The sequence below is a fragment of the Ranitomeya imitator genome, chromosome 2 (assembly GCF_032444005.1).
Source record: "Ranitomeya imitator isolate aRanImi1 chromosome 2, aRanImi1.pri, whole genome shotgun sequence".
NCBI classification, from domain to species: domain Eukaryota; kingdom Metazoa; phylum Chordata; class Amphibia; order Anura; family Dendrobatidae; genus Ranitomeya; species Ranitomeya imitator.
In genome coordinates, this window is record NC_091283.1 from 82,307,456 (window position 1) to 82,379,544 (window position 72,089).

The window sequence follows — 72,089 nt, forward strand, 5'->3', positions numbered from 1 at the left end:
GCCCAGCTCCCCCTGTAGGACTGTTGGGGTTCGGTAACTGCGGCTGCCTCGCGGCCTAGCTGTTCTCTCCTCTCCTGTGGGCCTTCGGGTCCACCACCTGGTTCCAGCACCGTCAGCTGGTTCTCGGCAGTGTCTTTTGCTCTTGTACCTTCTGCTCCCCATCCTGGTTCCAGTACCGTCAGCTGGTTCCGGGCAGAGCCTTTGGCTTAGGTGCCTCCTTCTGGGTATCCAAGTTCCACCAAAGTCAGGTGGTCCTTGGTAGTGCTTTCAGGCACGGGTACCTCCTGCTTAGTAACCGGGTTCCAGTAACGTCAGCTGGTCCTCGGTAGTTCCATTGGCTCTTGGACCTTCGGCTACCCATCCGGGTTCCAGTACCGTCAGCTGGTTCTCGGCAGTGTCTTTTGCTCTTGTACCTTCTGCTCCCCATCCTGGTTCCAGTACCGTCAGCTGGTTCCGGGCAGAGCCTTTGGCTTAGGTGCCTCCTTCTGGGTATCCGAGTTCCGCCAACGTCAGGCGGTCCTTGGTAGTGCTTTTTAGCACGGGTACCTCCTGCTTAGTAACCGGGTTCCAGTAACGTCAGCTGGTCCTCGGTAGTTCCATAGGCTCTTGAACCTTCGGGTAGCCATCCGAGTTCCAGTTCCATCATCAGGTTCTTGGCATTTTCTCAGCCTTCTTGTACCTTCTGCTACATTACCAAGTTGAAGACCCTAAAGTCGACGACCCGGAAGACCACCCCGATGACGACGACGACGACAACCCGGAAGACCACCCCGATGACGACGACGACGATGGTGGAGATGACGACGGCGGAGACGACGACGGCGGAGACGACGACGGCGGAGATGACGACACTGGAGACGACGACATGGAAGACCGAGAAGCAGAAGAACAAGAGGCTGCAGAACAAAGAGCAGAAGAACATTAAGCATAACACTTAATATCAGAGCAAAAGATATTATCTCAATTATATGCAGAAGAAGACTAAGCAGTGTATGGGGGTGAGTCCGTTCCTCCTCGTGGTGCCCCTGGATAAAGCCTGATGCTGCAGGCCAAACTGAACGCGGACAAATGTAACTTTTGTGACTGGCAGAACGGAAGGTGTAATCTTCCAACTTTTATAGATAACAACTACGGGAATGCCTGTCACAAATGAGAATATGATGAAGAAGTAGAATAGGAAGAATAATACAGTTGAATAAAATGAATATGTCGAATAGGAAGAATAATAATAGTTGAATAAAATGAATATGAAGAATGTAATAAAAAAAAAAGGTAAAGGATGAAGAAGAAGATGAATAAGGTGAAGAAGAAGTTGATGTCAAAGATGCTGATGATGATGAAGATGAAAGTGTGGGAAAAGTAAAAAAAAAAAAGAAGGGGAAGGTCGTGGAATAGTGAAACATCAATATCTGACAAAATAAAAAAAATACTTACATAGTCAATATCTTTGTCACTCCGAACGTCTTTAAAAAAAAAAAAAAAAAACATGCTATTCTATTTGATTGGGCTAAACCTCTATGACTTTAATGTCTCCGCCACCTCCCCAAATACATCCTGCATTATTCTTAGTTGTTTTCCTTCATGTAGAATGAACCTACAAGGAAAGAAAGGGTTTATTTTAATTCCGATATTTTGGTCCCATTGACTTGCATTGGGATCGGGTATCGGTATCGGCGATATCCGATATTTTTTGAATATCGGCCGATCCTATCCGATACCGATACTTTCCGATATCGGAAGGTATCGCTCAACACTCGCAGTGAGTCATTCAGAGTCCAGTTGAATGAACGGGGCCGTGGGTGGAGCGTCGAGCATGTGAGGAGATTTGGGGAGTGATCCGACCAGGGTGTAGAAAGAATGGATATGTTAGAGATGTTTGGGAGGAAGGATGAGTTAGCAAATATGTGGTCGATTCTAGTGTACACTAAGTGGCGTGCGGAGAAGTACGTGTAGTCTCTATTGGAGGGGTGGATCTCCCTCCATAAGTCCACCCAGTGGTGTTGGGCGAGAAGCTTATTAAGAGCGGTTCAATCCACAGAAGGGTAAGGCTGCGGGGGATTAGAGGAATGGGGGCTTGAGGATTTATCGAGGCTAGCTTTCAGTATGCAATTGGAGTCTCCACATAGTATTGTGGTGCCTTGGGCATGTTCGGAGACTAATTCCAATAACTGGGAAAAGAAGGCAGCTTGGTGGGAGTTGGGAGCATAATAGGAGACAAAAGTGACCAGTTCGTCTGATATCGAACCTGTCATCATGATATAGCGTCCTTCCTTATCAGCCACTGACGACTTAAAAACGAAGGGGACAGATTTTTTAAAACAGACCGCGACTCCTTTGGTTTTATTTGGGGCGTTCGCCATGTAGAAAAGTGGATAAGAAGTGGACATAAATTTGGGGTAGGAGCTGGTTGAGAAGTGCGTCTCTTGGAGGCAAACCACATCTGCTTGTTGGGATCTATAATAACGGAAGGCCTTAGCGCGTTTGTGAGGGGAATTTAGGCCCCTCACATTGTGTGATGGGATCGTTAATGACATGATAGATGGTTGTTGAACTTGCTTATGTTGGCAGTAAGTTTTGGGTCGTTGGCGGAGTTAGAGAAATTATTGTTAGATGGACCAAATTTGTAGAGTGTACTCGAGCGAGTAGTAGGGATGGAAGGGAGGGTAGGTTGAACAATAACTATGATTAGGAAAGGGTAGGAAGAACTCGTTGGGGAGGGGGGGTGAGACTGTTGTTGGCTAAGCACATAGTGCGAAGCATCAGTGTACAAGGACACTGTGGGGTCATGAGGGTCCGCTAGGGGGCGCAATGAAACATATTTAAATGTTGTGAAGAACGGGAGTGAGAACTAGATAGTGGGTTAAGTTAAACTGGAAATTCAATTTCACAGGCTAGGAGTGGGCTTCTCATAGCGCCGGGGAAATTAGGGATAGGGGGCGTAGTGCGAGACCTGAAAATAACCATTATATTAAACATAGTTAATTAACGCCTTAATATGGTCTAGTGAAATATTTGAAACCTGGCTGCCCATTTAAAGGCCTGACAGAATTCTACAACTTAACACTCTATAAAGAGGAGAAAAGAGAAAAAAAAAAAAAAACACTGTGAAAACTCGTGTAATAAACATAGTCACTTGTCTGAAGTGAAGAGCAAGTCAAATGGCGTTGTCAGTCTGGAAGTTCGGTTGAAGCGAAAGCTGTAACGGCTTCTGTAGGGTAGGTAGTGGAGCTGTACGCTCCAAGAACGCCTGTAACAATAAACTGAAAAAGAACACATATGAACTGTTTGTTCCATTGAACATTATAAAGTATATGCTAGCGTGTTGTATCCGGGACTACGCTATGAGGTTTTCTTAAAGAGAAGCCTATGGAGTAGTATAGGCACGAACTAAAGTTAGTGGATATCCAGCACGTCATGGGGGAGCCGGAGGATCACGTGGTCTGGGACGGAGGGTCGCAGGTTGGGGCCTTGAGGAAGAAGGTGGGGGGGATGATGGGAGGTCCATGAGTTGTAGTTTAGACAAGCAATGGCTCGCTCCTTCAAGGGAGAGAACTGTATAGACCATATGATGAGAGAAGATCAGTTTGAATGGGAAGCCCCAGCGGTACTTGATGTTGTTGGAGCGTAGTACCTCCAGGTATGGTTTCATAGCACGTCTTTTGGCGATGGTAGTAGGGGCCAAGTCGGAGAACAGCTCGTATGAGTGGCCTTGGAATACCAGCGGTGACGAATTTCTTGCTGCCTGTAAGAGCTGTTCCTTGGTTTTGTAATAATGTAATTTAAGGATGATATCCCTTGGTGGACCTTCCGGTTTGCGTTTGTTCAGGGCTCTATGGATTCGGTCCATTTCTAGGCGCTCTATAGGGATTCCTGGTATTAGTTCCTGAAAGAGAGCCATCCCCGTGGTCTGGAGATCGGTGATTGTTTCGGGTATGCCCCTGATTCTGATGTTGCACCTGCGGGCTCGATTTTCGAAATCCTCCAGTCTGTTGTTAAGGATGTGAATTTCGTCGTGTAGCATCTCAATGCCTTTCTCGTGAGTAGCAAGGGTTGTGTGGGTAGCGTCCATTTTGTCCTCCAGGTCAGAGGTACGGGAACCGAGTTCTCTGATCTCCTTAGTTAAATCCTTGGTCAATTTTTCTGACATTTTGAGTAATTCTGAGTGTAAAATTGATTGAAACTGTGATAGTAAGGCAGATTGATCTGAGGTTGAGGTATTAGGGGCTTTGGTTGTTAAAGCTGGAATCATTTCAGAGTCCGCACCCTCAGGTATAGACGAGTTAGAGGATTCTGACTGGGAGAAGGGGCCAGAAGACATATCGCCGTCCAGATCTGTTAAAGCGGCAAATCTGTTGCTGGGTTGTTTTGAGCTAGCTCTGCGTGCTTTAGGCATGAGGGCGAGTTGAGTAGGAAAGGGGCTCCGTGGTGCTTATCCCGTTTAAGGAAAGAGGGTCAGTAATTGGGCATATTGCAGAGCGACCCCTAGCGGATATAGGGGGGGCACTTTAAGGCATTACAAAAGTCTTAAGGTGTATTATAAGCTGAGCCTATTTGGGGTGGAGACGTGGCAGAGGATTGTCAGAGATAAATACCAACTGCGATGGGAGGGTTGTTATGATGGTAAATAGCCAGCCTAAGTCAGGGGAGCCTCAGCAGGGGCCGGTCCACCGCCTCGACTCAGGTCTCGGACAGCTCTGTAGCGCCCAGTCAGGGAAAGCAATGGGCCTTAATGTCACTGTCGGGACCCCCTCACAGGTAGCCCAGGTGGTTGGGGGATCGCTCACTAGCCCCCTCTCCTCTGTTCAGTTTGACTCAGTTGTGCGGGGGGCCTCCGGGACCACCGCAAAGAGATCCAGGGGGCACGGGGGCCGCACGGCAGATAGTGCCCCACTTGGCAGCAGGAGCAGAGGACCAGAGTCTAGGGCCAGAATTCCCCCACTACCAGGCGTATCTGAGGCGCCGCTACCCAGTGGGACAGAACCCCCGAGCCCTCACTCACCGCAGCGGCGGCAGGAGCCTCCGCAGGATCCGGGGACTCCGGGACTGTAGGCAGTTTGGGCGGGCCGGCCGCGTGACGTCGCCGCAGCGCCGGGGCAACCGGCACGAGGATGAATACAGGTTGAAGGTTGAAGCCTGCAGGACTGGCGGAGCCGAAGGCTACTTATGGGAGCCGGGAGACCACTGCGGCGCCAGCCCCTCACGGACTGCGTGTGTCCAGCCGAGGGGGGCAGCAACCCCCCTGTGTCCGAGGCCCAGATCCCTCACAGATGGTTCAGGTGGGGGGATATAACGTGGGGCGACCTCTCACCTCTGCCGTTAGGTGTCGCCAGGCACCGGGGGGTCCTCTGTCCACCGGAGGGCTCCGGATTTTCTACAGCGACGCGGTGGAGTGATGATGCTCGGGCCTGCAGCCCCAGGGGTCCGGCGCGCCACGTCTGCGGGCCGCAATCAATGGCCGCGCGTCCTTCACTCTCTTCTCAGGCAGCCGGCCACCAGTAGCACAGACCAAGCGCCCCCTAGCGGTCACAGCCTCCACCGCCAAGCCCAGACGTTGGAAGGGGGTCCGGGGGAAGAGCGGGCGGCACAACGCGGCGGCGGCTCCTGAGCGGCCGGCGCGCAGGTGAGTACCGACCGGTGTGCCTCCTCCGCGGCGTGAGCTGGAATGCACGCCGCCTCTATGGCCCAAGGGAAGGTCGGATGGCGCGTGAGCCTGCAGTGCTCACCGTGATTTACCGCAATTCACCGCGCTGCGGTCTCCGCTCCTCCTCGGGACTCCCGGGACGATGGGGGCGAGCGAACTTCCCCGTCAGGCAAAGCCCGGGCCGCCTTGCTGGTGCAGGGAGGCGCCAAGAGTTCTCTGGCCAGAAGCAGGCCGCACGGGCATCCCACATGCCGCAGGCCCGACTGTAGGCCTCAGTTCGGCGCCGTATTTTTGGACCGTTTTTTTCCACCTCCGCGGCCAGATATCGCACCAGTGGCTCTGGGGCTGCAGATTGCTGCCTTTTTTCTCTCTGGATGGGTGTCCAGTAGTCGTGAAAACGGGTGGATTACCCTCGTAGTTCAGGGAGCTCAGGGAACCACGTCTTGCTCCTTTGGCAGCTGGCCACGCTCCCCAGCCCAGTCACTCTTGATGAGTGACTGCTGACTGTGAGGCTGGGTCACGCCTGCTGGTGATATCACATCAATTTCCATAGTCTGGAAATTGATGTGACGTCGGCGGAAATAAGCAGCGGCTGCAGTCTGGGAGTCACGTGACCCAGACTCAGCCGCCGAAATAGCGCCGCTCACAGGCAAAAATGGCAACGGAAGGTATTTGCACAATTCATTAAGGGCCCCGGAGGGATACATTGGGGGGTTAATTGAAAGTAGTGGACAATCCCTTTAAACCTCTCGACCAACCCATCGGTTTGTGGATGGTACACTGACGTACGTAATTGTTTAATTTGGAGCAATTTACATAGCTCCCTAGTCACTTTAGGCATAAAAGGGGTTCCCTGATCTATAAGAATCTCCTTGGGTAGCCCAAGGTGACAAAACATGGCAAACAGTTCACAGGCTATTAGTTTAGCCGAAGTGTGCCAGAGCGGTATCGCCTCTGGGTATCGGGTGGCGTAGTCTACGACTACTAATATGTGCTGGTGGACCCAGGCGGATTTTACTATTGGTCCTACCAGATCCATCGCTATCCACTCAAAAGGTACTTCTATGATGGGCAGAGGCACTAATGGACTCCGTTAGTTCGTGGTGGGTGAGGTTAGTTGACACTCAGGACATGTGTCACAGTACTTTTTAACCTCAGCGTAGACACCAGGCCAAAAAAACCTCTGTAATATGCGCTCTAGCATCTTTTTGGCCCCCAAGTGCCCCCCAACATGCGAGTGTGAGCCATGTCGAGCACCGCCCGACGATAGGGTTGGGGCACTACCAGTTCATCCCGGATTTTATCAACCCTGTACAGCAACTCCTGGTTGATCATCATCCCGGGAAACTCCTTTTCTGCACCAGGTTGTTGTGCCACCCCATTCACCTTGTCTACTCTTTCCCTTGCCCGCGTCAGAGTGGGATCCTGGAGCTGGGCAGTCACGAACTTACCAGGTGACACCTCCAGCTCGGGAATTGGTGGATTCTCCTCCACTTCTCCTGCCAATACCTCTAGGGAAAACCTATCGGGATTACACACTGTCCCTATGGTGGCGACCCCTACGGCATGTGTCCCTGACTCGGGATCTTCAGGTTCTGCACCCGGAATGCTTTTTACCCTGAGAGGGTTAACTCTGTTCTCCCAGAGGGTCCAGAACTGGGGCAAGTCTCTACCCATCACAGTCCCATACGGAAGAGTATTTACCATTCCCACCACATGTTTTATCTCTCCACATGGGATGGAGAACGTAACCTCTGCAGTCAGGTACTCTCGGAGGACCCCATGTATGCACACTACCCCCACCTTCCGTCCATTAGTACTGTCCCCAGCAACCAGCGACCCATGTACTAGGGTCACCAAGCTCCCTGAGTCCAAGAGAGCATCCGTCTGGTACCCGTTAACGAGTACTCTGCCAGCTGAGGTTTGGTACCGGCAGGGTCTGTAGTGGCAATGCAGACTGGCTGGGCATACATAGACACCCGGCGGGTATACCCGCAGTCCATGGGTTTTGTTGTTAGGGGGCAATTAGCAACCACATGTCCAGGTTCTTGGCATCACCAACACGTAAGGACTGTGGCACGAGGTAACCTTGGGGCCAGTTTAGGGGACACAGGTCTGTGGTCACTCTCTTTTCGAGACTTCCCCTCAGCATGGGCTCAGTCCAGTTTTGTCCCAATGGAGGACCGTGGACTTTTCTCAGACTCCTGAGTTGGCGGAGCCTTACGTGACAGCCGAAGCGGAGCAGTGTCCCGTATAAAGTCCTGGGTGGCCTTATATCGCTCTATCAGACCTACAACCTGTTCTAGGGTACTCGGGTCCCCTTGGCCCCCCCAATGCTGTATGGCTGCTGGCAGAGCCCTCATCAGTCGGTCGACCACCACCCTCTCCACTATGTGACTTGTGGTTAAAGGTTCAGGTTGGAGCCACCGTTTCACAAGCTGCGACCGGGCAGGCTGGGTTTCCACAAAAGTCCATGAAAACACCCATTGGGCTCTCACGTAAGTATTAACCCCCAGTCGGGCAAGGATCTCACCTTTTAGCTTGGAATAGTCCTGGGCATCCTCCCGAATGAGGTCATAGTAGGCTTTTAGCGCATCACCCCTCAGGAACGGAGCCACAACTTCAGCCCACTGTGCTGCTGGCAGATTCTCCTGCTCTGCCGTGCGCTCATAGATGGTGAGGAAAGCTTCCACGTCATCTTCCGGACTCAATTTCCTCAAAGCGGAGTGTACCTTGTCTTGGGCATTGCGACGTTTCGGGGTCGGTGCTGGAGGTGCCTCACGCAGGGCTGTAATTTGCTGCAGCAACAGGCTATTAGTTTGTTGCTGTTGTTGCTGTGTGATGACCAGCTGCCTCAGGATCTCCGCCATTTTGTCTGTAGGCCTGACTTGCAATGTAGCAGGCTTAATAATAGACATGCAAATGGTGTTGGGGTATGCCTTAATTCACACTGCTCCGCATTCTCCAACCATATGTGATGCAGCGATGTCCTTGCTGTGCAGTGAGAAGGCAGTGACCCATATAAAGTTCAAAAATAAAGTCTTGTTTATTTTATCGCATACTCACAAACCGGAAAAAAATAAGCAAACAAGTCCTTCGGCGTCCAGTCGGGAAAATAAAGATAGTCCACAATCCATTGCCGTGAACATAAACACCACCGTGTACGTTGGGGTGTCCGGCTTTTTAGGCTCTGCCTGGCCCGTGTTGCTCCACACAGAAAGAGCTCCTCATAAGCCTCCTGCTAGGTCTGACTCTCAGACCAATACGGACACACCCTAAACTCTCTTGCAGGGTTTTTTTTTCTTTCCTCCAGATTCCATGGCCATAGGCCACTATAAGATCTGGGCTGGAGGAATGGACCGGCCCCACTCCCTTCCTGAATAATTTCTTTTAATATGGACGTCCCAAGGGCCACGGACCGGGTCAGAACTGTGACATCCCCCTGAGGACCGAAGGACCCGGTACCGAGTACCCCACTGGCCTTCTGGGCGCTCCAAATCTTTTGGCGTCACGAACAGGATCTACTTAAGCCTGAAAATCAGGTCATGTACGCCTAGAGACTGTGCCAGAATCGTGCTTGAACTGTGATTTATTGAAAGGACTGTGTATTGCAAAAGACCGCCAAAATTCCCGCCAAAACCGCCGCCACGAGGAGCGCAGGAGAAGAAGAAGGACGTGCTGTCGTGGGCGTGAACGAATTGAGAAGCGCGAAACATAATGGCTGCCCAGTCCAAATACCTCTGTACCTTGAGGACGTGTCCATCAGCAGCCAAGATCCGCCTCCTGATCCTCAATGGAGGGAGAAGACCAAGAAAAATACACCGCCCCCGGAGGAGAGAGCGGGAAAAAGACCAGGAAGGAGTCAGCCACGAGGACGACAGCATGGTCAGCTTCCCGGAACCAGAGCGTGGGTTGGAAGCAGAGGACTCCCCCAGCCATCTGGAGAGACACCACAGCCAGGCGTCACCCGTTGGCACCAACTTCCTGCAGGCCGGCGTGGAGGAGTTAATAGACCAGGTCCTGCAGATGCGGCTGAGCGCTAAGGCCCCATGTCGGATGGCGCCTGTGGAGGATCCACCAGCACCGCTCCCAGCACCGCTTACAGCACCGCTTCCAGCACCAGTTCCGGACCCGCTGCCAGCACCGCTGCAGACTCCACCACTAATGGAACCAACCGGCACCGAAGGACTGCTGATTGGCCCCGTGGCAGTGCCACCTCCTTACGGTACCAGCCGGCTCCAATATCTTGAGCCCTGGGACCAGGCCACAGGGATGGAACAGTTTTTAAAGGCACTGATCTAACCCGCCAGCTTGCCTAGTGAAATCCATGCGGAGAGAGTCATGTACCGCTGGGTGAATCCCGGACCAGACTTTATGGGGTTCCCCGGGCGGAGAAGCAGAAGGGAGAGACTGTAAAGGTCTTAAGTTGGGAGGACTACCAGTCCCAGCTCGCCCGCAGATGGGAAGAAAAAGAGGAGAGACACCAGGCCCAGCGCAGAGCCTTTGACGAGTGGGATCTGCAGGTCAAAGCCCAGGCCCGCAAGGACTGCACTGCTAACCAGGCCTTGGATACAGTGGTCACTTTCAAACTGCAAGGCAGCTGGGGCTTCATAAAGGAGCAGGGGTTGTACGTAGAAATACTCATCAACCGGAGGGATGTGGAATCCCATCTCTGGGAAGGACACCCGGACAGGGACCTGTAACCAGGAGATAGTGTCACCTACACCAGGCACCTTGGTGAAAAGGGTTGGTTTGCTCTGAATGTCCACAAATGTAGAAACCCTATGACACCCAGCTCCAAAACACCAGCCATGCCCTCTCACGTAGTACCAGCGCCACCTTGTGCCAAAGCAGCTACTACTACCACCTCTACTGTCACCCCTACCTACACCTTGACAAAAACCACCATGTGCACCATCACCACCACAGAGACTGCGGTAACTACTGAACCGACTGTAACCTGTGCCAAGGTTATTCCAGAACAAAACTCAGTGGGCACTCAGACCACCATCTGGAGTGAGGGAGCCCCATATGTAACACCTGGTAGTTGCCAGTACCCTCAAGGCTACCTCCACCAGTGCTACCCCCAGAACTGCAATAGAACCGTAAACTGGAACACTGATTGTATATAGTTCTCTAACTCTTTTGCTGCTTTATACCCGTCCAGGGTTATTTCTTAAAGGGGTCCCATGTTAAAGGGATCCTGTGTTTTGCACAAGTTACTTGTTGCCAGTTGCCTTAACCCCTTCCCGACCTGTGACACAGCGTATGCGTCATGAAAGTCGGTGCCAATCCGACCTGTGACGCATATGCTGTGTCACAGAAAGATCGCGTCCCTGCAGGCCGGGTGAAAGGGTTAACTCCAATTTCACCCGATCTGCAGGGACAGGGGGAGTGGTAGTTTAGCACAGGGGGGGTGGCTTCACCCCCCCCGCCCCGTGGCTACGATCGCTCTGATTGGCTGTTGAAAGTGAAACTGCTAATCAGAGCGATTTGTAATATTTCACCTAAAAAACTGGTGAAATATTACAATCCAGCCATGGCCGATGCTGCAATATCATCGGCCATGGCTGGAAACACTTATGTGCCCCCACCCCACCCCACCGATCGCCCCCTAGCCCCCCGATCTGTGGTCCGCTCCCCTCCGTCCTGTGCTCCGCTCCCCCGTCCTCCTGTCCGCTCCCCCCGTGCTCCAATCACACCCCCCGTGCTCCAATCAAACCCCCCCGCACTCCGATCCCCCCCGTGCTCCGATCCACCCCCCCGCACAGCGATCCCCCACCCCGTGCTCCAATCCACCCCCCCTGTGTTCCGATCCACCCCCCCGTGCTCCGATCCACCCCCCGTGCTCCGACGCCCCCCCGTGCCCTGATCTCCCCCCCTTATACTTACCTAGCCTCCTGGGGTCCGTCCGTCTTCTTTCCTGGGCGCCGCCATCTTCCAAAATGGCGGGCGCATGTGCAGTGCGCCCGCCGAATCTGCCGGCCGGCAGATTCGTTCCAAAGTGAGTTTTGATCACTGAGATAGGTTATATCTCAGTGATCAAAATAAAAAAAATAGTAAATGACCCCCCCCCTTTGTCACCCCCATAGGTAGGGACAATAAAAAAAAATAAAGAATTTTTTTTTTTTGTTCCACTAATGCTGAGGTAAGAACTAGGGTTAGGGTTAGGGGTAGGGGTAGGGGTAGGGTTAGGGGTAAGGTTAGGGGTAGGGTTAGGGGTAGGGGTAGGGTTAGGGGTAGGGGTAGGGTTAGGGGTAGGTTTAGGGGTAGGGTTAGGGCTAGGGTTAGGGTTAGGGTTTCGGTATGTGCACACGTATTCTGGTCCTCTGCGGATTTTTCTGCAGAGGATTTGATAAATCAGCAGGGCTAAACCGCTGTGGATTTATCGCGGATTTACCGCGGTTTTTCTGCGCATTTCAATGCGGTTTTACAACTGCGATTTTCTATTGGAGTAGTTGTAAAACCGCTGCGGAATCCGCAGAAAGAAGTGACATGCTGCGGAATGTAAACCGCTGCGTTTCCGTGCAGTTTTTCCGCAGCATGTGTACAGCGATTTTTGTTTCCCATAGGTTTACATTGAACTGTAAACTCATGGGAAACTGCTGCGGATCCGCAGCGTTTTCCGCAGCGTGTGCACATACCTTTAGAATTAGGCTATGTGCACACGGTGCGGATTTGGCTGCGGATCCGCAGCGGATTGGCCGCTGCGGTTTCGCAGCAGTGTTCCATCAGGTTTACAGTACCAAGTAAACCTATGGAAAAACAAATCCGCAGTGCCCATGGTGCGGAAAATACCGCGCGGAAACGCTGCGTTGTATTTTCCGCAGCATGTCAATTCTTTGTGCGGATTCCGCAGCGTTTTACACCTGTTCCTCAATAGGAATCCACAGGCGAAATCCGCACAAAAAACACTGGCAATCCGCGGTAAATCCGCAGGTAAAACGCAGTGCCTTTTACCCGCGGATTTTTCAAAAATGGTGCTGAAAAATCTCATACGAATCCGCAACGTTGGCACATAGCCATAGGGTTAGGGTTGGGTTGGAATTAGGGTTGTGGTTAGGGGTGTGTTGGGGTTAGAGTTGTGATTAGGGTTGTGGCTACAGTTGGGATAAGGGTTAGGGGTGTGTTGGAGTTAGAATTGAGGGGTTTCCACTGTTTAGGCACATCAGGGGGTCTCCAAACGCAACATGGCGCCACCATTGATTCCAGCCAATCTTGTATTCAAAAAGTCAAATGGTGCTCCCTCACTTCCGAGCCCCGACGTGTGCCCAAACAGTGGTTTACCCCCACATATGGGGTACCAGCATACTCAGGACAAACTGCGCAACAATTATTGGGGTCCAATTTCTCCTGTTACCCTTGAGAAAATATAAAAATTGCTTCCTAAAACATCATTTTTGAGGAAAGAAAAATGATTTTTTATTTTCACGGCTCTGCGTTGTAAACGTCTGTGAAGCACTTGGGGGTTCAAAGTGCTCACCACATATCTAGATAAGTTCCTTGGGGGGTCTAGTTTCCAAAATGGGGTCACTTGTGGGGGGTTTCTACTGTTTAGGCACACCAAGGGCTCTGCAAACGCAACGTGACGTCCGCAGACCATTCCATCAAAGTCTGCATTTCAAAAGTCACTACTTCCCTTCTGAGCCCCGACGTGTGCCCAAACAGTGGTTTACCGCCACACATGGGGTATCAGCGTACTCAGGAGAAACTGGACAACAACTTTTAGGGTCCAATTTCTCCTGTAACCCTTGGGAAAATAAAAAATTCTGGGCTAAAAAATTATTTTTGAGGAAAGAAAACATATTTATTATTTTCACGGCTCTGCGTTATAAACTTCTGTGAAGCACTTGGGGGTTCAAAGTGCTCACCTCACATCTAGATAAGTTCCTTTCGGGGTTTAGTTTCCAAAATGGGGTCACTTGTGGGGGGTTTCTACTGTTTAGCCACATCAGGGGCTCTGCAAACGCAACGTGACGCCCGCAGAGCATTCCATCAAAGTCTGCATTTCAAAACATCACTACTTCACTTCCGAGCCCCAGCATGTGCCTAAACAGTGGTTTAACCCCACATATGGGGTATCAGCGTACTCAGGAGAAACTGGACAACAACTTTTGGGGTCAAATTTCTCTTGTTACCCTTGGGAAAATAAAAAATTGAGGGCTAAAAAATCATTTTTGAGAAAAGAATTTTTTTTTTTTATTTTCATGGCTCTGCGTTATAAACTTCTGTGAAGCACTTGAGGGTTTAAAGTGCTCAGCACACATCTAGATTAGTTCCTTTGGGGGTCTAGTTTCCAAAATGGGGTCACTTGTGGGGGATCTCCAATGTTTAGGCACACAAGGGCTCTCCAAACGCGACATGGTGTCCGCTAATGATTGGAGCTAATTTTCCATTTAAAAAGCCAAATGGCGTGCCTTTCCTTCTGAGCCCTGCCGTGCGCCCAAACAGTGGTTTACCCCCACATATGGGGTATCTGCGTACTCAGGACAAACTGGGCAACAACATTTGTGGTCCAATTTCTCCTATTACCATTGGCAAAATCGGAAATTCCAGGCTAAAAAATCATTTTTGAGAAAAGAAAAATTATTTTTTATTTTCATGGCTCTGCATTATAAACTTCTGTGAAGCACCTGGGGGTTTAAAGTGCTCAGTATGCATCTAGATAAGTTCCTTGGGGGTCTAGTTTCCAAAATGGGGTCACTTGTGGGGTAGCTCCAATGCATAGGCACACAGGGGCTCTCCAAACGCGACATGGTGTCCGCTAACAATTGGAGCTAATTTTCCATTCAAAAAGTCAAAAGGCACGCCTTCCCTTCCGAGCCCTGCCGTGTGCCCAAACAGTGGTTTACCCCCACATATGAGGTATCGGCGTACTCGGGAGAAATTGCTCAACAAATTTTATGATCCATTTTATCCTATAGCCCGTGTGAAAATGAAAAAATTGAGGCGAAAAGAATTTTTTTGTGAAAAAAAAGTACTTTTTCATTTTTACGGATCAATTTGTGAAGCACCTGGGGGTTTAAAGGGCTCACTAGGCATCTAGATAAGTTCCTTGGGGGGTCAAGTTTCCAAAATGGGGTCACTTGTGGGGGAGCTCCAATGTTTAGGCACACAGGGTCTCTCCAAACGCGACATGGTGTCCGCTAACGATGGAGATAATTTTTCATTCAAAAAGTCAAATGGCGCTCCTTCCCTTCCGAGCCTTACCATGTGCCCAAACAGTGGTTTACCCCCACATTTGAGGTATCGGTGTACTCAGGAGAAATTGCCCAACAAATTTTAGGATCCTTTTTATCCTGTTGTCCATGTGAAAATGAAAAAATTGAGGCTAAAAGAATTTTTTTGTGAAAAATAAGTACTTTTTCATTTTTACGGATCAATTTGTGAAGCACCTGGGGGTTTAAAGGGCTCACTATGCATCTAGATAAGTTCCTTGGGGCGTCTAGTTTCCAAAATGGGGTCACTTGTGGGGGAGCTCCAATTTTTAGGCACACGGGTGCTCTCCAAACGTGACATGGTGTCCGCTAAAGAGTGCAGCCAATTTTTCATTCAAAAAGTCAAATGGCGCTCCTTCCCTTCCAAGCCCTGCCGTGCGCCCAAACAGTGGTTTACCCCCACATATGAGGTATCAGCGTACTCAGGACAAATTGGACAACAACTTTCGTGGTTCAGTTTCTCCTTTTACCATTGGGAAAATAAAAAAATTGTTGCTGAAAAATCATTTTTGTGACTAAAAAGTTAAATGTTCATTTTTTCCTTCCATGTTGCTTCTGCTGCTGTGAAGCACCCGAAGGGTTAATAAACTTCTTGAATGTGGTTTTGAGCACCTTGAGGGGTGCAGTTTTTAGAATGGTGTCACTTTTGGGTATTTTCAGCCATATAAACCCCTCAAAATGACTTCAAATGTGAGGTGGTCCCTAAAAAAAATGGTTTTGTAAATTTCGTTGTAAAAATGAGAAATCGCTGGTCAAATTTTAACCCTTATAACTTCCTAGCAAAAAAAAAATTTTGTTTCCAAAATTGTGCTGATGTAAAGTAGACGTGTGGGAAATGTTATTTATTAACTATTTTGTGTCACATAACTCTCTGGTTTAACAGAATAAAAATTCAAAATGTGAAAATTGCGAAATTTTCAAAATTTTTGCCAAATTTCCATTTTTATCACAAATAAACACAGAATTTATTGACCTAAATTTACCACTAACACGAAGCCCAATATGTCACGAAAAAACAATCTCAGAACCGCTAGGATCCATTGAAGCGTTCCTGAGTTATTACCTCATAAAGGGACACTGGTCAGAATTGCAAAAAACGGCAAGGTCTTTAAGGTCAAAATAGGCTGGGTCATGAAGGGGTTAAAGAACTGCAGAATCATGAAATGTGTAACAACCCTGCCAGCATCACTGCATGGCCTTCCTTTGCTCACCTGCCTAGTACATCAACTCACTCACCCTGTGCCAGGAAGTGAGATCTGTCTGATGCCGGCTCCATGCCATGTGCTCCATGGCCGCTTACTCTGTGTACACTTCCTGGCTGTGTGCATAGGGGGGCGGTGCCAGCAACTCCGGATTCTTATTGAGACTGTGTGCTCCTCCCTTAGGTGCTCCTGGCCAATAGCCTTGAGGCCTCTGATGCTTAAGGCATCCTCACCCATTGGAGGATGCGTGAGCAAATTATTTCCCTCAGTTAGCACTTGTTACTGAGCTGCCAGGTTGTGTCTGTTTCCTGTCTCAGAGGGCTGCAATTTGCAGGCCTTAATCTGTGTTCTGTTTGTGTGTCCGTTCCTGTCTGAACTCTGGTCTATGTCCGTTCCTGTCTGAATTCTGATCTATGTCCGTTCCTGCTCCTCCTTTGTCATTAGTCATTACCCACTCTGCTGTGTGTACCTCCGCCTTATCTTTCTGCTCTGTTCGCCACTGTCTGTGGCTCTGCTTCTCTCTGCTCAGTTCTACCACAACCTGTGGTTCTGTGTCTCTCAGCTTTGCTCTCAGCTCTGCTCTCTGTGACTTTGCTCTGCACTCTGACCTTGCTCTACACTCTGTGGCTTTACTCTCAGCTCTGCTCTCTGTAACTTTGGTTTGCACTCTGACCTTGCTCTGCACTCTATGGCTTTGCTCTGCGGCTCTGCTCAGCTCTCGCTCTGCGGCTCCGCTCCTTGCGGTTCTACCTGGCTCCGCTCCTTGCGGTTCTACGTATCTTGCTCTTGGCTCCGCCTCCTGCGTGTCTGCACGTGGCTCCGCCTCCTGCGTTTCTGCACATGGCTCCGCCTACAGCTCTTAGCTCCGCCTTCTCCTTCTCTGCTCTTAGCTCTGCCTTCTCCTTTTCTGCTCTTAGCTCTGCCTTCTCCTTCTCTGCTCTTAGCTCTGTCTTCCCCTTCTCTGCTCTTAGCTCTGCCTTCTCCCTCTCTGCTCTTAGCTCTGCCTTCTCCTTCTCTGCTCTTAGCTCTGTCTTCTCCTTCTCTGCTCTTAGCTCCGCCTTCTCCTTCCTGCTCTTAGTCCGCCTCCTGTGGTTCTGCTTTGCATCCGCTCTTGCTCTACCTCTGTTCAGCAACTTGCCGTACAGGTCTCTACCTGTTTCCATATACTCTCCAGTCTGAACAGGTTCTTACCTGTTTCCATACACCCGCCTGTATACCAGTTCCTACCAGAGTATCAACCCTGTCTGCCTGAGTGCCAGCCATGCCCGCCTGTCTGCCTGAGTGCCAGCCATGCCCGTCTGTCTGCCTGTATCTCCGTCAAGCCAGTCTGCCCATCAGGGCCTCTGCCGTACCCATCCGTCAGCCAGTGTCACAGCCGTGCCTGCCTGCCTGTGTCTCGTCCCCGGTGGGATCAGCATCCACAGTCAGACTCCACCCTGGAGTGGTACCTGGTAGCTTCCTATTGCACAAGTCTGACCTCACCATCAGAGGCTCCAGTGAACACCTAGGAAGCTACTTAGTTACGCCCCTTCCAGGGAAGTTTGGTCTGTGGTCCAGTGGGGCCACACCCCCGGATGCCCAAGCCAAACAGTCTCGGCGCGAGCGTTACAAAATGTGCATGATCGGAACTTACTTGTAAATAGTTTGCACTTTCTTAAAGGTGCTCCCTACTGGTTTTACAACCGAGGCTTTTACAGAAACTGCCTCCAACAGAGAATGTTACTAATCTTGTTGTGAGAACTGCTTTGTTTTTCAGAGACCTGAAGAAAATCCCGTTGGTGTGGTAAAATTCCGGGTCAGGATACACACCTTGTAGCCCGCCCAAGCCAACGTTGGGGGTTCGTAACAGGTCCCTCGCTTCACGTCACTTTTGTTGCTAAACTGACTTGAATATTGATTATTTGCACTACCTCAGTAAAAGAGACTTGAATGCTGTTTACCCCCTTTAGGAGAATGTTGAATTGTTGCACTTTGATAAACTTGTGTTTAGAGTTGAGTTGTTATGCTAGTTAGTTGGTACACTAGAGAGTTAATGTATTAAAGAGAGACGCCAAAAGGGAGCTTGTCGTGGAACATCAGCTGAGGTGGAGCTGGTACCATAGGAGAATAGCTGAGTAGACGTAGGCGTCTGTAGCTCTTGGCAAGAAAGAGGAAACCTGAGAAGGAAAGTACATCATCCAGTTAGTTAGATAGTAGGAAGCTAATATTGTAGAGCACTTTGAATAAACTGAAGGGAAATACAGTGAGCCCATGGGGGTTGATAGACTGTCCTGCACCTGAATAGAGAAAATGATTGTTTTGCACTTAATAGATAGCATACCTGTAAGGGTACTTGTATTTCATAACTAGTTTATGGCTATATTGTTTCATGACTAAGTCACAATGTAAATATGTTTTGTTATGCAACGTTCAAGTGTCCTCACCTCCCATAAAGGGAAGCATCAGTTTACATTGACCAGTTTTATAGAATTTAAAGAAATTGCATGTCTTTTGCTAACATATTGTTGTTTTCTTTTCCCAGTACGGGAGTACCGGATTTAACGGGGGTGGAAAGGGGGGGGGGGTGGGGGGATTGTGAGGGGATGTGGGGAAGTCCAGCGCCCCAGGATCCTGGTCGTTGCAGTAATCTCATTCTCCTCTAGGGGGCAGTGATGTTATGTTTGGAGTCAAAGAAAGACAACTGAATCCAGGTATCACAAACATACAACACATTTCGCACTCCAGGCCACCAGGGGGAACTCTGCTCCTATTTATTAGAGCACTCCTCACACTTAGGTAAAACTGGTTGCCTGGGGAGGAGGTTAGTGAGTTGCTGGCTGAGCTTCGCTCAGGTAGTTGGTCCCTGACAAGGGTGGGATCCTGTCAGGGGTCGAGACAGAAGGACACGGAGCTGTGCCTGCCCTACGTGCGGCAGCTTCCAGAAAGAGACATTGAAAGAGAACTGTATTGTAGAGAGGGTGAAGAAGTCGTAGCAAAGGAGTGGATATCAGAGGAGTTCTGCCCTACACAGGCTGCCTCCTTCTGAGGCGCAAGATCCCGGTGGCTGGAACACCGAGGGAGCAACGATCCTTTATGCCTTGCTCCAGAGACAGGCAGGACAGCTAATTTCATGTTACCTGCCCACCCTATACCCAGGAGGCAAAGTGGCACCGCTTAGAGGCTGGGGCATGATAGAGTCCCTGTAAAACACCTCAAGCCACAGGTCATACGGTTTTGGCCTATCCATCTGGGGTACAGAGAGAGACATAACATTTGTAACATCTTCAACAGTTGTGAGTACCTTATGAGACGCTTAGCAGTAAGGTACTACAACACCACGGCGCTAGAGGATGGCTACTGATTTCTACCTGGATAAGGGGACTCTGGAATTGCCTCCAAACCGGCCGGACTCTGCCTGCCCTGTGGTCTGGTGCTCTGGACTGTGGATGCTGAAACCTTCAGTAATAGGTAAAGAAACTGCAACCTTGTGTCATCGTTCTACACTGCGCCTCTCACCTTCCACCATCTACATGTATCGCCCCCACGTAAGGGCAATGGGGTACTTGGTACCTAGTCCTTAAGTTCCCGCGGCGGGGATGTCACGGTGGCCTGACCCAGACCGTGGCCCTATGAGGGGCGCCCAATAAAAGGGTAGAGTTTGTAGATAACGGTAGTGTTCGTGATGCCACCTGTGGTATTCAGTCAGGGTGACTGACGCTGCTTAGGGGTCCGCTGGGGTGATGGAATGGCAGCTAGATGGTAAACCTTCCCACAGGTGAAGTATATCCCCAGGGCTTCACAGAAGTGTAGATGGTGATGGTGGATGGTGCAAGGTGCGGTGAATAACGAGTATATAATGGGTGCAGTCTCTTACCTTTACTGAAGGCTTCAGCATCCACAGTTCAGGGTGCCAGATGACAGGGTAGGCAGAGTCCGGCTGGTCTGATGGCAATTCCAGAGTCCCCTTATCAGGTGGAAATCAGTAGCCTTCCCCTTGCGCACAGTAACGTAGTAGGTCCTTACTTGCATTAGCTACCATAAGGTCCTCACTCTTGTTACTTCTCTCTCTCTGTCTCCCAGATGGATAGGACAAACCCGTATGACGGTGGTGGTCTGAGGCTATTTTATAGGGACCCTAGCGTCACCCCTCCTCCGCGTTGCCACCTTGTCTGCTTAGGTTCTTAGGTCGGACAGCTAACTTGGAATCGACTATCCTGCCGGTCTCTGAAGTAATGAGATATTGAAATTCACCGCACTCTCTTTAGATAATTATGCAAAAGTTGTGCCAATTTATTAAAGTGTACTGGGAGCGCAACAGAATATTACAGTATACGCGATTAACAACGTTTCGGCTCAACCAGAGCCTTTGTCACGTATTCGCTGTGAAAAGAAGAAATATGCAAAACAAAAAAATAAAATAAATAACATAAATAAAATAACAATAAAATAATACATTGTAAATGCGATCGGTTGTCCTAAGCGTCAAGCAGGAGGAGGGAGAAGCCCTGCAGTGTCGGGATCAAGAGCGGCGCTCCCGGTCTGCGCCATCCACTTCCGGTACGGCGGTGTTTTAACAAACACACGCCGTCCCTGCCACAGACCTGACACACGCTGCAACTGAGCACAGCGCGGGAGCGCCGCTCTTGATCCCGACACTGCAGGTAAACATCTGACAGCAGGTCCTTGCTTCTCTCGGCGCATGTTAGACACCCACAGGAGTATTATTACATACATGCTATTTGCCTTCATTAGGTCCACACTACCCGAAGGGAGCCTCATATAGAATACTGAGTGCATTATCTAAGGTATTTTATCAGTTCCTAGGGGCACTATTTCCTTATTTTACACCAGCTAATTCTCTATCACTGTTTTCTGCAGAACTTACATTTCACCGCTGGGACTTTTCTCCATTTGTATATTATCTTGTACCCGGAATAAGGTAATCACTTGTGCCACTGTTATATAGACTTGACCTCATGTAATGTTATTTTCATATGTGGTATCCTGCAACTTACTTCCTCTCTCCGGCAATGTCTATATCCTTCTATGTTGGCACTTATTATATCATCCCTACCCACAGTATACACAAGACCCTCTATACTGTACCCAGACAAACGATCCCTTGGTCATCATTTCTACGGACGTCCTTGTATGTTTGTGTTGGTGGGCTTCTCCCTCCTCCTGCTTGACGCTTAGGACAACCGATCGCATTTACAATGTATTATTTTATTGTTATTTTATTTATGTTATTTATTTTATTTTTTTGTTTTGCATATTTCTACTTTTCACAGTGAATACGTGACAAAGGCTCTGGTTGAGCCGAAAAGTTGTTAATCGCATATACTGTAATATTCTGTTGCGCTCCCAGTACACTTTAATAAATTGGCACAACTTTTGCATAATTATCTAAAGAGAGTGCGGTGAATTTCAATATCTCATTATATCGGGGCCTTTGGTCCATTACACCGGCACCTCGCTTTATTCAGGCTGAGTGCACGCCAAAACCCTTCTCCGGTCTCTGAAGTAAAGCGTAGAGTCTATTACTCCCTCGGTGTTCCGGCCACCGGATCTGCGCTCAGTGGGAGGCAGCCTGCTTCTAGCTGGTCTCCCACTGGTGTTTTACTCCTGTTGCTACGACTTCTGTGCTCACTCACTACGGCACACTTCCTTTCTTGTCCTTTCTTAGGAGTCTGCCGCATCGGTTGCAGGCGCAGCTCCGTGTCCTTCTTTCCCTTTCCTGGGCCGAGCCCAGTCTGCTCCTCTCCTCTCCTTCTCCTGGCTCCAACTCCTACTCCAACTAACTGACTTCCTAACCAACCCCCAGTTTTACCCAAGTGTGAGGAGTGGCCTAATAGATAGAACCTTTTGCTCCCCCTGGTGGCCGGCGTGTGAAGTGTGTGTGTGGCTGTGATACCTCACCTGGCAGGGTGAACTCCTTTGGTGCCATCAGACGTAACATCGCTCCCCCTGGTGGAAGAACGACATTACTGCAACGACCAGAACTCTGGGGCGCTGCATACACACTGGGAATCCCTGGGGATATACTTCACCTGTGGGAAGGTATACCATCTAGCTGCCATAACATCACCCCAGCGGACCCCTTAGCGGCGTCAGTCACCCTGACCGAATACCACAGGTGGTGTCACAAACATTATCCCTTCAAAGACCTTTCCCTTTAATACGGACGTCCCAAGGGCCACAGAACAGGTCAGCCACTGTGACATCCCCCTGAGAACCGAAGGACCCGGTACCGAGTACCCCACTGCCCTTGGGGGCTGTCCATCTATATGCCCCCAGCCCTTCCTGTGATGTTTATATGCCCCAGCCCGTCCTGTGATGTCTATATTTGCCCAGCCCATCCTGTGACGTCTATATGCCCCCAGCCCGTCCTGTGATGTATATATGCCCCCAGCCCGTCCTGTGATGTCTATAAGCCCCCAGCCCGTCCTGTGATGTCTATAAGCCCCCAGCCCGTCTTGTGATGTCTATATGCCCCCAGCCCTTCCTGTGATGTCTATATGCTCCCAGCCCGTCCTGTGATGTCTATATGCCCCCAGCCCGTCCTGTGATGTCTATATGCCCCCAGCCCGTCCTGTGATGTCTATATGCCCCCAGCCCGTCCTGTGATGTCTATATGCCCCCAGTCCGTCCTGTGATGTCTATAAGCCCCCAGCCCGTCCTGTGATGTCTATATGCCCCCAGTCCATCCTGTGATGTCTATATGCCCCCAGCCCGTCCTGTGATGTCTATATGCCCCCAGCCCGTCCTGTGATGTCTATATGCCCCCAGCCCGTCCTGTGATGTCTATATGCCCCCAGCCCGTCCTGTGATGTCTATATGCCCCCAGTCCGTCCTGTGATGTCTATATGCCCTCAGCCCGTCCTGTGATGTCTATATGCCCCCAGCCCGTCCTGTGATGTCTATATGCCCCCAGTCCGTCCTGTGATGTCTATATGCCCCCAGCCCGTCCTGTGATGTCTATATGCCCCCAGCCCGTCCTGTGATGTCTATATGCCCCCAGCCCGTCCTGTGATGTCTATATGCCCCCAGCCCGTCCTGTGATGTCTATATGCCCCCAGTCCGTCCTGTGATGTCTATATGCCCTCAGCCCGTCCTGTGATGTCTATATGCCCCCAGCCCGTCCTGTGATGTCTATATGCCCCCAGGCCGTCCTGTGATGTCTATATGCCCCCAGCCCGTCCTGTGATGTCTATATGCCCCCAGCCCGTCCTGTGATGTCTATATGCCCCCAGTCCATCCTGTGATGTCTATATGCCCCCAGCCCTTCCTGTGATGTCTATATGCCCCCAGCCCTTCCTGTGATGTCTATATGCCCCCAGCCCATCCTGTGATGTCTATAAGCCCCCAGCCCGTCCTGTGATGTCTATATGCCCCCAGCCCGTCCTGTGATGTCTATATGCCCCCAGCCCGTCCTGTGATGTCTATATGCCCCCAGCCTGTCCTGTGATGTCTATATGCCCCCAGCCCATCCTGTGATGTCTATATGCCCCCAGCCCGTCCTGTGATGTCTATATTCCCCCAGCCCGTCCTGTGATGTCTATATACCCCCAGCCCGTCCTGTGATGTCTATATGCCCCCAGCCCATCCTGTGATGTCTATATGCCCCCAGCCCGTCCTGTGATGTCTATATTCCCCCAGCCCGTCCTTTGATGTCTATATACCCCCAGCCCGTCCTGTGTTGTCTATAAGCCCCCAGCCTGTCCTGTGATGTCTATATTCCCCCAGCCCGTCCTGTGATGTCTATAAGCCCCCAGCCCGTCCTGTGATGTCTATATGCCCCCAGCCCGTCCTGTGATGTCTATATGCCCCCGGCCCGTCCTGTGATATCTATATGCCCCCAGTTCATCCTGTGATGTCTATATGCCCCCAGCCCGTCCTGTGATGTCTATATGCCCCCAGCCCGTCCTGTGATGTCTGTATTTGCCCAGCCCATCCTGTGATGTCTATATGCCCCCAGCCCGTCCTGTGATGTCTATAAGCCCCCAGCCCGTCCTGTGATGTCTATATACCCCCAGCCCGTCCTGTGATGTCTATATGCCCCCAGCCCGTCCTGTGATGTCTATATGCCCCCAGCCCGTCCTGTGATGTCTATATACCCCCAGCCCGTCCTGTGATGTCTATATGCCCCCAGCCCGTCCTGTGATGTCTATATACCCCCAGCCCGTCCTGTGATGTCTATATGCCCCCAGCCCGTCCTGTGATGTCTATATACCCCCAGCCCGTCCTGTGATGTCTATATGCCCCCAGCCCGTCCTGTGATGTCTATATACCCCCAGCCCGTCCTGTGATGTCTATATGCCCCCAGCCCGTCCTGTGATGTCTATATACCCCCAGCCCGTCCTGTGATGTCTATATGCCCCCAGCCCGTCCTGTGATGTCTATATGCCCCCAGCCCGTCCTGTGATGTCTATATACCCCCAGCCCGTCCTGTGATGTCTATATGCCCCCAGCCCGTCCTGTGATGTCTATATACCCCCAGCCCGTCCTGTGATGTCTATATGCCCCCAGCCCGTCCTGTGATGTCTATATGCCCCCAGCCCGTCCTGTGATGTCTATATACCCCCAGCCCGTCCTGTGATGTCTATATGCCCCCAGCCCGTCCTGTGATGTCTATATTCCCCCAGCCCGTCCTGTGATGTCTATATACCCCCAGCCCGTCCTGTGATGTCTATATGCCCCCAGCCCGTCCTGTGATGTCTATATGCTCCCAGCCCGTCCTGTGATGTCTATATACCCCCAGCCCGTCCTGTGATGTCTATATGCCCCCAGCCCGTCCTGTGATGTCTATATGCCCCCAGTTCATCCTGTCATCTCTATATGCCCCCAGCCCGTCCTGTGATGTCTATATTCCCCCAGCCCGTCCTGTGATGTCTATATGCCCCCAGCCCGTCCTGTGATGTCTATATTCCCCCAGCCCGTCCTGTGATGTCTATATACCCCCAGCCCGTCCTGTGATGTCTATATGCCCCCAGCCCGTCCTGTGATGTCTATATGCCCCCAGCCCGTCCTGTGATGTCTATATTCCCCCAGCCCGTCCTGTGATGTCTATATTCCCCCAGCCCGTCCTGTGATGTCTATATGCCCCCAGCCCGTCCTGTGATGTCTATATGCCCCCAGCCCGTCCTGTGATGTCTATATTCCCCCAGCCCGTCCTGTGATGTCTATATACCCCCAGCCCGTCCTGTGATGTCTATATGCCCCCAGCCCGTCCTGTGATGTCTATATGCTCCCAGCCCGTCCTGTGATGTCTATATGCCCCCAGCCCGTCCTGTGATGTCTATATTCCCCCAGCCCGTCCTGTGATGTCTATATTCCCCCAGCCCGTCCTGTGATGTCTACATGCCTCTAAGTGGATCCACTCACACTGAAGAATCAAAATCATTTTCTTTGGTGGTCCCATTAAACCAGAAACCCAAACTGAGAGAAGATAAATGCTGGAGCGCTGTCTGGCATAAATCAAGGATGAGATCTTTTATTTATTTTATTTATTTCTTAGGATGATGCAAAATACAACAAATGAAGTATTATTAGTCATAGATTAGAACAAGTTAATGTTTGTACAGTGCTGCAGAATATGTTAGTGCCATAAAATACAGGTAAGGAGATGTAGGAATGATATTATTTGCCATGGGTTCATCAGACCTAATGTCACAACATTCCCACACTGCTTCAGACTAGCATCCTTTTTCTGTCATTTCCAGGAACTACCGTAACTTTTTTTTATACGTGCATGTGTGCCACCTAGTGTGCTCTGCAGGTAATGCAGCACCAAATGTAAAAGACTGAGCAGAGTAAACTTGCCATATGAAAAATATCTTCATTTGGGTCTTGGTGGTAATCTTGTTTTTTTTTTCATTTTCTTTTTTTTCCCTGTCTTCCAAGAGCTATATCTTTTTATTTTTCTGGCTATGTAGCTATATAAGGGCTTGTGTTTTGCGTTTTGAGTAGCGATGGGTGGACCCCTGGATGTTCAAGTCCGGCAGGTTTGGCTGAACAGTTTTAAAAAGTTTGGGTTCGTGTACCAGAACAGTACTTGAACCCGGACCACATTCACGTGAATAGGGGCCCTGATATCCTGAATATCCAGTGTTTGCCATGCTGTCATATGCGTGACAGCGCAGAAAACACCACCTCTGTTCAGCGGTGAAATGGCAACAAGAGCCTGCACTGTAATCGGAGGTAAAAAGTTTACCTCCGGTCACAGTCATCGGCTGATGGGACTACTACTCCCATCAGCCTACACCTGCTGCCATTAATAACAGCAAGAGCAGGAGCGGCTGATGGGAGTATTCATCGGCCGCTGCCTGCGCTATAAATAAATAATTTAAAAAAACTCGATAGCTGTGGGCTGCAACCCTCAGCTCTCATGTTTATCATGCCAATAAAGGGTCCCGACAACTTTTTTTTAAATTATTTAAATAAATGTTTTAAAAAATGATGTGGAGTCCCCCCCCTATTTTTGACAACCAGCATTGCCAAAGCAGACAGCTGGGGGCTGGTATTCTTAGGCTGGTAAGTGGCCATGAACATTGACCCCCCCAGCCTAAAATGAAGCGCACAGCCTCCCAGAAAAGGCGCATCTATTAGATGTGGCAGTTCTGGACTTTGCACAGCTCTTCCCACTTGCCCTGTGATGGTGGCACGTGATGTTCATATTTGTGGGGTTGATGTCACCTACATTGTCAAGTGACAACAAGCCCACAGTTTAGTAATGGAGAGGCATCTATAGGAATTAAACCGGATACTGTACACTTCAGTTGCATCTCAGATAGTGGCATGCAGGGCCAACATCATGAAGATTTGGTCACTGTCCAAATATTTCTGGATCCAACTGTAGGTACTCTCATCTCATAGTCTTTTCTATTAACACCAATGTCCTGCAGTAACACATCTTGCACTACACTCTCTTGCCATTATTATGGTCCTTTTATTTGTGATATTACATCATGTATCTTATATTGTTTATGTAACACCCCAGGTAACTGGTTGTTACAGTGGCATTGCTTTCCTCATGGGGAGAGCGATGTCATGCTTGGAAACGAAGAAGGATCCCTTTTATCAGGTATTCAGCACATACAACAGTGTTCTGACTCTAGGCCAGAAGGGAAAGCTCTGAACCCGGTTTCAGGGGAGCTTCCCTAGATAATATATAGTCTGGTCTGGAGGAGGAGTTAGCTAGTCTGTTGGAGGGAGAGACAGAGAGAGGAGTCTGACAGAGCAGAGTGGAAGCAGACAAAGAGAGTCTGAGAGGAAAGCTTGGACCGTGCAGCCAAGTGAGGTGCTGCAGCTCCTGGAAGGAACGAGAACAGAGCAGTCCGTAGGAGACTGAGAGGGGAAGTGGAGCGCAGGAGAGTAAAGAGCTGAAGGGAAGCTGCGACTTAGCTTCCACCACGCTGAATTGCAGAATTCCGGTAGCTGGAAGACTGAGGTTGTGGGGGTAACTTCATGCCCCACGGTTGAAACCGGCGGACAGCTGGATTGCAAGTCACCTGTACACCATTAACACCCAAAGACACAGTAGCAAATAGTGCCCAGCGTCATCTGAGAGACCCTGTAAAAAGGCTCGAGTTACCTGTCATTCGGGTTAGTGTCCTACCTAAAGGGGGCAGAGAGAAAATGTGAGGACCTTGTGTGAGGCCTAACGCAGAAAGGGACAACAATGCAGCGCTAGAAGGAACGCTTCCATCCCCACCTGGTTATGGGGATTCCAGATACGCTTCCAAGCCGGCCGAACCATACCAGTACCTGCGATCTGGTACCATGGCCTGCGGCTGCCTGAGCTCTACAGTAAAAAAGTAAAGAGACTGCAACCTCCTGTCCTCTGCTTATTTCTGGCACCACACCATCTTTGCCAAATACATCGGGAGCCCTGGGGACCGAGCTTCACCTGTCTGAAGCCATACCATCCCTGCTGCCATAACATCACCCCAGTGGACCCCTTTTAGCAGCGTCGGTTATCCCTGACCGAATACCACAGGTGGCATCACGAACAAACTGTACAAACTTTATTTCCCCATCTACTGCAACCCCTTTTATTGGATGCCCAGGGCCACGGACCAGGTACCTGCCACCGTGACACATCCCTTTAAGAACCAGCCCGGTTCCAAGTACCCCTAGGCCCTGGCGGGCGCTGCACGTACATTGCTTTTCTGAGGTTTTCTTAGATATAATAATGTTTAAACTCCAATATTAGATAATGTTTCTCTGATCTGGGCATTAGTATGAGGTTCTTTATGCTGTTATGGTATTTGGTATTCATATCTTTTCTTTAATTGTGGACAAGCTGTATTATCTGTCTTGCCTGTGTTGCACATAGCACTTTATGTTTTATTGAATTTATGAGAAACTGTATATACCCCGTATACATATTCATTGTGACCCCATACTGACCATTTTGTGTTGTGTATTTGTACCTGTTTATTGGTTTTTACAGTACGTTGGTTTTAATTGGATTTTATAATATGGTTGGGTTAATAAAGTGTGTTATTCTTTTATACGATTCATGATTCAAGGTGTGCAGATTGTTATTGCGTCTCTTTTTATATTCTATACTCTAGCTTGTTTTGACGCTTGATGCCAGTGCCAGGCAGCAGCTGCCAAGGCAAACTGGATCATGGGGTGCATTAAAAGAGGTCTGGATACTTATGATGAGAGCATTATACTGCCTCTGTACAAATCTCTAGTTAGACCGCACATGGAGTACTGTGTCCAGTTTTGGGCACCGGTGCTCAGGAAGGATATAATGGAACTAGAGAGTACAAAGGAGGGCAACAAAATTAATAAAGGGGATGGGAGAACTACAATACCCAGATAGATTAGCAAAATTAGGATTATTTAGTCTAGAAAAAAGACGACTGAGGGGCGATCTAATAACCATGTATAAGTATATAAGGGGACAATACAAATATCTCGCTGAGGATCTGTTTATACCAAGGAAGGTGATGGGCACAAGGGGGCATTCTTTGCGTCTGGAGGAGAGAAGGTTTTTCCACCAACATAGAAGAGGATTCTTTACTGTTAGGGCAGTGAGAATCTGGAATTGCTTGCCTGAGGAGGTGGTGATGGCGAACTCAGTCGAGGGGTTCAAGAGAGGCCTGGATGTCTTCCTGGAGCAGAACAATATTGTATCATACAATTATTAGGTTCTGTAGAACGACGTAGATCTGGGGATTTATTATGATGGAATATAGGCTGAACTGGATGGACAAATGTCTTTTTTCGGCCTTACTAACTATGTTACTATGTTACTATGATGATGCCCCCCAATATAATATACAAGCTGTGCATCCTCTGTTTCTTGTTGACCATGTGACAACCATGACAAAGCAGTTATGGCTGCTATTATGGGCTATTATGCTAAGGATAATGATCACACATTGCTGAGGGACCAAATATTGATCACCCATCCTGTGCTCCTTTTGTCCTTTATTTTATAATGTAATTCCCTTTTATCATGTCCATTTATGTTTTTTAATATGAATTACTCACATTTTACTTTACTTGCCTCTCACCATCTCCCATTGTACGTGAATATAAAAATAGAAAAAGTGAGATTATTGCTTTGTAGAGTAAAACCCCTCGGGAAACAAAAGGCAAATAGTTGTCAGGGCTCTCATCTGGTGGATTTATCCGCTAGGACATTAAAAATGGGTTGTAGCTGGGTCTTCCAGCAAGACAATGACCCAAAACATACAGCCAAGGCAACTGTCACAGAGTTACCGCGACAGAGCAGTGCCAAAAGACCGCTGAGTCTGATGGCTCCTGCTTCACCACTGAGAAGAACCACTTCTGTGGTGTATTAAATGTGTTTGTTTTCTTTCAGCAGGACAGGGGTTAATCGGCCATGTGGAAATCCCTGCTTTCAGCTGTGCTCAGTTAGCCACTCCTCTCTCCTATAAAAGCTAGGCCTTCTGGGCAGATCCTTGTCTGAGATAGCACTTGCTAGATAGACCTGGAGAGTGAGGAGCTGGTGTCTGGAGAGCTGCGGGAGTTTATTGTGCGACTGTTGCTTGGTTTGTACGCTTGGATATTCCTTAACCTTACCTGCCTTATTTTCTTCCCCCGTCCTTCACACCCTGGTGAATACCTCTTTTATTTGTGAGAGTATATTTGTGTGAGTGGAATTTTCTTTTACCTTAGTCTTTGTTCCACTGTCTGTCGGGCTGGTGTACTGCAGTACACGTTAGCGCCTCTCTTTCTTGGGTGGGGGAAGGGGACAGATGCAGCTAGGAGACAGGGCAAGGGTGGAGGCCCTGACATCCTCGCCATCTGAGGTATCCTGGGGAGCAGGGCGAGCTAGGGCGTCCCCTAGTGCTAGGGCCAGGAATGGTGCCTTTGGTCCCAGTTTTCTTGCCAGTCCTATCATGACAGCAACATAATAGTGGCTCAAAAAGAAGCACATTAAGGTCAAGAAGTGGCCTAGCCAGTCTCCAGACCTTAATCCCATAGAAAACTTATGTAGGGAGTTGAAGCTTCGAGTTGCCAAGCGAAAGCCTCAAAATCTTAATGATTTAGAGATGATCTACAAAGAGGAGTGAACCAAAATTCCTCCTGACATGTGCGCAAACCTCATTATCAACTACAAAAAATTAAGTCTTGCTTGCCAGAGGAATCAAATACTTATTTCTCACTGCAAAATGCAAATACATTTATATAATTTATTCAATGTGATTTTCAGGATTTTATTTTTGATATTCCATCTCTCAAGGTTAAAATTAACCTACCCTTAAAATTATAGACTGTTCATGTCTTTGTCAGTGGGCAAACTTACAAAATCAGCAAGGGATCAAATACTTATTTCTCACTGCAAAATACAGCAAACTGAAGTTATCTTGGTTTGGAAGAATGAACACTGTCAAGATGGATATTTTTCCTCACCTTCTAAATATTTTTCAAACAGTTCCTATTTCTCCCTTGTGCGGCTTTTTCAGCAAATTGCGTTCTGCTTTAAAGGGAACCTGTCACCAAGAATAATGCTGTTAACCTGCAGATATGGGGTTAGTCTGCAGTATTATGATGCTGTCGGGCGCCTGCACACCGCCAAATGCAGCAGGGACAAAATGATTTTTATTCTCCCCTCCAGCATTCGATATTCAGTCAGAGGCGGGTCGGTGCCAGTTCAGTCACCGCTCTCCCCTGACTGACACTGTCTCTACATTGAGGCCGGCTGGCAGTCAGGGCCCGGTGCGCCGTTACAGAGGCCGCTCTATATTCTCAGATCGGTGACTGAACCTGTGCCGGTGCTGCCCTCTGTTACTGAATACAGAATGCTAAAGATCATTTTCTTCCCACAGCATCGGGCAACGTGCAGGCACAGGACAGCATCATAACTGCAGGTTAACAGAGTTATTCCTGAGGACAGGTTCCCTTTAATTAGGTTCGTTTACGGCAGCAAATCTAAACCTAGAAATGGTATGCAAACATTAACCCGTCCCAAATCTTTTGAAGAACCGGTTTCCCTAATTTTAAGGTTTATTTTCAGGCCTCTATCTTCGTCTGCTTTCTAGATTGGCATTTTCATTCCCTAACAAAATAGTGGGTCAATACTGAACAAGGGGATATAACTATCCCTCCGAAACATCTTCCTTGGCTTCTCATTGCTGATACTCCAGTGGTAGGATGTTTAGCAGGTTTAACCAAAGATGCAATTAGAGTTTAGCATTCAATCCTGAAAAAACACTTTTCTCCAATCCTTCCTTCCCTTCTGGATATTTGAGTGGATCTTTTCTCGGCTGGAGGGCTATGGAGGACACCCATTTTTTTCAACTACTTGATGATGGTAAGTTACCTTCATTTTCTACTTTACAGGCTCATGTCCCATCCAGGAAACTCTTATGGTTTGAATACTTACAGCTGCGTATATTCATTTTTATCCTCCCAAAAATCAGCCTATCTACTCCAGTTTACACCTACTCCTTTTAAGAAGTAATTTTTACAGAGAAGGCTCCTTCTGGCCATGCAATCTCCTTGCCGTACAATTGTTTGATTAGAGAGGGTAATTTGGGAAAACTGAAATTTCAGCAAAAATGGGAGCAAGAAATGGGGGTGGCCATATCTTCAACAGATTGGGAGCAGGGATTTCTATTTACGCACAACATAGTTGCTTGCTCTGCGCAGGAAAAAAAATGATAAGATTTGGCGAGGCGGTAACAATATCTGTTAAAATTATACACCAATTTCCCGTCTGTTCCGGATACATGTTGGCAATGTAAACTTATGATATGCTTCATGTATGTTGGGAGTGTAGATCAACCCCTTTTGGAATAAAGTATTCTCAAATTATCATTTAATTACTGGGGTAGGGTTGATAAATGTCCCAAGGCTATCAAAAAAGGACATACTACGTTTTTGCCTAACAGCTGTTTGTACAGTGATTCCACATTATTGGAAGTCATATTGAATTCCTAATATCACAGATTGGTAAGTTGAAATGGTTAATATTTGCAGAATGGAAGAACTCTGATCACGCCGGATCTTCTGTTAAATTCAGGAGAATCTGAAGTCTATGGATCCTGTTTCAAGACTCACTGGATTTTCATAGATTATTTCAGTAATAGATTATTTCAGTAAAAGGTTGGTGAATCGATGGGTTGGACTTGGATTGCTTACCATTGTATATTGGAACATAAAGTGAGCTACTCTTGAGTTTTTTGTGAGAAAAAGTCAGTGAGTTCACCGCAGTTCAAGCTCAGTGAGTTCACCGCAGTTCAAGCTCAGTGAGTTCACCGCAGTTCAGCTCAGTGAGTTCACCGACGTTCACAGCGAGAAAATTGGTGTACACTTACTGACTTTTTCTCATAGTGCCGAGGTCACCACAGTTCAGGAGCCCAGCCAGGAAAGCATCCTCAGTGACCCGGGAAAGCAGCCTCAGTGACCTGCGGTAACCTTGATGATGTCACCGCTTTAGCTTAGCTGGTTGTCAAAAATTGTGGGGACCCCATGCCATTTTTTAAATTGTTTATTTGAATAGTTAAACAATATGGAGTGGGGTCCCCTCTATTCTTGATAAGCCTTGCTGAAGCTGACAGCTGAGGGTTGCAGCCTGCAGCTGTCAGTTTTGCCTGACTGGTTATCAAAAATACAGGGGAACCCCACGTATTAAAAAAAAAAAAAAATTATAGTGCAATCGGCGGCTGGTGAATACTCCCATCATCCACTGCCTGCTTTCCCTGTTAACGGTTGAATACAACTCTCAACATTGTACCCTGCTGGTGATGATCACGGGGCAGGCAGGGGACAATGATGTGAGCTGTCTTCGGCACCCGGCACTGGTGCACAGTGCGAACAGTACTGCTGAATCCCAGGTGCCGGTACTTATGATACTGATGCGGACACGGCGTCATACGGTTGCTACACATATGCCACATGCATTAAACACACGTACACATGGACACGGATATCTCCGGTACTGTTTTTTCCGGCGTGGAGTCCTATGCTGAGCATTTGTGTTGTTCCTGTGGCCGCTGCACTTTGACCAGTATCGCTGCTGATATGAGTCTGCGCCAATGGACTTTTTCTTTTTCAGCCAGTTAGAGTAGATGACGTCACAGTGTAAGTGATGTCCGATTTTCTTTTAGAAAAAATAATAATTAGTACAGAGTAGCTTTATAAGTAGGGAGGTAGCATTCTTCTTTTGCAAAAAAATAATGATGTTTGCCAGGCAATTTCTGATTGCCACATCTACCTAAAAAAAATGCAATAATAGTGATCAAATCATTGTATCCGTACATTCTCACAGCCTTCTATTAGCTACAGCCACTGAAAAAAAAAGTAAAAAAAAGTTGCTTGTACTCAGAAAATGGTGACACAAAAACATTTTTTTTAAAAATAAATTTCTCATCTTGCAAAAAGCATGACCATATATGGCTATGCCAAGGGAAAAATATACAAATAATAACTCTTGGAAGAAGGGGAGATAAGAACAAAAGCGTAAAAATGAAAATTGGCTATGGCAGGAGAGTTTCAAAGGTAGGTTTTTGCAAGTATCAGACAAATAAGAGTAAATGTATGGCTTGAATTTTTACAAGTTGTGCGGTCAGGGTACCCCCATGTAATTTATATATGCAAATGGGAAGACTGTAGAATTATATCACTTTCATGACTCTTCCTGAAAATTAGTGGGAAAATAATATATCAGTTAGTGTAAGCATTGCTGAGCCACAGTTTCAGGTTACTGATCCAGTGTCTCACTATTCCAGTGCCTTGATTCTACTGGGGCATGAGGCACTGTTCGCAAGAACAAATAAAACTTTCTCGAGACACTCCTTGGGCAAAGACACTCCCGAGACACTCCTTGGGCACTCCTTGCGGTTCAGCTCACTGCACAGCAACTAGCATCTCTGTTCTACTTCCATTTTGCAACCTGCGGGTCAGGTCCCTACATTTTCCCAAATACCTTTCAGTCTTAACAGGTCCCTACCTATTTCCATATACCCTCCAGTCTGTACAGGCCCCTACCTGTACCCATATACCCTCCAGTCTGAACAGGCCTCTACATGTTTCCATACACCTGCCCATATTCCTGTCCCTACCAAGTCAGTACCAGTCCCGCCAGTGTCTCAGCTGTGCCCACCTGCCAGTGTCTCAGCCGTGCCCGCCTGCAAGTGTCTCTGCCGTGCCCACCTGCCATTGTCTCAGCTGTGCCTGCCAGTGTCTCAGCCGTGCCCGCCTGCCAGTGTCTCAGCTGTGCCTGCCTGCCAGTGTCTCAGCCGTGCCCGCCTGCCAGCATGATCAACTGGATAATTTCTTTACCCAGTCTGAGATCCGGTCCTTCACTGCTCCACCCAGAATCATCATCTCTGATGAGCTATTTGGTCGACTTGAGGCTTGCGCTCCTAAAGTTGAATCCATCCCAGCCGATCCGCCAAGCTACGATGGAGATCCAAAGCAGTGCCATATATTCTTGGAGCAGTGATTACGTTATTTCAAATGGCATGATCCCTATTTCGCCACAGATCGGATTAAAGTAGATTCTTAATGACCTACCTAGCAGGAGATGCTTTGAAGTGGCTCAACCCCCTCTGGTAGCAGGGGATCCTATCACCTCTAGTATGCCGGCCTTCCTGGTGGCCTTCTGTAAGGTCTTCAATAAGTCTAGTACAGCGTCTTCTGAAAAGTCTTCCCCCCCAATCTCACAGAGACAGACCAGACAAAATAAGCGTGTGGGTAAACCATCTCATCTGTCCTTGACTGTCCAAGACTCACCAGTTCCACATCCTGCCAAAGCAGCCACCCGAGCAAGAGTCAAGAGGTCTGATAAGAGTGGGCTGGCAAAACTGCAGCCTGAATCTAGTCTTGAGAATGGAATACGGTATCGCTGCGGTTATAAGGAACATCCTGACGGTCTCTGCCCTGTGAATCCTATACTCCAGAACCCCGGACCAGTAGGAGAGGCTGCCCTTGGCGAGAGTACCTCCTCTCTATTAAAGTCAACGGCTGTGTCTCTGCCTTCTGGGAGCTTTGATGTGTTTAAGCCACCAGCCATACATAGTCGGTGTGGGATCTCTGTCCTACAGCTCCAGAATTCGGTAAGGGCATTGCCTGGTGATGGCAGAGCCCTACTTAAGAGCAGTCTAGTCCTTCAGGGACATTTTCAGCTCCAATTTGGAGAATTGTACACAAATATGTTAATCTTTCATATACTGTCTGGTATGTCCATGGGTCATTCTGAGCCAAGAACTCTTTTACCCGTTCAGGTCTGGAGACTCAGCAAGCACAACTAAGTTGCAAGAGGTGACTGGTTCCCATGCATCAGAGTCAGTCAGCAGTGTCGTCTTCTTCATCTGGTCTGCTAGTCATCTAGTCAAGGGATGAGGAAGTCTCCAATTGAGGGGAAGCGGTGGCGTTCATACCACACGACCCCAATGACTATACCAGTGATTTGTTTTCAGGAACATCCCTGCCTCTTGGATGTTTTCTTCCAGATAACGGGCAGGAGAAGGATCCTACGTGGGTACCTTCAACTTCCTTGTGGCCGGTTGGTGAAGATGCCAAAATGGAAGTTTACTCATTTCAGCTTTCCTCTGACCCAGAAGAGGACTTCCAGTTTTCTCAGGATAACGGGCAGAGGATGGATCCAGTGTGGGTATCTTCAGCTTCCAGGTGGCCGGTTGATGAAAATGCCAAGACAGTCTCTGCTTTCCACCAATCTGAAGGAGGAGGTCCAGGTCTTTGTATCTTCTGTGGAGGGAGCTGACCTCATCAGGCACGAGGAGACTTGGCATTCTGAGATTCCTGAGGACGCGCCTGCCTCATTCTACCTGTGGGATGCCATGATGGCTTGGACTGTGCGTGGTCCTATTCTTCCTCTGCAGATTATTCTGGCGGGCTTGATGAAGAGGGGGCGTAAAGAGGGGGTTCTGGAACAACTCTGCTGGCATCACTGCATGGCCTCCCATCCCCTACCTGCCTTACACAACAACTTACTCACTACTCCGGGCCATGCTGTGAGTTCTATCTTCAGCCGGCTACATGCTGGGTGCTTCTTGTCTCCTGCCTGCTCTCTGCATACTTCCTGGCTGTGTGCATACAGGGGTGGCTCCAGCACTCCCCTGCTCTTATTGAGTCAGTGTGCATCTTCTTAAGGTGTCCACAGCCAATTCTCATGAGGCCTCAGGTACTTAAGGCATCCCCGCCCATAAGAGGATGCCTAAGCAACTTACTTCCTCAGTTAGTGTCTTGCTGCTGAGGTGCCAGGTCCTGTCTTGCTATTTATCTTGTGTCAGCCACCCAGAGGGGCTTCGTACCCTGGCCTGTACCTCTTTATCTTGCTTCTGCCACCCAGTGGGGCTTCGTACCCTGGTCTGAGTCCTTGTTTCTGTGCCTTGTCCCGTTTCTGACCCTGTCTGAACCTAGTCCCATACCTGTGTGTGTTTGTATCCCTGTCTGTAGCCTTTCCTATTCCGCTGTGTGTTTCCTTGTGCTTCTCCTCTTTGCTATGCCTCCTTCGGCTCTGCTGTTTGCTCCGCCTCCTGCGGTTCTGCTCATTGCTCCGCCTTCTGCGTTTCTGGTCTTTTCTCCATCTCTTTTGGCTCTGCTCTTTGCTCCGCCTCCTTCGGCTCTGCTCTTTGCTCCGCCTCCTGCGGTTCTGCTCATTGCTCCGCCTTCTGCGTTTCTGGTCTTTTCTCCATCTCTTTTGGCTCTGCTGTTTGATCCGCCTCCTTTGGCTCTGCTCTTTGCTCCGCCTCCTGCAGTTCTGGTCTTTGCTCCACCTCCTGCAGTTCAGCTCTTTGCTCCGCCTCCTGTGGTTCTGGTCTTTGCTCCACCTCCTGCGGTTCTGGTCTTTGCTCCACCTCCTGCGGTTCTGCCTTGCTCCACGACTTGTGGTTCAGCTCGCTGTACTGCAACCAGCATTTCTGTTCTACTTCCATTCTGCAACCTGTTGCTTTATTCGTCATGAATTAATGTTATACATGTTGCTGGTCATCCTTCTTTCCCCTTTATTTGGAGCTCCCATTGTACTGTCTGTTTTATTATTGAACCTTTAATTATTTTAAAATTGTACAAATAAAAATTAATTTTATTGAAATTTTCCACTTCACTTTTTGTCATTTTTGGTATATTCCATAAAGGACTATGTTTATTATGCTTTACTGAAGTGATTTTCCCAATCATTGAATAGGACTATGGGAATACCATTCACAGTAGTGGAGATGTGCTGGCCAGTTTATTGCTTGTAGCAAACTCCTGTGACAGGTGCACTCCCACACCCAATTCCATCAGATGCAGGTGGTTTTAACTAGCTGGTTCCTTCCTGTCCCATATATTGTAGGCTTTTTGGTCCAAGAGAGGAATCTTATCAGGACAGGGACCCAACTATAAGGCCGGCGTCACACTTGCGAGTTTTATGGACGTAAGAGCGCAGAAACTACGTCCGTAAAACTCGCAGAAAATACGGCACAATTATTCTCTATGCCCCTGCTCCTATCTGCCGTATTTTACTGATCAGTATTATACGGCTTTCTACGGCCGTAGAAAATCGCAGCATGCTGCGTTTGTCACCGTATTGCGCAAATAAAACGCCAATGAAAGTCTATGGAAGCCCCAAAAATACGGATTACACACGGACCAGCAGTGTGACTTGCGAGAAATACGCAGCGCTGTTACAGAGAAAAGCCGGTAATTCAGTGCGGTGTACAGTAAAATCACACTGACAGCTTACAGTAGAATAGGTAGAATAAATACAGTGGGGCAAAAAAGTATTTAGTCAGTCAGCAATAGTGCAAGTTCCACCACTTAAAAAGATGAGAGGCGTCTGTAATTTACATCATAGGTAGACCTCAACTATGGGAGACAAACTGAGAAAAAAAAATCCAGAAAATCACATTGTCTGTTTTTTTTACATTTTTTTTTGCATATTATGGTGGAAAATAAGTATTTGGTCAGAAACAAACAATCAAGATTTCTGGCTCTCACAGACCTGTAACTTCTTCTTTAAGAGTCTCCTCTTTCCTCCACTCATTACCTGTAGTAATGGCACCTGTTTAAACTTGTTATCAGTATAAAAAGACACCTGTGCACACCCTCAAACAGTCTGACTCCAAACTCCACTATGGTGAAGACCAAAAAGCTGTCAAAGGACACCAGAAACAAAATTGTAGCCCTGCACCAGGCTGGGAAGACTGAATCTGCAATAGCCAACCAGCTTGGAGTGAAGAAATCAACAGTGGGAGCAATAATTAGAAAATGGAAGACATACAAGACCACTGATAATCTCCCTCGATCTGGGGCTCCACGCAAAATCCCACCCCGTGGGGTCAGAATGATCACAAGAACGGTGAGCAAAAATCCCAGAACCACGCGGTGGGACTTAGTGAATGAACTGCAGAGAGCTGGGACCAATGTAACAAGGCCTACCATAAGTAACACACTACGCCACCATGGACTCAGATCCTGCAGTGCCAGACGTGTCCCACTGCTTAAGCCAGTACTTGTCCGGGCCCGTCTGAAGTTTGCTAGAGAGCATTTGGATGATCCAGAGGAGTTTTGGGAGAATGTCCTATGGTCTGATGAAACCAAACTGGAACTGTTTGGTAGAAACACAACTTGTCGTGTTTGGAGGAAAAAGAATACTGAGTTGCATCCATCAAACACCATACCTACTGTAAAGCATGGTGGTGGAAACATCATGCTTTGGGGCTGTTTCTCTGCAAAGGGGCCAGGACGACTGATCCGGGTACATGAAAGAATGAATGGGGCCATGTATCGTGAGATTTTGAGTGCAAACCTCCTTCCATCAGCAAGGGCATTGAAGATGAAACGTGGCTGGGTCTTTCAACATGACAATGATCCAAAGCACACCGCCAGGGCAATGAAGGAGTGGCTTCGTAAGAAGCATTTCAAGGTCCTGGAGTGGCCTAGCCAGTCTCCAGATCTCAACCCTATAGAAAACCTTTGGAGGGAGTTGAAAGTCCGTGTTGCCAAGCGAAAAGCCAAAAACATCACTGCTCTAGAGGAGATCTGCATGGAGGAATGGGCCAACATACCAACAACAGTGTGTGGCAACCTTGTGAAGACTTACAGAAAACGTTTGACCTCTGTCATTGCCAACAAAGGATATATTACAAAGTATTGAGATGAAATTTTGTTTCTGACCAAATACTTATTTTCCACCATAATATGCAAATAAAATGTTAAAAAAACAGACAATGTGATTTTCTGGATTTTTTTTTCTCAGTTTGTCTCCCATAGTTGAGGTCTACCTATGATGTAAATTACAGACGCCTCTCATCTTTTTAAGTGGTGGAACTTGCACTATTGCTGACTGACTAAATACTTTTTTGCCCCACTGTATGTACACATAGAATAGGTATATATATATATATATGTCAGTGAGACACATATATGTATATATATTCTTACTTCATACAGCCGCGATATAGCAAAAAGCCGGTAATTCAATTACCGGCTTTTGCTTTCTCCTTCCTAAAACCCGACATGATATGAGACATGGTTTACATACAGTAAACCATCTCATATCACCATTTTTTTTGCATAATCCACACTACTAATGTTAGTAGTGTGTATCTGCAAAATTTGGCCATTCTAGCTCTTAAAATAAAGGGTTAAATGGCGGAAAAAATTGGCGTGGGCTCCCGCGCAATTTTCTCCGCCACAGTAGTAAAGCCAGTGACTGAGGGCAGATATTAATAGCCTGGAGAGGGTCCATGGTTATTGGCCCCCCCCTGGCTAAAAACACCTGCCCCCAGCCACCCCAGAAAAGGCACATCTGGAAGATGCGCCTATTCTGGCACTTGGCCACTCTCTTCCCATTCTCGTGTAGCGGTGGGATATGGGCTAATGAAGGGTTAATGTCACCTTGCTATTGTAAGGTGACATTAAGCCAAATTAATAATGGAGAGGCGTCAATTATGACACCTATCCATTATTAATCCAATTGAATGAAAGGGTTAAAAAAAACACACACGCATTATGAAAAATTATTTTAATGAAATAAAAACAAAGGTTGTTGTAATATTTTATTTAACGCCCAATCCAATCACTGAAGACCCTCGTTCTGTAAAAGAAAAAACATAATAAACCAACAATATACTTACCTTCCGCAGATCTGTAAAGTCCAACGATGTAAATCCTTCTGAAGGGGTTAAAACATTTTGCAGCAAGGATTTCCGCTAATGCAGGCTGCTCCTTGCTGCAAAACCCCGGGGAATGAAGCTAAATATAGGTCAATGATCTATATTTAGCTTCATTTGCGGTGAGGCGCCCTCTGCTGGCTGTTCATAGATCGTGGGAACTTTCCTAGAAAGCCTGGGAGCTTTGTTTTTAGCCAGGGGGGGGGGGGGGGGGGGGTCAATAACCATGGACCCTCTCCAGGCTATTAATATCTGCCCTCAGTCACTGGCTTTACTACTCTGGCGGAGAAAATTGCACGGGAGCCCACGCCAATTTTTTCCGCCATTTAACCCTTTATTTTAAGAGCTAGAATGGCCAAATTTTGCAGATACACTCTACTGACATTAGTAGTGTGGATTATGCAAAAAAAATGGTGATATGAGATGGTTTACTGTATGTAAACCATGTCTCATATCATGTCGGGTTTAGGAAGGAGAAAGCAAAAGCCGGTAATTGAATTACCGGCTTTTTGCTATCTCGCGCTGTATGAAGGAATAATATATATATATATATATATATATATATATACATATATATATATATATATATATGTGTCTACTGACATATATATATATATAGACAGTATATATGTTTTAATTTTTTTTTAACACATGGATCCCTTGTATAGGCGTATGTCGGTTTGGCAAGCCTGCGATAAAAACACGCAGTACGGCTGCCATACGGATTACATACGGAGGATGCCATGCGCAAAAAACGGTGACACACCCTGCCTACGGAGGAGCTACGGACCACTATTTTCGGGACTTTTCAGCGTATTACGGCCGTCATATACGGACCGTATTTGCATACGCTGAGTGTGACGCCGGCCTAAGGTCCGCATTGACGTTGCTGATGGGCTCATATTCATTGGCCAATTTATGTTCTAAGTACATTATTTTTACTATAAATTTTCCTATAGCAATATTGCATTTCCAGTTAATGCGTGAATTTCACCTGTGCTATCTACACAAAAGAGACAATGCAAAAGGGCTATAGCAATTGGTATGAGAGAAAAGAAATATATAGGTTCAAGGCACTTACTGTTTTTTTTGCCATAGGTGGTTATGTGTAGAACTTGTTTTGAGGCTGTAGTAGGATCTTAAAGAAATGAAAAAGCAAATGTGTGCTCTTTTTGTTTATTGGGTTTGCAAAAATAGAGTGAGATGGTAAAAACGTATGTGTGAGTATTGGTTCTTACTCACTTTGCATGATTTATGTAGATGCACATTCACAATTCCTTCTGTTACAGCTGGGAATAGTTATTTCCAATTTTTAAAAACTTCACATGTACATAATATAGCACATAACCAATGTTCTATCACAGAACAGCAGTACACTGACATTAGTACACAAAAAGACAGCTAAAGAAAGTCTCTATTGAGGTAAGTATAGAGAGGAAGGGACCAATATAAAGCATAGGGTATCGGAATCCAATATAAACCTGTGTAACTTTCATACCTATAAGTTCATAGATGGAATTAGCAAAAAAGCGAGGCGCTAGAGTACACTATACAGCTCTAGTAATCCATAAGCCAAATCAATTGAGCACTGTGAATAAAATCAGATATACCGAATCACCAACAGAGATCCTTTCCATGTCCCCTCACCCCGATGTGCGCTTCCCTGCCAGTTTCTTCTTCAATTAATTAGGCTTATAGATTAATAGAGATGTATTACTTCATTACTCAACCGTATTTACCTCACGGTTTTGGGTTAAGTGTTGTTGCATGTAGTATGAAGCGCCATTCTATAATCTTAAGGACTGTTAGTCTGTGTGCACACGTTCCGGATTTTCTGCGTTTTTTCACTATAATAACGCGATAAAAATGCTTAAAATACGCATACATATGCATCCCATCATTTAGAATGCATTCAGCAATATTTGTGCATATGTTGCTTTTTTCCATGAAAGAAATGCATCGCGGACAAAAACGCAGCATGTTCATTAATTTTGCAGATCTTTTTTGGCGGATTTCCCACTATATTATTGCATACCAGAACCTCCGGAAAAAAACTCAAAAAATCCGCAAAACAAACGCACAAAAAACGCGAGAAATACCCAAAAAAATCCACATGCGGATTTATTGCAGAATATGTTCGGTTTTGTTCAGGAAATTTCTGCAAGAAATCCTGACGTGTGCACATAGCCTTAGTGTTTAAAGCTACGTCCCCACAGTCAGTAATCAGCAGCACATGTCCGCTACATCCAAAACACTGACGGCTTTTGAATGCAGGTGATTCCGCCTGTGTCCCATACATTGTACAGGTGAGATTTATCTTTTGGAGACTCTGCAACATAAATTACTCATTTTTTTGTAGCAATAAATTGAGATGCTGCAGTCTGGAAAGACGCACTGCATGTCCATCTCCGCAGGGAAGCCACAAAATCCTATCCGTAATGCTGTAACTTCTGGCCGCTGCAGGTTGAATGGTGCGGATGTACACAACGTCCAACCCGCAGCGTTTACTGACCGTGGGAACAAACCCTAATAACCCTTCATAAGTGCTTTGAGAGGTGTAGTTCCAAAACAGCAAAACAGAGTCGAGATAATTCACTAATCAGTTTGTGAATTTTTCACAATACTCACACATATACTGACATTATGCACACATGATGTGAACAGAGATTACACACATACTGTATCTAAATAATAGTCTGTAACTTATTTTACCAAAATGTCTAAAATCCCATCATATGTGCACATATCATAGAAAAGGGAGAAAGACAGCTGTGTGCATAAGCATCAATATTAGTGATGAGCGAGTATGCTCGTTACTCGAGTTTCTCCGAGCATGCTCGGGTGGTCTCTGAGTATTTCGGCGTGCTCGGGAATTTAGTTTATCTTGACGCAGCTGCATGATTTGCGGCTACTAGACAGCTTGAATATATGTGGTACATGTGGGGATTACCTAACAAACAGGCAATCCCCACATGTATTCAAGTTGTCTAGCAGCCGCAAATCATGCAGCTAAATCTCCAAGCACGCTGAAATACTCGGAGACCACCTGAGCATGCTCAGAGAAACCCGAGTAATGAGCATACTCACTCATCACTAATCAAAATGTAAGATCTTGTTTTTTGCATGCTAAGTTGTGGGGTTTTTTATGCACTATTTTGTCATACAAAGATATAAGCGTTACATTTATATTAGCAGCTTTGGCTGACGTTATTGAGGTTATTAATGAATGTCTGAGGAATGTTCTGCCCCGCTGAATGCACTTGGATAGCAAATCATCAAAATCCTCTGCTGGCAGCGTCATTGGCAATTGCCAAACAAGGAGACCTGACTCTTATTACAGATACCTACGTCATCGTAACAATCCATACAATACAGCAAATAGATTATTTATGGTGATTGGTTCATGGTGTAATAACATGTTGTGATTATTTTATTTTTCTGCTGAGAGAGGCGGAGGCCACTTTTCACTGTTTGACCTTGTTCTGACCTCATTCTGGCTCTCATAGACTTGCATTAAAAGTGACCGTTACGTCTGAATTCCGGCAGTCAGAAGTTGCAGTCACAAGATGGTGCCACGGGACTGGAGCAGCGGCGAAGAAAGGTGAAGGTAGCTGCGGGTAAGTGTAACATTAGGGTCAAGGACTTTAGATTTGAAGCACCACTCTAGCGCTGTTAAAAAAACCCCAAATATGTTAGACTGGCGCTTGAACAAAAGAAAATTGTCTGATTGACTAAACAAGTGGAGTGCCCCCAGACACAGGGCCACGAGTTCTCGGTACCGGGCCTCTCTGGTTCGGTTCTGAGGCTGTCACGGTGGCTAGACCCGGTCCGCAACCCTGCTAAGGGGCGTCCAATAAAGGTGGTACAGTCTGTCAGGTGACGCCACCTGTGGTGTTCGGTCAGGGTGACCGACGCTGCTGTGGGGTCCGCTGGGGTGATGGAATGGCAGCTGGATGGTATACCTTCCCACAAGTGAAGTATGTCCCCAGGGCTTCCCAGTAAGGTGGATGGTGATAGTGTGAGGTGCAGTCAATAACGAGGACACAAGGTTGCAGTCTCTTTACCTCTTTACTGAAGACTTCAGGATCCACAATCCAGAGCACGTTTAACAGGGATGTCTGAGACCGGCCGGTCCGATGGCACATCCAGAGTTCCCTTTACAGGTGGAAATCGTTGCCTACCACTAGCGCCTGTGTGTTGTAGTGCTACCCTGCTGAGCATTCGGAATAGTCCTCACAACTTCTGTTCTCGTTCGTTCGTTCTTTCTAATGTGTTCCAGATGTTTCTAGTTCAACGTCCCCCAGGTATGTTATGGCTAGGACGCACCCGTATGACGGGAAGGCCTGGAGGTCTTCCGGGACCCTAGAGACACCCCTCTCCCACTGTTGTCCCCTATGTCTTCGTAGGTGTTTAGGTGAGACAACCAACCTATAATTAACTGTCCTGCGGAGTTTGAAGTAAGGCGTAGAGTCAGTTACTCCCTCGGTGTTCCGGCCACCGGCTACGCGCCTCAGTAGGATGTTACCTCGGTCTCACGGCACGACTCCAACTGGCTCTCCTTTTTGCTTGATCTCATTTCTCAATGTCTCACAATATCCTTCGCTTCGTGTCTCTTTCTTAGGATACTGCCGCGGGGTGTGCAGGCGCGGTTCCGTAACGTTCTATTCTGGTCGCTAGGTGCCTGCCAGGTTCCCACGCCTGACAGGGACCCCCCTGTGTCTTCTCCCTGCAACACCCCCAGCCACGGGATGCTGCCTGAATCCAACCCAGTCAGCTTCTGACTAACTTCCTATCCAACCCCTAGTTTTACCAGTGTGAGGAGTGGCCCAATAAATAAAGCCTTTTTCTCCCCCTAGTGGCTGGAGCATGAAGTGTAATCTGTGCTGGTGATACCTGGTCAGTAGAATTCCTTCAGTGCCATCAGACGTACCATCACTCCCCTTAGTGGCAGAGTGTCATACTGCAACGACCAGATCTCTGGGGCGCTGCACAAGTGCATCACAAAAATGTTGCTTGAGTATGTGTGTGTCTTATATATGCTTGTGTGCATGTTTGTGCTATGTATACTGTATGTGTGTAATGTGTTACTGGTCGTGTAATGTTCTAGAATGTGCATCCTGTGAACAATGCACACTGTCAGCATTTTCCAGTGTCAGCGCCAGGAGCAGGTGGTCATGTGACCGCAAGCATGCGAATTGCATATTTCCGGATACATCCTGACTAGACGTGTCCAGCCTCGCTCAATTCACTAGTATTAAACATGGCTGCACATGTCTAGTCAGCATGTGACCATGTGCATGCAAATCACATACCTATGGTTACCCTCCTGCCCACTCTCTGTGCCGGTACCTGAGAATCCTTACAGTGCACTCACTGCGCTCTGTGACGTTTCACAAGTCTGAAGTCACACGGCGTGACTGCACCTTGAACTCCAAATATGGACAACCCGTTTAAGGAAAAAAAAATAGAATATTTGCAAATATATAATTTTTTTACATTTCATTTCCACATTGCTGTAATTCCTGTAACACCTGAAGGGTTAAGAAACCTCCTATTTTATACTATTTCTTATATTTTCTAATAATGTGATTTGTGTGTGTGTGTACGTGTTTGGCGGGTATTAATACGCTCCTCAAAGTCACTTGAGAACTGAATCAGTTCTGAAAAAAATAACATAATTTTTTTTTTAAATTGGAAAAAAATTACTACATTCATAAGCCGTCTAGTGTCCTCCCAAAAAGTAAAGTGTACGGAAGTATAAAAAAGCAATGAGAGCATGAAGTAGGAATATGGAAATGTGAATTATTGACCATTTAGTTTTATATCACTATCTGTTTAAAGGGCAGAAGCATTAAAAGTTTAGAAACTGCAAATTTATCCGCATTTTTGTAACTATGAGGGTTTTTAATAAACTCAAAACATATCTGCTTAAATTCACCATACAGTACAATGTACCGTGAAAACAATACACTGATTATTAATGAGAATGTTACAAGTAATCGTAAGTTTCCCTCTAATAAACCTTAGCAGCAGCAGAACGCTGCATATCCCAAGACATCCACTAGATGGCACCTGTGCCCCAGCGTTCACGTTCCAGATGTTCCTCTGCTGACTTTCCTCCATTACTTCTGCATTTTGTGCTTTTCCACTTTTCCACTTTGATCCTAATGAAAGATGTGCACAAAGTAATACTGTAAACTCTGCTTACATTTCCCACCGAATCTCGCTCCATTAAAGGACAATTTCACTAATTTAATATACATGAAGAGAAAAAGTCGCATAAATAGAAGTCAACATGTTTAACTTAAGAATAAAGAACACAAGGTCAATAAAACCACTTACAGGACACAAGGATTTCCTATACACATAATGCTGGATGAGCGTTTACTGATGAGTGCAAATTCAACTGAAACCTTGAAAGATGAAGGCTGATGCCCATTATAAGCTCCCTCGCAGTCGTGATTCCCAGTAAAATCCCTTTAATATTAACACATTAAAAAAGTATATAACGTAATATTAGTATAATAATACTGATTCCATTCAGAGGGGATGAAGGCCGTCGGAGCTATGTCTTCTCATTAGCTTTAATCAAATTAGTAGGTTTTTATTCAAAGACAGAAAGCGGAGATCTGTAAGAATTTGATGGTGAAAAATAAATAAATTGGGGGAAGTTGTATTACTTTTCATTAAATTAGTTCCTGAAATTGGAATAGCACTATAATTTCTATTGAAATCGCAGTCAAAGATGAATGAAGAGTCAGCACCAATAACACTTCCTGGTAATCCAAAACAATCAGGCGATGGATTAGTGGGAGCACTGGTCTGTCCGGCACAGCCTTAACTGGGATATATAGATCTATTCACTGTTATCAAGCCTTGCCTGCAATCGAACATGTCTCCTCTCAGTGAGGAATGTCCGATTTTGCCCACTGTGATTGGCAGGCAGAGTTGGGAGAGGGAGGAAAAGCCTCTGGGTGAACTGAAGAAATGAGCATCTGCAGACCTAGAGGTAATCTGCAAGCAAATGCTCAGCTACAGGGAGAAAATGAAGTTCTGTTCTCCCTGCAGCCGCTCGCCTCCAGTCGTCAGGACGGGCGAGGGAGACTTGGGAGAAGGAGGGAAAGCCTCTGGGTGAACTGAAGAAACTAGCATAATTAAATAAAACCTGTCTGCAAAAAAAGAAAAAAAAAGTATGTATCTGCAGACATAGGCGGGATCTGCAAGTAAGCAGTGTTTTATGTTCATGCACCAATCTGATTGGAAGTGCAGCTGCAGGGGAAAAAATGATATGTTCGCCCCTGTACCTATCAGTAAGTTATTATCACAGATCCTGTGTAATGGTGATATCTTTTGTTTTTAGAGGAGACCACTTTTAATAATGATAAAGTGGTGCTGTTTGCAGCTACTTTTTCTACAGGAGCCACAGAATCTTCAGGGTCCTTATCTGCAAACCAGAGAAATCTTCCAGATGGATCAGACCTACATTGTACTCAGAGCAACAGAAATGCAAACATTAACCCATTGCATACAGTAGACAATCAGGAAGGTGGGAAACTAGTCTACAATGCTTTTTTTTAATTAATAATGTATTTTGTTTCATAGTTCTAGTTTTATAATAATATTTACCTTGTTTTTAAGTAGTTTACCTAACAAGTGCAGTGACAACCGCAAAAACCATTATAATGATTTAGAGGATATTTAAAAGTTGTCAATGTATCATTGACAGCAAACTGACTTGAAATATACACAGTCTACAGTGAATGTAAATGGTGGAAAGCAGAGCTGGGGAACCTTAGGCCCATGGGCCATTTTCGGTCTGCTATGACCTTTTCTCCGGAACCCGGGCAGATTTCCAAGGACTGCAGTGCTCAGGTCGGCAGCTGCGTTTTGACAGCTGCTGGCCCTTTAATTTCTTCTTACTCTGCGAGCACGGGCAAACAGCGTTCACTACTAAACACTGTGGCATGTACAATGAAAAATTACGTCATGACACTGACCTATGCCAGCATCAGGACGTTCTTTGTGGGCAGAGTTAGTGCGCGATGCGCTCTCGTTCCATGGAAGAAGACAGCAGCGGCAACGTCTCCTGTGATGTCTATACTGCAACCACATGTCTTCTGTGATGTCTATAGTGCAACCACATGTCTCATGTGAGGTATATACTGCAGCCCCATGTCTCCTGTGAGGTATATACCGCAGCCCCATGTCTCCTGTGATGTCTATAGTGCAACCACATGTCTCCTGTGAGGTATATACTGCAGCCCCATGTCTCCTGTGAGGTATATACTGCAGCCCCATGTCTCCTGTGAGGTATATACCGCAGCCCCATGTCTCCTGTGAGGTATATACCGCAGCCCCATGTCTCCTGTGAGGTATATACTGCAGCCCCATGTCTCCTGTGAGGTATATACCGCAGCCCCATGTCTCCTGTGAGGTATATACTGCAGCCCCATGTCTCCTGTGAGGTATATACTGCAGCCCCATGTCTCCTGTGAGGTATATACCGCAGCCCCATGTCTCCTGTGAGGTATATACTGCAGCCCCATGTCTCCTGTGAGGTATATACTGCAGCCCCATGTCTCCTGTGAGGTATATACCGCAGCCCCATGTCTCCTGTGAGGTATATACCGCAGCCCCATGTCTCCTGTGAGGTATATATCGCAGCCCCATGTCTCCTGTGAGGTATATACTGCAGCCCCATGTCTCCTGTGAGGTATATACTGCAGCCCCATGTCTCCTGTGAGGTATATACCGCAGCCCCATGTCTCCTGTGAGGTATATACTGCAGCCCCATGTCTCCTGTGAGGTATATACTGCAGCCCCATGTCTCCTGTGAGGTATATACCGCAGCCCCATGTCTCCTGTGAGGTATATACCGCAGCCCCATGTCTCCTGTGAGGTATATACCGCAGCCCCATGTCTCCTGTGAGGTATATACTGCAGCCCCATGTCTCCTGTGAGGTATATACTGCAGCCCCATGTCTCCTGTGAGGTATATACTGCAACCACATGTCTTCTGTGATGTCTATAGTGCAACCACATGTCTTCTGTGAGGTATATACTGCAGCCCCATGTCTCCTGTGATGTCTATAGTGCAACCACATGTCTCCTGTGAGGTATATACTGCAGCCCCATGTCTCCTGTGAGGTATATACTGCAGCCCCATGTCTCCTGTGAGGTATATACTGCAGCCCCATGTCTCCTGTGAGGTATATACCGCAGCCCCATGTCTCCTGTGAGGTATATACCGCAGCCCCATGTCTCCTGTGAGGTATATACCGCAGCCCCATGTCTCCTGTGAGGTATATACTGCAGCCCCATGTCTCCTGTGAGGTATATACTGCAGCCCCATGTCTCCTGTGAGGTATATACTGCAACCACATGTCTTCTGTGATGTCTATAGTGCAACCACATGTCTTCTGTGAGGTATATACTGCAGCCCCATGTCTCCTGTGATGTCTATAGTGCAACCACATGTCTCCTGTGAGGTATATACTGCAGCCCCATGTCTCCTGTGAGGTATATACTGCAGCCCCATGTCTCCTGTGAGGTATATACTGCAGCCCCATGTCTCCTGTGAGGTATATACCGCAGCCCCATGTCTCCTGTGAGGTATATACCGCAGCCCCATGTCTCCTGTGAGGTATATACCGCAGCCCCATGTCTCCTGTGAGGTATATACCGCAGCCCCATGTCTCCTGTGAGGTATATACTGCAGCCCCATGTCTCCTGTGAGGTATATACTGCAGCCCCATGTCTCCTGTGAGGTATATACTGCAGCCCCATGTCTCCTGTGAGGTATATACTGCAGCCCCATGTCTCCTGTGAGGTATATACTGCAACCACATGTCTTCTGTGATGTCTATAGTGCAACCACATGTCTTCTGTGAGGTATATACCGCAGCCTCATGTCTCCTGTGATGTCTATAGTGCAACCACATGTCTCCTGTGAGGTATATACTGCAGCCCCATGTCTCCTGTGAGGTATATACTGCAGCCCCATGTCTCCTGTGAGGTATATACCGCAGCCCCATGTCTCCTGTGAGGTATATACCGCAGTCCCATGTCTCATGTGAGGTATATACTGCAGCCCCATGTCTCCTGTGAGGTATATACTGCAGCCCCATGTCTCCTGTGAGGTATATACTGCAGCCCCATGTCTCCTGTGAGGTATATACTGCAGCCCCATGTCTCCTGTGAGGTATATACTGCAACCACATGTCTTCTGTGATGTCTATAGTGCAACCACATGTCTTCTGTGAGGTATATACCGCAGCCCCATGTCTCCTGTGATGTCTATAGTGCAACCACATGTCTCCTGTGAGGTATATACTGCAGCCCCATGTCTCCTGTGAGGTATATACTGCAGCCCCATGTCTCCTGTGAGGTATATATCGCAGCCCCATGTCTCCTGTGAGGTATATACCGCAGCCCCATGTCTCCTGTGAGGTATATACTGCAGCCCCATGTCTCCTGTGAGGTATATACTGCAGCCCCATGTCTCCTGTGAGGTATATACCGCAGCCCCATGTCTCCTGTGAGGTATATACCGCAGCCCCATGTCTCCTGTGAGGTATATACTGCAGCCCCATGTCTCCTGTGAGGTATATATCGCAGCCCCATGTCTCCTGTGAGGTATATACCGCAGCCCCATGTCTCCTGTGAGGTATATACGGTACCGCAGCCCCATGTCTCCTGTGAGGTATATACCGCAGCCCCATGTCTCCTGTGAGGTATATACTGCAGCCTCATGTCTCCTGTGAGGTATATATCGCAGCCCCATGTCTCCTGTGAGGTATATACCGCAGCCCCATGTCTCCTGTGAGGTATATACCGCAGCCCCATGTCTCCTGTGAGGTATATACTGCAACCCCATGTCTCCTGTGAGGTATATATCGCAGCCCCATGTCTCCTGTGAGGTATATACCGCAGCCCCATGTCTCCTGTGAGGTATATACGGTACCGCAGCCCCATGTCTCCTGTGAGGTATATACCGCAGCCCCATGTCTCCTGTGAGGTATATACTGCAGCCTCATGTCTCCTGTGAGGTATATATCGCAGCCCCATGTCTCCTGTGAGGTATATACCGCAGCCCCATGTCTCCTGTGAGGTATATACCGCAGCCCCATGTCTCCTGTGAGGTATATACTGCAGCCCCATGTCTCCTGTGAGGTATATATCGCAGCCCCATGTCTCCTGTGAGGTATATACAGCAGCCCCATGTCTCCTGTGAGGTATATACAGCAGCCCCATGTCTCCTGTGAGGTATATACTGCAGCCCCATGTCTCCTGTGAGGTATATACTGCAGCCCCATGTCTCCTGTGATGTCTATAGTGCAACCACATGTCTCCTGTGAGGTATATACTGCAGCCCCATGTCTCCTGTGAGGTATATACCGCAGCCCCATGTCTCCTGTGAGGTATATACCGCAGCCCCATGTCTCCTGTGAGGTATGTACTGCAGCCCCATGTCTCCTGTGAGGTATATATCGCAGCCCCATGTCTCCTGTGAGGTATATACCGCAGCCCCATGTCTCCTGTGAGGTATATACGGTACCGCAGCCCCATGTCTCCTGTGAGGTATATACCGCAGCCCCATGTCTCCTGTGAGGTATATACTGCAGCCTCATGTCTCCTGTGAGGTATATATCGCAGCCCCATGTCTCCTGTGAGGTATATACCGCAGCCCCATGTCTCCTGTGAGGTATATACCGCAGCCCCATGTCTCCTGTGAGGTATATACGGTACCGCAGCCCCATGTCTCCTGTGAGGTATATACCGCAGCCCCATGTCTCCTGTGAGGTATATACGGTACCGCAGCCCCATGTCTCCTGTGAGGTATATACCGCAGCCCCATGTCTCCTGTGAGGTATATACTGCAGCCTCATGTCTCCTGTGAGGTATATATCGCAGCCCCATGTCTCCTGTGAGGTATATACCGCAGCCCCATGTCTCCTGTGAGGTATATACCGCAGCTCCATGTCTCCTGTGAGGTATATACTGCAGCCCCATGTCTCCTGTGAGGTATATACTGCAGCCCCATGTCTCCTGTGATGTCTATAGTGCAACCACATGTCTCCTGTGAGGTATATACCGCAGCCCCATGTCTCCTGTGATGTCTATACTGCAACCACATGTCTCCTGTGATGTCTATACTGCAACCACATGTCTCCTGTGATGTCTATAGTGCAACCACATGTCTTCTGTGAGGTATATACCGCAGCCCCATGTCTCCTGTGAGGTATATACCACAGCCCCATGTTTCCTGTGAGGTATATACTGCAGCCCCATGTCTCCTGTGAGGTACATATCGCAGCTCCATGTCTCCTGTGAGGTATATACCGCAGCCCCATGTCTCCTGTGAGGTATATACTGCAGCCCCATGTCTCCTGTGATGTCTATAGTGCAACCACATGTCTCCTGTGAGGTATATACCGCAGCCCCATGTCTCCTGTGAGGTATATACCACAGCCCCATGTCTCCTGTGAGGTATATACTGCAGCCCCATGTCTCCTGTGAGGTATATACTGCAGCCCCATGTCTCCTGTGATGTCTATAGTGCAACCACATGTCTCCTGTGAGGTACAGTTAGGGCCAGAAATATTTGGACAGTGACACAATTTTCGCGAGTTGGGCTCTGCATGCCACCACATTGGATTTGAAATGAAACCTCTACAACAGAATTCAAGTGCAGATTGTAACGTTTAATTTGAAGGGTTGAACAAAAATATCTGATAGAAAATGTAGGAATTGTACACATTTCTTTACAAACACTCCACATTTTAGGAGGTCAAAAGTAATTGGACAAATAAACATAACCCAAACAAAATATTTTTATTTTCAATATTTTGTTGCAAATCCTTTGGAGGCAATCACTGCCTTAAGTCTGGAACCCATGGACATCACCAAACGCTGGGTTTCCTCCTTCTTAATGCTTTGCCAGGCCTTTACAGCCGCAGCCTTCAGGTCTTGCTTGTTTGTGGGTCTTTCCGTCTTAAGTCTGGATTTGAGCAAGTGAAATGCATGCTCAATTGGGTTTAGATCTGGAGATTGACTTGGCCATTGCAGAATGTTCCACTTTTTGGCACTCATGAACTCCTGGGTAGCTTTGGCTGTATGCTTGGGGTCATTGTCCATCTGTACTATGAAGCGCCGTCCAATCAACTTTGCAGCATTTGGCTGAATCTGGGCTGAAAGTATATCCCGGTACACTTCAGAATTCATCCGGCTACTCTTGTCTGCTCTTATGTCATCAATAAACACAAGTGACCCAGTGCCATTGAAAGCCATGCATGCCCATGCCATCACGTTGCCTCCACCATGTTTTACAGAGGATGTGGTGTGCCTTGGATCATGTGCCGTTCCCTTTCTTCTCCAAACTTTTTTCTTCCCATCATTCTGGTACAGGTTGATCTTTGTCTCATCTGTCCATAGAATACTTTTCCAGAACTGAGCTGGCTTCTTGAGGTGTTTTTCTGCAAATTTAACTCTGGCCTGTCTATTTTTGGTATTGATGAATGGTTTGCATCTAGATGTGAACCCTTTGTATTTACTGTCATGGAGTCTTCTCTTTACTGTTGACTTAGAGACAGATACACCTACTTCACTGAGAGTGTTCTGGACTTCAGTTGATGTTGTGAACGGGTTCTTCTTCACCAAATTAAGTATGCGGCGATCATCCACCACTGTTGTCATCCGTGGACGCCCAGGCCTTTTTGAGTTCCCAAGCTCACCAGTCAATTCCTTTTTTCTCAGAATGTACCCAACTGTTGATTTTGCTACTCCAAGCATGTCTGCTATCTCTCTGATGGATCTTTTCTTTTTTTTCAGCCTCAGGATGTTCTGCTTCACCTCAATTGAGAGTTCCTTTGACCGCATGTTGTCTGCTCACAGCAACAGCTTCCAAATGCAAAACCACACACCTGGAATCCACCCCTGACCTTTTAACTATTTCATTGATTACAGGTTAACGAGGGAGACGCCTTCAGAGTTAATTGCAGCCCTTAGAGTCCATTGTCCAATTACTTTTGGTCCCTTGAAAAAGAGGACGCTATGCATTACAGAGCTATGATTCCTAAACCCTTTCTCCGATTTGGATGTGGAAACTATCATATTGCAGCTGGGAGTGTGCACTTTCAGCCCATATTACATATATAATTGTATTTCTGAACATGTTTTTGTAAACAGCTAAAATAACAAAACTTGTGTCACTGTCCAAATATTTCTGGCCCTAACTGTATACACTGCAGCCCCATGTCTCCTGTGAGGTATATACCGCAGCCCCATGTCTCCTGTGAGGTATATACTGCATCCCCATGTCTCCTGTGAGGTATATATCGCAGCCCCATGTCTCCTGTGAGGTATATACCACAGCCCCATGTCTCCTGTGAGGTATATACTGCAGCCCCATGTCTCCTGTGAGGTATATATCGCAGCCCCATGTCTCCTGTGAGGTATATACCGCAGCCCCATGTCTCCTGTGAGGTATATACTGCAGCCCCATGTCTCCTGTGAGGTATATACCGCAGCTCCATGTCTCCTGTGAGGTATATACCACAGCCCCATGTCTCCTGTGAGGTATATACCGCAGCCCCATGTCTCCTGTGAGGTATATATCGCAGCCCCATGTCTCCTGTGAGGTATATACTGCAGCCCCATGTCTCCTGTGAGGTATATACTGCAGCCCCATGTCTCCTGTGCGGTATATATCGCAGCCCCATGTCTCCTGTGAGGTATATACCGCAGCCCCATGTCTCCTGTGAGGTATATACTGCAGCCCCATGTCTCCTGTGAGGTATATACTGCAGCCCCATGTCTCCTGGGAGGTATATATCGCAGCCCCATGTCTCCTGTGAGGTATATACCGCAGCCCCATGTCTCCTGTGAGGTATATACCGCAGCCCCATGTCTCCTGTGAGGTATATACCGCAGCCCCATGTCTCCTGTGAGGTATATATCGCAGCCCCATGTCTCCTGTGAGGTATATACTGCAGCCCCATGTCTCCTGTGAGGTATATACCGCAGCCCCATGTCTCCTGTGAGGTATATACCGCAGCCCCATGTCTCCCGTGAGGTATATACTGCAGCCCCATGTCTCCTTTGAGGTATATACCGCAGCTCCATGTCTCCTGTGAGGTATATACTGCAGCCCCATGTCTCCTGTGAGGTATATACCACAGCTCCATGTCTCCTGTGAGGTATATACCGCAGCCCCATGTCTCCTGTGAGGTATATACCGCAGCCCCATGTCTCCTGTGAGGTATATACCGCAGCTCCATGTCTCCTGTGAGGTATATACCGCAGCCCCATGTCTCCTGTGAGGTATATATCGCAGCCCCATGTCTCCTGTGAGGTATATACCGCAGCCCCATGTCTCCTGTGAGGTATATACCGCAGCCCCATGTCTCCTGTGAGGTATATACCGCAGCCCCATGTCTCCTGTGAGGTATATACCGCAGCCGCATGTCTCCTGTGAGGTATATACCGCAGCCCCATGTCTCCTGTGAGGTATATACCGCAGCCCCATGTCTCCCGTGAGGTATATACTGCAGCCCCATGTCTCCTGTGAGGTATATACCGCAGCTCCATGTCTCCTGTGAGGTATATACTGCAGCCCCATGTCTCCTGTGAGGTATATACCGCAGCTCCATGTCTCCTGTGAGGTATATACCGCAGCCCCATGTCTCCTGTGAGGTATATATCACAGCCCCATGTCTCCTGTGAGGTATATACTGCAGCCCCATGTCTCCTGTGAGGTATATACTGCAGCCTCATGTCTCCTGTGAGGTATATATCACAGCCCCATGTCTCCTGTGAGGTATATACTGCAGCCCCATGTCTCCTGTGAGGTATATACCGCAGCCCCATGTCTCCCGTGAGGTATATACTGCAGCCCCATGTCTCCTGTGAGGTATATACTGCAGCCCCATGTCTCCTGTGAGGTATATACTGCAGCCCCATGTCTCCTGTGAGGTATATACTGCAGCCCCATGTCTCCTGTGAGGTATATACCGCAGCCCCATGTCTCCCGTGAGGTATATACTGCAGCCCCATGTCTCCTGTGAGGTATATACTGCAGCCCCATGTCTCCCGTGAGGTATATACTGCAGCCCCATGTCTCCTGTGAGGTATATACTGCAGCCCCATGTCTCCTGTGAGGTATATACTGCAGCCCCATGTCTCCTGTGAGGTATATACCGCAGCCCCATGTCTCCCGTGAGGTATATACTGCAGCCCCATGTCTCCTGTGAGGTATATACTGCAGCCCCATGTCTCCCGTGAGGTATATACTGCAGCCCCATGTCTCCTGTGAGGTATATACTGCAGCCCCATGTCTCCTGTGAGGTATATACCGCAGCCCCATGTCTCCTGTGAGGTATATACCGCAGCCCCATGTCTCCTGTGAGGTATATAGTGCATCCCCATGTCTCCTGTGAGGTATATACCGCAGCTCCATGTCTCCTGTGAGGTATATACTGCAGCCCCATGTCTCCTGTGAGGTATATACCGCAGCTCCATGTCTCCTTTGAGGTATATACCGCAGCCCCATGTCTCCTGTGAGGTATATACTGCAGCCCCATGTCTCCTGTGAGGTATATACTGCAGCCCCATGTCTCCTGTGAGGTATATACTGCAGCCCCATGTCTCCTGTGAGGTGTATACCGCATCCCCATGTCTCCTGTGAGGTGTATACCGCAGCCCCATGTCTCCTGTGAGGTGTATACCGCAGCCCCATGTCTCCTGTGAGGTATATACCGCAGCCCCATGTCTCCCGTGAGGTATATACTGCAGCCCCATGTCTCCTGTGAGGTATATACTGCAGCCCCATGTCTCCCGTGAGGTATATACTGCAGCCCCATGTCTCCTGTGAGGTATATACTGCAGCCCCATGTCTCCTGTGAGGTATATACCGCAGCCCCATGTCTCCTGTGAGGTATATACCGCAGCCGCATGTCTCCTGTGAGGTATATACTGCAGCCCCATGTCTCCTGTGAGGTATATACCGCAGCCCCATGTCTCCCGTGAGGTATATACTGCAGCCCCATGTCTCCCGTGAGGTATATACCGCAGCTCCATGTCTCCTGTGAGGTATATACCGCAGCCCCATGTCTCCTGTGAGGTATATATCGCAGCCCCATGTCTCCTGTGAGGTATATACTGCAGCCCCATGTCTCCTGTGAGGTATATACTGCAGCCTCATGTCTCCTGTGAGGTATATATCACAGCCCCATGTCTCCTGTGAGGTATATACTGCAGCCCCATGTCTCCTGTGAGGTATATACCGCAGCTGCATGTCTCCTGTGAGGTATATACTGCAGCCCCATGTCTCCTGTGAGGTATATACCGCAGCCCCATGTCTCCCGTGAGGTATATACTGCAGCCCCATGTCTCCCGTGAGGTATATACCGCAGCTCCATGTCTCCCGTGAGGTATATACTGCAGCCCCATGTCTCCTGTGAGGTATATACCGCAGCTCCATGTCTCCTGTGAGGTATATACCGCAGCCCCATGTCTCCTGTGAGGTATATATCGCAGCCCCATGTCTCCTGTGAGGTATATACTGCAGCCCCATGTCTCCTGTGAGGTATATACTGCAGCCTCATGTCTCCTGTGAGGTATATATCGCAGCCCCATGTCTCCTGTGAGGTATATACCGCAGCCCCATGTCTCCTGTGAGGTATATACCGCAGCCCCATGTCTCCTGTGAGGTATATACCGCAGCCCCATGTCTCCTGTGAGGTATATACCGCAGCCGCATGTCTCCTGTGAGGTATATACCGCAGCCCCATGTCTCCTGTGAGGTATATACCGCAGCCCCATGTCTCCCGTGAGGTATATACTGCAGCCCCATGTCTCCTGTGAGGTATATACCGCAGCTCCATGTCTCCTGTGAGGTATATACTGCAGCCCCATGTCTCCTGTGAGGTATATACCGCAGCTCCATGTCTCCTGTGAGGTATATACCGCAGCCCCATGTCTCCTGTGAGGTATATATCGCAGCCCCATGTCTCCTGTGAGGTATATACTGCAGCCCCATGTCTCCTGTGAGGTATATACTGCAGCCTCATGTCTCCTGTGAGGTATATATCACAGCCCCATGTCTCCTGTGAGGTATATACTGCAGCCCCATGTCTCCTGTGAGGTATATACCGCAGCCCCATGTCTCCCGTGAGGTATATACCGCAGCCCCATGTCTCCTGTGAGGTATATACTGCAGCCCCATGTCTCCTGTGAGGTATATACTGCAGCCCCATGTCTCCTGTGAGGTATATACTGCAGCCCCATGTCTCCTGTGAGGTATATACCGCAGCCCCATGTCTCCCGTGAGGTATATACTGCAGCCCCATGTCTCCTGTGAGGTATATACTGCAACCCCATGTCTCCCGTGAGGTATATACTGCAGCCCCATGTCTCCTGTGAGGTATATACTGCAGCCCCATGTCTCCTGTGAGGTATATACTGCAGCCCCATGTCTCCTGTGAGGTATATACCGCAGCCCCATGTCTCCCGTGAGGTATATACTGCAGCCCCATGTCTCCTGTGAGGTATATACTGCAGTCCCATGTCTCCCGTGAGGTATATACTGCAGCCCCATGTCTCCTGTGAGGTATATACTGCAGCCCCATGTCTCCTGTGAGGTATATACCGCAGCCCCATGTCTCCTGTGAGGTATATACCGCAGCCCCATGTCTCCTGTGAGGTATATAGTGCATCCCCATGTCTCCTGTGAGGTATATACCGCAGCTCCATGTCTCCTGTGAGGTATATACTGCAGCCCCATGTCTCCTGTGAGGTATATACCGCAGCTCCATGTCTCCTTTGAGGTATATACCGCAGCCCCATGTCTCCTGTGAGGTATATACCGCAGCCCCATGTCTCCTGTGAGGTATATACTGCAGCCCCATGTCTCCTGTGAGGTATATACTGCAGCCCCATGTCTCCTGTGAGGTGTATACCGCATCCCCATGTCTCCTGTGAGGTGTATACCGCAGCCCCATGTCTCCTGTGAGGTGTATACCGCAGCCCCATGTCTCCTGTGAGGTATATACCGCAGCCCCATGTCTCCCGTGAGGTATATACTGCAGCCCCATGTCTCCTGTGAGGTATATACTGCAGCCCCATGTCTCCCGTGAGGTATATACTGCAGCCCCATGTCTCCTGTGAGGTATATACTGCAGCCCCATGTCTCCTGTGAGGTATATACCGCAGCCCCATGTCTCCTGTGAGGTATATACAGCAGCCGCATGTCTCCTGTGAGGTATATACTGCAGCCCCATGTCTCCTGTGAGGTATATACCGCAGCCCCATGTCTCCCGTGAGGTATATACTGCAGCCCCATGTCTGCTGTGAGGTATATACCGCAGCTCCATGTCTCCTGTGAGGTATATACCGCAGCCCCATGTCTCCTGTGAGGTATATATCGCAGCCCCATGTCTCCTGTGAGGTATATACTGCAGCCCCATGTCTCCTGTGAGGTATATACTGCAGCCTCATGTCTCCTGTGAGGTATATATCACAGCCCCATGTCTCCTGTGAGGTATATACTGCAGCCCCATGTCTCCTGTGAGGTATATACCGCAGCTGCATGTCTCCTGTGAGGTATATACTGCAGCCCCATGTCTCCTGTGAGGTATATACCGCAGCCCCATGTCTCCCGTGAGGTATATACTGCAGCCCCATGTCTCCTGTGAGGTATATACCGCAGCTCCATGTCTCCTGTGAGGTATATACTGCAGCCCCATGTCTCCTGTGAGGTATATACCGCAGCTCCATGTCTCCTGTGAGGTATATACCGCAGCCCCATGTCTCCTGTGAGGTATATATCACAGCCCCATGTCTCCTGTGAGGTATATACTGCAGCCCCATGTCTCCTGTGAGGTATATACTGCAGCCTCATGTCTCCTGTGAGGTATATATCACAGCCCCATGTCTCCTGTGAGGTATATACTGCAGCCCCATGTCTCCTGTGAGGTATATACCGCAGCCCCATGTCTCCCGTGAGGTATATACTGCAGCTCCATGTCTCCTGTGAGGTATATACTGCAGCCCCATGTCTCCTGTGAGGTATATACTGCAGCCCCATGTCTCCTGTGAGGTATATACCGCAGCCCCATGTCTCCCGTGAGGTATATACTGCAGCCCCATGTCTCCCGTGAGGTATATACTGCAGCCCCATGTCTCCCGTGAGGTATATACTGCAGCCCCATGTCTCCTGTGAGGTATATACTGCAGCCCCATGTCTCCTGTGAGGTATATACCGCAGCCCCATGTCTCCCGTGAGGTATATACTGCAGCCCCATGTCTCCTGTGAGGTATATACTGCAGCCCCATGTCTCCCGTGAGGTATATACTGCAGCCCCATGTCTCCCGTGAGGTATATACTGCAGCCCCATGTCTCCCGTGAGGTATATACCGCAGCCCCATGTCTCCTGTGAGGTATATACCGCAGCCCCATGTCTCCTGTGAGGTATATACCGCAGCCGCATGTCTCCTGTGAGGTATATACCGCAGCCCCATGTCTCCCGTGAGGTATATACCGCAGCCCCATGTCTCCCGTGAGGTATATACCGCATCCCCATGTCTCCCGTGAGGTGTATACCGGAGCCCCATGTCTCCTGTGAGGTATATACCGCAGCCCCATGTCTCCTGTGAGGTATATACCGCAGCCCCATGTCTCCTGTGAGGTATATACCGCAGCCCCATGTCTCCTGTGAGGTATATACCGCAGCCCCATGTCTCCTGTGAGGTATATACCGCAGCCCCATGTCTCCTGTGAGGTATATACCGCAGCCCCATGTCTCCTGTGAGGTATATACCGCAGCCCCATGTCTCCTGTGATGTATATATGGCAGTCTTGGTGTTCCCTATCTGATATATACAGCAGTCTCGGTGTCTCCTGTGTGATGTATATACAGCAGTATCCGTGTCCTATGTGATATATATAGCAGTCTTGGTGTCTCCTGTGTGATATACGACGTATATACAGCAGTCTCAGTGTCTCCTCTGTGATGTATATACAGCAGTATCCGTGTCCTATGTGATGTATATACAACAGTCTCGGTGTCTCCTATGTGATGTATATATTGCAAACCTCCCACTGCTTGAGTTCTATAAATGTAACTTGAGCAGTGATACATTTTTCACTGAGTCCGCAGTGTAATATACATATGTGTTAAGTACAATGTACTGCTGTGAGTTCTTTGCAAAACGTATCCTCAAGAGTCTGCGCTCAAGACCGACGCAAATCTTGAAAAGCTGTTACGAGTATCAACATCATCCATATCACCTACCATCACAGCCGCACCAAAGAGAAGCAGTTCCAGCTGTCACATTGGGGGGGGAGAGTTAATGAAATGTTTGACCAAATATAGCAGGGTAATTTTCAAGTTGATCATTTTGGGCGGCTCTCGAAGGATGGTATAAATATCCAAATGGCTCCTGACAGAATAAAGGCTATCCACCCCTGGTATAACGGATGATTGTTTATAAAATGAAACATAATTATCATCAGTAGGGAATTCGGCATCCGTAAATGCAATGTGTTGGGGGAGCTGGAATAACGCTATGACCATCGTCATGTTCTACCTTCCTCCGCCTGTGTAATGCTTCTGTAACATTATCTGTACGGAGTCTGTTATACTCAATTCAGGGAGAAGATTAAATGAAATTAGAAATTGAAGTAAATACTTAGATATTAAAATTCAATGCACGAAAAATACCGCTCTGTTATCATATTATATATATCGCACTTACAGTAAAAAAAAGACAAATAACTATAAGTTTTTGAAAACAATGAAAAAAATAAAATGGATATGAAAAGGTAAGAGGACCTACAGATTTCTTTATACGTAAGATCATAATTAATGAAAAATGGCAGGCTTTACTTGATTAAGATTAATTTAAAAAAAAATATTTAGTTATATAATATGCTGGGAAATCTAGCATAGAAGCCATACACCACGCTGGAAATGCACTGAAGTTGTGTCAGTGCACATGGAAAGAGCAGTCCAAGTGCATTGCTCCGCCCCAGTGCACTTCCAGCTTGATTTGCATATTATAGGCTAGATTTCATTGGCATCTCAATTCTTCACACCAAAGACATCATTTTAATTGGAGACCACTACTTCCATATATAAAAGCATGCTGAAAGATTCCCTTTAGATGGAATTTAGATCCACGCCTTAAAGGGAATCTGTCAGCACAGAATGACTGTTCAAACCAAGCACAAGTGCGCATCGCACTCTGGGCATGGTGGATCGGTCTAGCGCACCTTCTCATCACCAACTTTTCTCATTTCAAAAGATGGCATTTTTTGGCAATCAGTGGGAACTGAGACAATTAAAGAGGTTGCCTGGGTATCTTTTTTTTTTTTTTTGCTGGGAAGTAGTTAGGAAACAATAAAAGGGTCATCATTGATGCAGGCAGAAGAGATTAGTTGGGGAACTAACAGCGTCAGAACAAGAATGGTGCCACATTGGTGAGATGAGTATAGCAAGGCTTGTTTTCTAACTTATTGCCAGCTATTAGGTAGCTCCAATTATTGTGATCAAACTCTGATCAGACGGGCATTAGTTTTTCTGAAATGTGGAGGGAAACAATAAAAAGTTTCCCCGCCTTCTCCATTGTGTCAGTCCGTGAAAATCTAACTGCACTCAGATGTCATCCGAGTGCAGTCCAATTTTTTTCATTGACCCATACACTTTCATTGCTGATTTTGATCTGAGCGTGGTCCAAATATTTTCATGTACTCATAGATTTGCATTGTCAATTTTGATCTGACACTCGGATCAAAATCTCCCACCTTTTCTTCTGGACCACTCAGTCTGAGTAAAAAACAGATATGTGCACAGCCCCTTAGAATATCAAAGGTACAAGTCCTATCCATAAAAACCACTGAATGTTGGATCAGAATCAGCAATGCATGTTTATGGGTCTAGGAAAAAAAAAATCAAACTGCACTCGGATGACATCTAAGTGCAGTCCAATTTTCACGTACTATCAGAATGGAGAAAGTGGAGAAATTTTTTTTTTATTTAATTGAAAAGGAACTACCCCTTTGGAACCCTTATAGAGTAACTGATGAGCATTTTTTATTTTATGGAAACCTCAGTTTGGTTCCGTAGCCCAGCTCCCTCTATTACTGCTATTTTATAAACTCATGAGCTCCACAAGCTGCGACACTTCTTACTGAATTTAAAGGAGACTTGCAGGGCGCATCGACTGACTATGCCAATGGCTGTTCCTCCGGTTGGGGGTCAATGTCACGTATTGCTGTGTCACTCCATGTTCTGACAGCCTTTACAGACAGCTGAGATGTTGGCGTTCCATCAGGTTATCCGCGTGGTGGTCTGATATTGAATATCTGCGCTCCAGCGTGTCCGCCATTCGTCCTGAGACCAACCCACGGGCGGATGTGCAGCAGTCGCAGTGGTTCCACTGGAAAGGTCGGTTTTGCTGTCTAGGGGCGATTCCTGTGAGATATTTAAAGGATAATGGTTGTACTAGTGATGATGCGTGAGGCGTGTGATTGCCTGCCAAAGGGACAGGAAGGGACTAGAGCTACAAATTACTGTTTCATTCATAGTTACTGTGTGGAAAATTGACTATGTTTTTACATTAAAGAAGCATGAAAATGCCCTAAGGTTAATACAGGCTACGGAGTCACAGGGGAATTCACTTTACATCACTTCTATATTTTTAGAAATGTCAGACGCAGAATTATCGTAATAATGTTTCTTGAGTGGCATAGATCTATAAAGTAGAAGTCACGACTGATACTGTACTTTTTTCCTATAATCCTGGACAAACAGAATTGTCTTTTGCCCTCTCTGTCAGAAGGGGGGAATGATTGACTAAAGAGCCGCAGTGACTACTGCTACAGCTGTGCGGAGGGCATTGCTGGGACTAATGGGAAAAATGGACACTGTTAAAGGGTTATTTCCATATCTTCAGCTATTGAAAGGAGTAGTCATCCACACTGGTTATGTGCCTTTGATTTCTGGAAATTGGTAATTGTTTTTAAAGGGGTTTTCCACTATTCTAACAACTCATATTCACCTCTGGTGCCAGGGCAGTTACAGCATTGTCGGCACTAGCTCTCCCGGGAATCGCGTGACATTACCCTGCGGCCAATCAGCACTGGCATCACTTTTCCTGCCCTCTGACGTATCACGTACATTTGGAGAACGTGACAGAGCAGCAGCGCTCACTTCCTCCAGATATATGTGATTTATCCGAAAGCGGAGAGAGTGAAGCCAGCGCTGATTGGGCACAGGGATTGTGTGACATAACTATGCCAGTGTCAGAGCCAGCGCTGATTGGGCACAGGGATTGTGTGACATAACTATGCCAGTGTCAGGGCCAGCGCCGATTGGGCACAGGGATTGTGTGACATAAGTATGCCGGTGACAGAGCCAGCGCTGATTGGGCACAAGGATTGTGCGACATAACTATGCCAGTGACAGAGCCAGCGCTGATTGGGCACAGGGATTTTGTGACATAACTATGCCAGTGTCAGGGCTAGCGCTGATTGGGCACAGGGATTGTGTAACATAACTATGCCAGTGTCAGGGCCAGCACTGATTGGGCACAGGGATTGTGTGACATAACTATGCAAGTGACAGAGCCAGTGCTGATTGGGCACAGGGATTGTGCGACATAACTATCCCAGTGACAGAGCCAGTGCTGATTGGGCACAGGGATTGTGTGACATAACTGTGCCAGTGTCAGGGTCAGTGCTGATTGGGCACAGGGATTGTGTGACATAACTATGCCAGTGTCAGGGCCAGTGCCGATTGGGCACAGGGATTGTGTGACATAAGTATGCCGGTGACAGAGCCAGCGCTGATTGGGCACAGGGATTGTGCGACATAACTATGCCAGTGAGAGAGCCAGTGCTGATTGGGCACAGGGATTGTGTGACATAACTATGCCAGTGTCAGGGCCAGTGCTGATTGGGCACAGGGATTGTGTGACATAACTATGCCAGTGACAGAGCCAGTGCTGATTGGGCACAGGGATTGTGCGACATAACTATCACAGTGACAGAGCCAGTGCTGATTGGGCACAGGGATTGTGTGACATAACTGTGCCAGTGTCAGGGTCAGCGCTGATTGGGCACAGGGATCGTGTGACATAACTATGCCAGTGACAGAGCCAGCGCTGATTGGGCACAGGGATTGTGTGACATAGCTATGCCAGTGTCAGGGCCAGTGCTGATTGGGCAAAGGGATTGTGTGACATAACTATGCCAGTGACAGAGCCAGCGCTGATTGGGTACAGGGATTGTGCGACATAACTATGCCAGTGACAGAGCCAGTGCTGATTGGGCAAAGGGATTGTGTGACATAACTATGCCAGTGTCAGGGCCAGTGCTGATTGGGCACAGGGATTGTGTGACATAACTATGCCAGTGACAGAGCTAGTGCTGATTGGGCACAGGGATTGTGCGACATAACTATCCCAGTGACAGAGCCAGTGCTGATTGGGCACAGGGATTGTGTGACATAACTGTGCCAGTGTCAGGGTCAGCGCTGATTGGGCACAGGGATTGTGTGACATAACTATGCCAGTGTCAGGGCCAGCGCCGATTGGGCACAGGGATTGTGTGACATAAGTATGTCGGTGACAGAGCCAGCGCTGATTGGGCACAGGGATTGTGCGACATAACTATGCCAGTGACAGAGCCAGTGCTGATTGGGCACAGGGATTGTGTGACATAACTATGCCAGTGACAGAGCCAGTGCTGATTGGGCACAGGGATTGTGTGACATAACTATGCCAGTGTCAGAGCCAGCGCTGTTTGGGCACAGGGATTGTGTGACATAACTATGCCAGTTACAGAGCCAGCGCTGATTGGGCACAGGGATTGTGTGACATAACTATGCCAGTGTCAGAGCCAGTGCTGATTGGGCACAGGGATTGTGTGACATAACTATGCCAGTGACAGAGCCAGCGCTGTTGGGGCACAGGGATTGTGTGACATAACTATGCCAGTGACAGAGCCAGCACTGATTGGGCAAAGGGATTGTGTGACATAACTATGCAAGTGACAGAGCCAGCGCTGATGGGGCACAGGGATTGGGTGACATAACTATGCCAGTGTCAGAGCCAGTGCTGATTGGGCACAGGGATTGTGTGACATAACTATGCCAGTGACAGAGCCAGCGCTGATAGGGCACAGGGATTGTGTGACATAACTATGCCAGTGTCAGAGCCAGTGCTGATTGGGCACAGGGATTGTGTGACATAACTATGCCAGTGACAGAACCAGTGCTGATTGGGCACAGGGATTGTGTGACATAATTATGCCAGTGACAGAGCCAGCGCTGATTGGGCACAGGGATTGTGTGACATAACTATTCCAGTGTCAGAGCCAGCGCTGATTGGGCACAGGGATTGTGTGACATAACTATGCCAGTGACAGAGCCAGCGCTTATTGGGCACAGGGATTGTGTGACATAACTATGCCAGTGAGAGTGCCAGCGCTAATTGGGCACAGGGATTGTGTGACATAACTATGCCAGTGAAAGAGCCAGCGCCCATGATATCCGCTGACATGTGCTAGGCTCATCACTGGACCTTGTAACAAATGGGGAGGCGACCTATGAGGTACCTACAGTGGGGCAAAAAAGTATTTAGTCAGTCAGCAATAGTGCAAGTTCCACCACTTAAAAAGATGAGAGGCGTCTGTAATTTACATCATAGGTAGACCTCAACTATGGGAGACAAACTGAGAAAAAAAAATCCAGAAAATCACATTGTCTGTTTTTTTAACATTTTATTTGCATATTATGGTGGAAAATAAGTATTTGGTCAGAAACAAAATTTCATCTCAATACTTTGTAATATATCCTTTGTTGGCAATGACAGAGGTCAAACGTTTTCTGTAAGTCTTCACAAGGTTGCCACACACTGTTGTTGGTATGTTGGCCCATTCCTCCATGCAGATCTCCTCTAGAGCAGTGATGTTTTTGGCTTTTCGCTTGGCATCACGGACTTTCAACTCCCTCCAAAGGTTTTCTATAGGGTTGAGATCTGGCGACTGGCTAGGCCACTCCAGGACCTTGAAATGCTTCTTACGAAGCCACTCCTTCGTTGCCCTGGCGGTGTGCTTTGGATCATTGTCATGTTGAAAGACCCAGCCACGTTTCATCTTCAATGCCCTTGCTGATGGAAGTAGGTTTGCACTCAAAATCTCACGAAACATGGCCCCATTCATTCTTTCATGTACCCGGATCAGTCGTCCTGGCCCCTTTGCAGAGAAACAGCCCCAAAGCATGATGTTTCCACCACCATGCTTTACAGTAGGTATGGTGTTTGATGGATGCAACTCAGTATTCTTTTTCCTCCAAACACGACAAGTTGTGTTTCTACCAAACAGTTCCAGTTTGGTTTCATCAGACCATAGGACATTCTCCCAAAACTCCTCTGGATCATCCAAATGCTCTCTAGCAAACTTCAGACGGGCCCGGACATGTACTGGCTTAAGCAGTGGGACACGTCTGGCACTGCAGGATCTGAGTCCATGGTGGCGTAGTGTGTTACTTATGGTAGGCCTTGTTACATTGGTCCCAGCTCTCTGCAGTTCATTCACTAGGTCTCCCCGCGTGGTTCTGGGATTTTTGCTCACTGTTCTTATGATCATTCTGACCCCACGGGGTGGGATTTTGCGTGGAGCCCCAGATCGAGGGAGATTATCAGTGGTCTTGTATGTCTTCCATTTTCTAATTATTGCTCCCACTGTTGATTTCTTCACTCCAAGCTGGTTGGCTATTGCAGATTCAGTTTTCCCAGCCTGGTGCAGGGCTACAATTTTGTTTCTGGTGTCCTTTGACAGCTCTTTGGTCTTCACCATAGTGGAGTTTGGAGTCAGACTGTTTGAGGGTGTGCACAGGTGTCTTTTTATACTGATAACAAGTTTAAACAGGTGCCATTACTACAGGTAATGAGTGGAGGAAAGAGGAGACTCTTAAAGAAGAAGTTACAGGTCTGTGAGAGCCAGAAATCTTGATTGTTTGTTTCTGACCAAATACTTATTTTCCACCATAATATGCAAATAAAATGTTAAAAAATCAGACAATGTGATTTTCTGGATTTTTTTTTCTCAGTTTGTCTCCAATAGTTGAGGTCTACCTATGATGTAAATTACAGACGCCTCTCATCTTTTTAAGTGGTGGAACTTGCACTATTGCTGACTGACTAAATACTTTTTTGCCCCACTGTATATGTTGTAGGTCGTAAAGGGGATAAAAAAAACACTCCCCGACACTTTCCCTGGTTCACCAATTTATTTAAAAAAACCATGCAGGTTTGATGTAGTCCAGGGAATCCAATGTAGTTCACAAATGGAAACCTGAAAAATATAAAAACAGGAAAACAAAAACAAGACACTGCTCCTCATTCACCAATATATTATAAAAAAAAGCCACTTTAATCCCCTCCAGAGATGCACTGTATACACAGCTCTGGAAAAATTAAGAGACCACCACATCAAATCCATGTCATGGGCAGCCCAATCTCCAGACCTGAACCCCATTGAAAACCTCTAGAATGTGATCAAGAGGATGATGGATAGTCACAAGCCATCAAACAAGAAACTGCTTACATTTTTGTAAAACACTGGTGGAAAGCATGCGAAGGTGCATGAAAGCTGTGATTAAAAATCATGGCTATTCAACAAAATATTGATTTCTGAACTCCTCCTGAGTTATAACATTAGTATTGTTGTTTCAAAAATATACCTATAAAGAGAAAAATCAGACATACTGAACATTTTGCAGTGATTTCTTAATTTTTGCCAGAGCTGTATATGGCACTGCGGAAGCTACGTTTTCGTAAACTGCCGTATATATATACGGTGCTGTGATCACGCAGGCTTAGGCTGCCGTCACACTATCAGTATTTGGTCAATATTTTACATCCGTATTTGTAAGCCAAAACCAGGAGTGGGTGATAAATGCAGAAGTGGTGCATATGTTTCTATTATACTTTTCCTCTAATTGTTCCACTCCTGGTTTTGGCTTACAAATACTGATGTAAAATACTGACCAAATACTGCTAGTGTGACGGCACCCTTAACTCTGAGTGCTGCTGCGATCGAGTGTGGGTGTCAGCTCTATGTGAGAGTTGACACCCTGCCACGATGCCCACAATCGGTGCCAGCACAGATTGCGGGAATTTAACCCCTGTGATGCCACTGTCAATAGTGACAGCAACATCGTGGGGCATCGCAAAGGGAGTGAGCTCCCTCTGCACTCCCATCGGCACAACGCGAAGCGATCGCGTTGTGCTGATGGTCTCAATAGTGACCCCGGGTCCCAAGATGGTTGCGGGTTCATGTAGAGACGATGGCCTCGCAGCTCATGCTGAGAGCACGAGCTGACAAGCCTCCTCCCTGCATGTCAAATGCTGCTCTAATGCTCTTAAATGCAGAAGTATGGCAGAGTATTAGATCAGCGATCTGTCATTATACAGTTGATGTAAATGTAAAAAAGTAAAAAAAAAGTTAATAAAAATTGTAAAAAATAAAGAACAAAAAAGAAAAAATATTAATTCAACAAATAAATGTATTTATGCAAAAAAACAACAACACATATTTGGTATACTTAGTATGGAATAACTCAACCTATCTGTCTTACTAATTTACCTCTACAGTGAACACCATTAAAAATAAAATAAACAAAGCAAAAAACTATGCAATCAGAAAGACCAATCTACATAGAAATGGTACCTCTGAAAATGTCATCTTGTCCCCCAAAAAACAAGCTGCAACACAGCTCCTTCAGCGGTAAAATAAAAAAAGTAGTTCCTCTCAGAATAAAGCGATGCAAAAATAATTATTTTTTCTATAAAATAGTTTTTATTGTGTAAAAGTGCCAATACCTAAAAAAAGTACTGATCCAGAGGATAAAGCTGCCTCATCAATTTTACTACTGCGGAATGACATAAAAAATCCGCCTAAAAAATAATTCCTGAATTGCTGTTTTTTGTTCATTCTGCCTCCCAAAAATCAGAATAGAAAGCGATCAAAAATTGTCATGTGGCCAAAAATGGTACCAATGAAAACATCAACTCATCCCACAAAAAACAACCCCTTACATGACTATGTCAGCAAAAATGTGGAAAAATTATAGCATCTTTTAGTGTGAGACAGCAGCCAAACATAAAAATCTAATATAAATCTGGTATCGCTGTAATCGTACCGACCCGAAGAATAAAGTAATCTAATCACTTATACCGCACAAGGAATGGCACAAAAAAATTTAAAACCAATGGCTCACCTGCTGCTAATTTGTTCATTCTGCCTCCCAAAGATCGCAGTAAGGCTCGTCTCACATTTATCATACACTCTAGGCTGAGCGCTTACACCAGGGTTTCCGTGTAAATATCTGAAAAGCATGATTCAGATGGAAACCTCAATGGAAGATTCCATATAATGAGGCAGATGGAGGCACTGTGGACACCGTCTGATCTGTGATCTGGCAGCGTCTGTCTTTTAGGAGTGTATAAAAGCGCAGTTGACCACAGTTTTGCGCACCTCTGAAAAGAAGGACATCGCTGAACAGAGGCAAGACAGATTTCAGAGTAACTCTGTTGCTGCTTTTTAGTGAATGAATCCCTCAGGGGTCTCATCTGAATCACGCCACTCAGAGAATGTGATGTAACCTGATGTAAGTACTCAGTGTAGAGCGCCGGATACATGTGATCCCAAATATTATGTAAAATGTTCCCTACAAAAGATTCAAATCAATCCACAAAAAAAAGCAAGTTCCAACCTAGGTCCGTCATCTGTTAACAGAAATATAGGGGGTTTCCACGTTACTGATAACACAAAGGGTCTAAAAAAGCGCTATGGCTCCTCGCCGCCCATAACAAATTCAGCAAATTCTGCACGCTCAAATCCAAATGAACCCTCCCCTCTGAGCACCAGTGTGCCTAAACTGCATTTAGTGTCCACATATTTGACATTTATGTAGTGGTGCATGTCTCCAGAAGCATGAGCTGAGCACCCAAAATAATGTTGACTACAACATACTGTGCACTACAATGTATGGGCACCACAATGGCAGTTTGCAATTATCACTCAGCAACATCCACTGCTGCTTGTTTCTGGAAAACACCCATAGAGTCAAAATCGTCTCTACTCCTGTGTATAAAATGCCAAAGGGGTATAATTGCCAAAATGGGGTCACTTGAAGGGGAGTTCTGCTCTTTTAGCACTTATGGGCTCTTTGTATGAATTCTGCAAACTATTCTAGCAAAATCTGTGCTCCAGAAGGAAAATATTTTCCATCCTTGCTGAATCTCAACATATGACTAATCAATACTGTACAGCCACGGTGTACTCAGGAGAAATTGCACAGGAAATATTGGGGTCCATTTTCCCTAGTTAACCTTATGAAAATAAAAAAATTGGGGCTAGAAGAACATTTTTGCG